The sequence below is a fragment of the Lycium ferocissimum genome, chromosome 11 (assembly GCF_029784015.1).
Source record: "Lycium ferocissimum isolate CSIRO_LF1 chromosome 11, AGI_CSIRO_Lferr_CH_V1, whole genome shotgun sequence".
In the NCBI taxonomy this organism is placed as follows: domain Eukaryota; kingdom Viridiplantae; phylum Streptophyta; class Magnoliopsida; order Solanales; family Solanaceae; genus Lycium; species Lycium ferocissimum.
In genome coordinates this window covers 21,111,210-21,183,298 of record NC_081352.1, presented here as the reverse complement: position 1 = coordinate 21,183,298, position 72,089 = coordinate 21,111,210, and the positions used below count along the sequence as shown (strand labels likewise).

The following is a 72,089-nucleotide window of genomic DNA, read 5'->3' as shown; positions in this document are numbered from 1 at the left end:
AGGGTTCTAAAACGAATAATGTCCGTAACTTTCATAGGCTGGCTCGGACTGGTTTGATACATGTCCAAGATCCCTGGGTCTTCCCTTAATACAGCTTATAGCGACATTTAGAAAGAAATTAATCTGGCTATCGTTTTAATACTCGATCATTGATTACTTACTTACCTATCGAGTCTCAAAAGATGATTTTGTATGCATATGGCTATTCACTATTCTCGTTTGTGCATTCTCGTTTTCGCATCTTTCTCCGAGTCCCGCACTAGCGGGCCGGGTACGATATATATATATATATATATATATATATATATATGTATGTATATCATGGTGTTATGATGTGTTATGGTGTTATCTTTGTGTTACGGAGTTATGCTTGTGCTATGGAGTTATCTTTGTGTTACGGAGTTATCTTTGTGTTACGGAGTTATCTTTGGCAAATGATACCGAGTTATCTTTGTGATACGGAGTTATGCCGTGATACGGAGTTATGCCGTGTTACGGAGTTATGCTGTGATACGGAGTTATGCGGTGTTACGGAGTTATGCTGTGATATGGAGTTATGCTGTGTTCCGGAGTATGCTGTGTTATGGCGCCAAAGACGGGGTGGCGACCATGTTTACCGGGTCTTATAATGGGCCAGATATATGTATATGATATTGACATACATGATTTGTATTTCAAACGCAAGCATTTTGGTATTCTGGTTATTGTGCTCACTTTCTGTACTTCTTACTTTGGTTATAACCCCGTTTTCTGTATTTCATGCTTTATATACTCAGTACACATCTCATACTGACCCCCTTTCTTCGGGGGCTGCGTTTCATGTCGCGCAGGTGTATACAGATGCGTAGAAGACATTTGGCTATAGGATGTTCCCGGACTATCAGCTGGATTGGTGAACTCCATCTCAGTTCGGAGTGTTGCCGAGTCAAAGTACTTATATTATGGTATCTCGTGTACGTTAGAGACTTTTGCAGACAGTTTCATAGGGCGTCGAGGAGTCGACAGTTGTGTAAAGCGACGTTATAGGTCGATGTGTCTTTATGCTTTGTTTCCTTTGTAAAGATTTTATTTATGACCAAAGGTTTTCTTTGAATTAACGATAAGGGAGAAGTTGTGACTTCTAAATGGAATAGTTGTATGGCACTCAGTCGAGTAGGGTTTTGGATGCCAGTCGCGGCCCTCCGGTTTGGGTCGTGACAGAAGTGGTATCAGAGCAGTTCCTCCTAGGGGTTGTCTGCAAAGTCGTGTCCGGTAGAATCTTGTTTATGGTGTGTTGCGCGCCACATTTATAAACAAGAGGGTACAGGGCATTTAGGATGGTTACCCTTCTTTCACATCTAAGATCGTGCGATGAGAGTCAAGTCATAGGAAATGAAATTCCTTGCACTAACCCTTGATTTCAGCAGAAAAATGGTACTGGCAAAGGAAGTGAGTGATGATATTGGCATTACAGGGACAATAGAAGTTGAGGAAAGCAGCACAGAGGTAAGTATTGGTAAAAATGATTATGAGTTAGATATGGTAAGGATGTTGAAAGAATGATTGAAATGTATAGCTAATGAATGGAAGAGAAAGTGACTAGGAAAGTACAAAAGGACGATCGATAAAGGTTCAGGTATATTTTGAGTCGTGATACAAGAGGTAAGCTGGTTTGCATTTATGATTGCTTTGTGGATTGCTTATACAACTTCTAGTTGTGATGTTGCTTGGCCGATGAAGGAAGTAAAGATTGTATCGACCTTAGGAACATGTGGTACATTTCTAGCTAACCCTTATAAGAAGACTTTACCTCGAAATTTTTTTTAGATGGGTATTGTGAAGGTTATTTGATGATAAAGAAATTTGGTGCAATGTCGATTTATGTGTAAGAGGAGAAGAGAGTAGGTGTATAAGCGAAGGTAAAATATCGCAAGGATCGATTCAATTGTTGCGGGAAAGTAAAGGAGGTGAGGTTGATCCTTTTAGACAAGGAGACAGGGTACGAGTACGAGTACGAGTAAAGGTTTCTAAGTAAGGATATATTGCCGGGATTCACAGTTAGGATGTGGAAAGGTGTGCTAGAAAGACCGACCGATTTAGACATACGAAAAAGGGAATATGAGAAACTAGAATAGCTCGAGGGAAAATTAGGAGCATATGAGCTTTGCAATTAGAATTTCGAAGTGATTGTGTGGTATGAGTCTTGCTAGTCGGTCAAAAGAGGGGAGATGTATTAAAGCCACAAATTCAGGACATAATCAAATGGTAACGAGAGATCTCGCAAAAACAAAAAGGGGGTGTTGAAAAGAGATAGAAAGATAAGTCACGAGTGGCTACATCGAGTATTATGTATATCCTTATGATTGATGGTACGACATATCAAAAGCATTGATTGTGCTGTATATCAAAATTGAGGTAGCAAGCGCTACAGAGGGAATCAGGATTGGGTTTCTCGGGGATCAAAGTCGGATAGCGGTGACTCGACTAACAATATAAGAAGGAGCGTTCGGAAAAAGAAGGTTATGATATCAAGAAGGAGGGAGAAACTTGGACAAGGAAAAAAAAAAAAGAATACCCATTGAGGGTCAGATATATATAATTGAGGAAAAGGTCAGGATGAAAGCAGGAAAGCAGACGATAGGATCAAGCTTGAGTAAATCAACAGGAGATAGAGTAAGATTGTGCGTGACCAAGGATGAATGTGAGGACTCCGGAACCAATCTATACGTCCTTATAACCAGAACTAAGAAGGTGGTAAATAATGGGCACTCTGCCAAAGAAGGACAAGGACCAAGGATGTAGGAGATCACGAGGATTGTACGTCTATGATGGTTATAAATTGATTAATGGGAAAGTATGGGACCGGATGATATGGAATGATAAGATGAAGAGGACACTACAAGTGGACAATGGGCATTAATTATTGGAAAAAAAAATACTGTTCCGGCTGGACAGATAGTTGGGTACATCATCGTTTCGAGTATATTATATCCCGTATTTTGTACATTGGGATATTCCGAGCTAATTGCGGAAAGTTAAGGACAAGGCTATTTTCCGACTTTGTTTTAAGGCACAAGTTGTTTATGATTTTATTGGATGGAAATATTGAGGAAAACTAAGGGCTAAAAGTTGGAAAAAAATTATTTCATGAAATAGCCACAAATGGCCATGTGGCCGTGGGGTCATGTGGGTCCCACACATGGCTAGCCAATTGTTTTAAGCCATAAAGGGGGGCATGTGTCCACCTAGTATTTGTAGAGGCTACATATATATATACATAGATGGTGGATGACCAAGCAAGAATTATTCATCATTTCAACCTTAGAAAATTCAAGAAGCTTGGAGAAAAAAATGGAGGAGCATTCGGCCAAGGGGCTGGCCGAATATGGTCCCTAAACATTGAGCAAGAAAAGTAATTTTCTTCTATCTTTTCTACCAATTGGGAGGTCCTCTACAACGTGGAGTGTTTATTGGAACAAGCAATCCATTCATCTTTGCAATTCACCAACCCTAGCTAAGTGGAAAGCTAAGAGGTAAAGGTGAGATTTAATCTCCTTTTCATGTGTTATGGATGATTTGTACATGTTGTAGTGTGTAGAAATGGATGGAATTCATGAAGTTGTGTGTGTGGGGTGGTGGCCGAATATGGACTACTTTGTATGGCAAGGAATGAACTAATTTTATGTGGTATTTTGGTTGTTGTTGTTATGGATTCCATGATGAAAAATGAAGATTTAATGACTCAAGTTAAGGTTGCAATCGTTTGTGTGTTGTGTTGCTTTTGCCGAGTTTGGATGGTTCAAGTGGAGTTGAAGCCGTTTGTGGGCTATTGTAGAAGTTAGTACATTGGTAATATAGTTTCTTGCATTTACATGAATGATATTGTAATATGTGGTTGTTGGTATAATTTATGAATTTGGAAGAAAGAAATGTATTGTTGTTGTTTCCATTGAAATTGGAAGGGTTCGGGTAGTGTTGCATAATGGTTGGGTTGTTTTGAATTAATTGTTGATGTTGTTAGTATGGTTGTTGGTATTGTTGTTGATGATTTGGCCGAGTTGAATTCTCGGAGTTGTTGAATTTATAGGAGAAATGCTGCCCAAATTTCTGTAAATAAAGTGCCAGCCTAGAATTGAATTCCTAAGTGCCTATGGCTAACGTTTGGTGCTTAATGACGTTATTGTAGATCTTGAGAAGCCGAGGCTTAAGTTTGGATTAGCTTAGGAAGCGGACGAGGTATGTAAAGCTTACCCTTTCTTCCTTTTGGCATGTCTTAGTGGTAAGTAGGTTATGACCCGAGCCTCGGGGTAACTTTATTCCTATGATCCGAGCATGCCTACGGTTCTTATTCACCTCTTAATGTTGGCATTCTTAATGTCGTAGAATTATGTCCTTACGTCTTTTGTATGATTGGATTTCAAATGTTGTATAAAGAGTTTTGCTCCAAAAGGATTTTATGTTGAAAAATGTCCCTAACTTTCATAGACAGAACCGGATCGCTTCGAAACGTTCATAGAAGATTCTATAACGAATAATGACTCTAACTTTCATGGGCGGGCCCGGATTGGTTTGATGCATATCCGTGATCCCCGAGATTTTCCTTTGTATAGTCCTAACGACTTTTTTTTGAAAGAACTAAACATGATTACTGTTTTAACTCTCGAGCGTCGACTACTTACTTATCCATTGAGTCTGTAATGATGATTTATGTGCATATGGCTTCTCACTACTCTGCTCGTGCCAGCCTCAATATGTCCTTCACTGAGTCCCGGGCCAGGACACGTATTCATGCACATTCCACTGCATTGTTCACCGAGTCCCTCACTAGAGGGCCGGGTACGGTATATATATGATGATGTGATGATGGCGCCAGCCCACAGGATGGGCCGAGTATGATATACATGATGGAGACAGGATCTCCTTTACCGAGTCCCTCATTAGAGGGCCGGGACACGCTATTCACCGAGTCCCTCACTAGAGGGCCGGGTACGGTATATATATATATATATATATATGATGACATGATGTACATGCATATGATGATTTTACTTACCGAGTCCCTCACTAGAGGGCCGGGACACGTTATACATGCATACGTACATGATGATTATTTATTTATGTTTCAGAGTCAAGCCTTATGATTTTATGTACTCCTTATTCAAGATGACCACATCGTATTTCATGCTTTACATGCTCGGTACATATTTCGTACCGACCCCTTTCTTCGGGCCGCGTTTCATGCCACGCAGTGTATACGAATGAGTAGAAGATGTTCCAGCTGGATTGGCGAGCTCCATTTCCTCCCGGAGTGCTGCCGAGTCAGAGTGTTTATGTTATGGTATCTTGAGTTATGTTAGAGACTTTGCAGACAGGGTCACGTATGTAACGAGTCGGTCTTGTAAGCGGCTCTGTAAGCCGATGTATCATTATATTACAGATTTCATATGTTTACCGATTTTACTTGAATTGAGAAAGACGAAAAGCATGTCGTTCCTTGAAAAGTTTTCATTATGCACTCACTTCATGATTTAAGGGCCCAGTATGACTATGAGTATCACGAGAATCTGCGGGTTCGCTCGGCCCTAAGTAAGGGTCGGGTGCCCATCATGCCCTATAAAGTTAGGGTGTGACAGAGTATCCCTATGGATTATTATAGGCAAGATTTGAGATTTAAAGTAGTATTTTGGGTAATGACAAGTAGGGAACTTGAAGGATTTGTAAGTGAAAGAACAAAATCGATGACGAAAGGATTATTATGGGATGAAATTTCAATCGAGAATGGCAATGGAATACAACACCATAAGGTAAAACCTTTAAGGGGGAAGCAAGTAAGCTTGAGTACGAGCACAAGGACTGACTAAGGTATTAGAGAAATTATGACACCCGACAATGGAAAAATCGAGAAGTAATAGGGAGTTCCAAAGACTAAAACAACATTGCGTGGTCAGTAACATGAGGAACTTTTCCAATTCGGAGGGAGATGCATGACCGGAATTTTTCTTGGGATCCGTTAGAACTTCATCTTGTTTTAGGTCACGTGCTGAAGGCCACGTAGTAGGATGGATGCGATCATACCAGCACTAACGCACCTGATCCCATCAGAACTTTGAGATTAAGCGTGCTTGGGCTAGATTAGTACTAGGATGGGTGACCCCCTGGGAAGTGTGCTAAGAAGTCCTACAGGTTTAGACCTAAGAGAAGGGTGAGGGGCATTCGAAGGGAAATGTGCAGTCATATTGACACGATTACTTCGGAAACAGAAGAGTCTTCGAGAAATAAAATAGATTTTCACTTCTGAGAGGACATTCTACAGACTTTCGGGCTAATACTATAAAAGTGGCAAGTGGAGAAAAACACTTCGAAGAAAAAGAGACTCAAGGAAGGTGCCATAGCTAAGCAAAGGAGTTGTCCACTAGTGGAGGATTGACGAGCAAGTAAGAGAAGGTGCTTGCAAGTCGGCAAGTAGTATAGCTATGGCGAACCAAAGCCACCTTGATAGGAATGGAATGTTAATTGAATGTTAGTTTAGTTATATAAGAACAGAAGGCTATAGCATTATCAATGAGTTCAATAAAGAGCTAAGGGAGAATGAGAAGAGGTTGACCAACCTATGTTAAAGATAAGGCAATTGGAGCCTAAGAGAAGGGCAGTCACTTCAAGACATCAGTACAAACGCCGTGGAGTTGTAACTACAACATTCGAGGACAAATTTTTTTAAGGGGGGAAGGATGTTACACCCCGTAGTTCTGCACGTTGAGATTTTTTTTAGTGTTAGCTATTCGTAGGCACTCGTTTTATGATTATAAGAGTTTGAGTTCACATAACAGGTTATAGAAGGATTGGGAAACAAGTGAACTAAGGAGATTAAGCTTCCGAGGATTTGAATGAAAGTTAGGCAAGGTGGTATGGAATTTTATCTAATTGGGAGAAAGAATATCTCTGAGTAGATTAAGAGTTCTGAAGTGAAACAAAATCCTAAAGTGAAGTTCGGGAAGTCTAGTTTTCGACGTAACAAACCGCTCCTTAATAGGACATCGGGGTAAGGAAATATGGACGTTACAAGTTGGGCTGGGAGACCAGGAAAATAGTCTGCGCGAACGCGCCAGGGAGTGGCGCAAACGCGCAGAAGGCCAAGGGCCAACACAGCGCGAATGCGCCACCACGAGGCGCGAACGCGCTGAACAAATTTTGAGGTCCGGGTTCGGAATGAAGGTTATATTATAAGAATATAATAATAACATATATATGACATTTGGAGACCGTATGGGGTGAATTGGTTCATATGGCATTTAATGAGAAACCCTAGTTGCTACACGCTAAGTGGGGCTCACATGTCGGAGTTTTATATTGGACATATGAAGAGATATATGAGTAGTACATGGAAAGTTGAGCAAGTCCTAAGATGGATCCTTAAGCCAAATATGGGCATAGGCCCTCCAAAAGGACGATTTAAGGAAACATTTTCGGATGATCTGCCTTGGAGGGGCCAAAACGCTATTATAAGTTTGGAATTTGGAAAATCTCAAAGAATTAAAGTTGTAGATAATTGAAAGATCTTTCTAACCATAGGTCGTAGGCTCTCACACGATAGCGGGATCAAGAGTTATGACCTTTTTACCGAACGAAGGCGCAGTCAGAAAAAAACTGGCCTGCGCGAACGCGCCCAAAGGTAGCGCGATCGCGCTGAACGATTTCTGAGGCGGTGCAGGCAGATTCGGAACATTATTTAAGGGGGCTAACCCCCATTTTCTGCACCAAAACCCCAAAAACCTCTCCAAAATTACGAGAGTTCCCCCCAACCCCCCAAGCCAAGTTTTAGCCCAAACCAGGTATAATTCCCAAATCCCGATCCCGACGGCGTATATTTACAACTACAAAATTGTGTATTGAGGCGTTGTGGCTTAAGCTCAAGGCGGATAAGTGAAGATATAGCATTTTATCGAAAGAAAGGTATGAATCTCTTGTTATTAACGTTAATCTTGGTTTATTTACGAAGAAGGAGCTGTAAAATTGTTATAAAATGGTTCTGTGATGGAATTATGGGACAAACATCATATGGGATGGTTATGAACTATTTTGGAGTTGGAAATATTATGGTTAATGATTGGTATTGTTGTTGATAATTTGGCCGAGTGGAATTCTCGGGGTTTGTTAAATTTATAAAGGAAATGCTGCCCGAATTTCTATAAATGAAGCGCTAGCTTAGGATTGGATTCTTAAGTACCTATAGCTAATGTTTGGTATCTAATGACGTTGTTATAGATCTTGGGAAGCCCGAGACTTAAGTTCGGATTAACTTAGGAAGCAGACAAGGTATGTAAAGCCTATCCCTTCTTTCTTTTGGCATGTCTTAGATGTAAGTGAGATACGATACGAGCCTTGGGGTAACTCTATTCATAAGTTCCGAGCGTGTTTATGACTCTTATTCATTTCTTGATATTAGCATTCTTAATATAGTCGAGCTATTGCCCTCGAGTCTTTTGTATGATTGGATAGTACATGATGCATAGGGAGATCCTATTCTTAACGGATTCTATAACGAATAATGTCTGTAACTTTCATAGGCGGCCTCGGATTGCTTTGATACGTTCGTAGAGGGTTCTACAACGAATAATGTCCGTAACTTTCATAGGCGGGCTCGGACTGGTTTGATACATGTCTAGGATCCCTGGGTCTTCCCTTAATACAGCTTATAGCGACATTTAGAAAGAACTTAATCTGGCTATCATTTTAATACTCGAGTGTTGATTACTTACTTACCTATCGAGTCTCAAAAGATGATTTTGTATACATATGGCTATTCACTATTCTGTTTGTGCATTCTATTTTCGCATCTTTCTCCGAGTCCCGCACTAGCGGGCCGGGATGCGTATATATATATATATATATATATATATATATATATATATATATATATATATATATATATATATATATGTATATCATGGTGTGTTATGATGTGTTATGTTGTTATACCGTGTTACGGAGTTATCTTTTGTGTTACGGAGTTATGCGTGTTACGGAGTTATCCGTGATACGGAGTTATCTTTGTGTTACGGAGTTATCTTGATATGGAGTTATGTCGTGTTCCGGAATATCTTTTGTGTTATGGCGCCAAAGACGGGGTGGCGACCATGTTCACCGGTCCTATAATGGGCCGGATATATGTATATGATATTGACATGCATGATTTGTATTTCAAACGCAAGCATTTTGGTATTCTGGTTATTGTGCTCACTTTCTGTACTTCTTACTTTGGTTATAACCCCATTTTCTGTATTTCATGCTTTATATACTCAGTACACATCTCGCACGACCCGCTTTTCTTCGGGGTCGCGTTTCATACCGCGTGCGTGTATACGTATGCGTAGAAGACATTTGGCTATAGGATGTTCCCAGACTATCAGCTGGATTGGTGAACTCCATCTCAGTTCGGAGTGTTGCCGAGTCAAAGTACTTATATTATGGTATCTCGTGTACGTTAGAGACTTTTGCAGACAGTGTCATAGGGCGTCGAGGAGTCGACAGTTGTGTAAAGCGACCTTATAGGTCGATGTGTCTTTATGCTTTGTTTCCTTTGTAAAGATTTTATTTATGACCAAAGGTTTTCTTTGAATTAACGATAAGGGAGAAGTTGTGACTCCTAAATGGAATAGTTGTATGGCACTCAGTCGAGTAGGGTTTTGGATGCCAGTCGCGGCCCTCCGGTTTGGGTCGTGACATTTCATTTTTTTTTTTTTTGACATTTTCAAGCTGGGCCCAAACTCTCTTCGTATAAGTATCAGGGATAGGCTTATTCCACCCTTTTTGAATACTCTGTTTGAAGCTTTGATGTTGTACAAGATGGTTCATGAATTTAAAAGGTCTAGGCCTTCTTATGATTGGTTCAGCAAAATCCATGATAAGTGGAGAGTGGTCTGAACATATGGGGTCTTGGATCTCTACCTCTAACTGTGACATAGATGTCATCCAAGATGGGTTTGCAAGAGCTTTGTCAATTGTACTAAAGACATGGCCATTTGTCCATGTGTAATCCCTTCCAACAGTTTTCAGTTCACACAGCCCAATCCTAAGTAAACAATCTTTAAAATCTCTTCCTTCACTTTCTTGTAATACTGTTACGTTAGTCCTATCATCATTGTGCAAAATAACAGTTAAGTCTCCCATAATAAGCCATGGGCCATTAATACCAGTTGCAATGCTATCCAGTTGTGACCATAAGCTTCTCCTGTTTCCACAGTGTGCCACCCATAAACATCAGTGAAACATAAATCCAGCGGCAAACTACAACTTCTAATATGGCCATGTATCACCTGATCAGTCATAGTAATTAGAATATAATCTACCTTTGTGTTGTCCCATAAAATCCATATTCTTCCTTTGTCACTTTGAGCATAGTAGGCATACCATTGCCAATGTGTAGTGACCTTGTCAATAATTTTTTGTCAATTCATTTCCTTCATCCTATTCTCCAGTACATCTATAATACTAATCTTACTATCATTAAAAAAACTTTAAATTCCTTTTGCTTATAGACTTTATTTACACCCCGAACGTTACGTTCCAGGTAACTAACTTCAATGATAAATTGATTGATCAGGGGGGTCACCATCAGGCCTCACCATGCTACTTTGTTCCCTCTTTTGCTCCTGGGTTTGTTTAAATACATCTAAGGCCATGATGAATGATCAGAGGGTTGAACCCATTCTCCATATTCACAACATTTGAATTGGGGCTGATAGAGTTCTTGGTTGCTGACTTGGGCTTGACACTCTTTCATACATCTTTCTTATGTAATGGTGGAAAGTCACTTGAGTTCAACTCAATAGCTGCTTCTATAGTTTGTTCTGTTGACACTGCAAGTTGCACTACAAAATCATTTGAGCTCTGTTCAGGCCTAGGGTGCCATTGCTTCACTAGCTTCCTAGGTTGCTCCTTGTGTCCCTTTACATTATCCTTCACTCTTTCAATCTGCTTCTGCTTCTACTTGCGCTTCTTCTTCTATTTAGTAGGATTGGCTGTAGGTGGGGACCTACTACAATTATGCCCAATCTAGAGGCATTCTTTGCAATAGTCGGGTACCCAATCATACCAAACCTCTTAATCAAAGACCCTATCAGTTGGATCCTGGACGTTACATCCATTTCTATGAGAACCCTTGCACATGAGATCCTCTCCACTTTGCTCGTACATTCATCGGTGTACATTAGGTTACCTAGACCACTATATATCTTGCTAAAGGATTCAATATCCCAACAATTGAGTGGCAATTTAGGTAGCTTAATCCATAGTGGAACCACTCTTAAAACCTCATCACCAAAATTGAAATCAGGCTTCCATGATCTCACTATCAACGGCTTATTGCTAAACACATACAGTAGGACCTCATCTCTATCCTTCATGTTGTTGAGTTTCACTACAAAATAGTCGTTATTATGATAGTAAATTTTAGGCTTAGCTATAGAGTTCCACTGAGCACCGATGTATCGTTCAAGTGCCCCAATAGATGGGGATGCTCCTACTATGTACACAATCATGGCCATCTTCCAATACTCTGTCTCTTTTGTAATATCAGCTTCATTCAACTAAATAATCTTAACCCCATTTTGAAGGATTGGAGCAATGAAGGAAAGATTAGTACCTCGGGAAGCAAGTCTGTTACCTTCAAATAAATTTGCCCAATTTTGTTTCTGTTTCTCTGCCGGAATCGGTGGCTGTGTGTGCTTTCCAGTTGTAGCAGCAGCTGGTTGCTTGCCACTATCCCCGTCGTTGGATCGTGAAGGGTCAATCAGACTTATCGCAGCAGCTGAAAGTACTGGATGGGATGTCAGCGTAGCTACAATTCCGCATGTCACTGTTTCAGGAGTGGGAGAGCTGGTCGCCGGTAACGGGGTTTCCACTTGTTTTTGCTTTCCTGTACCATTGGTTTCCACCACATCCGGCACGAATGGTCGCCGGACTGGTTTAGTTCTTTTCAACTCAGATAGTTGTATTGTAGAGTGGTTCTTCTTTCCCCGTCCCTTGGCCATGCCGGCGAGGGTGCACGTTAGTAATCCTTGAAACTCTTTAGTTTTTTTTACCTTTATATAGAGATAGGTATAGTGGAGAAAGTTTTGCATTTTATAGTTATATGCTTGAAACATCTTCCTTTTGTGGTTTATTTCTATACCAACTATTAGTGGCAGATTTACAGTATTAACGGTAATTCAATAACTTTTGTTCAAATCTTCTATTCTCTTTTTGAGTTACTTACTTTATCTGAATCCCCTCCTAATAGATGCGGGAACCACACAGGTCATTGCGTGGAATGCCCGCTAAACAAGTCAGTTAATGAAGGGATCGCGGCGCTAGGTATTATGTTTTAAAATATCTAATAATGTTTTGTAAACATTTATTTGTGAATCCAATTATTATTGTATATCAACTTGAGGTAATTATAGAAACCCATAAATTTCAAATTCTGAATCCGCCTCTGTCAATTATTGCTAAAAGTTTAGTTCATGTGGTAGGTACTTAATGCATTAGGGGAGTGACTTGTTATTTTGGCCAACACTTACTAATTCTATATAGAGGTGGGTTCAGGATTTAAATTTTATGGGTTCAACCTTTAAATTATTTTTTTTGTTTTGAAATCATTATATTCTTAAAGTTATGAGTTCATACCAACTATTTATTGTAATTTTAGTAAATTTTTACGCATAAATTTATGCTCCGTATCGAAAATATTGGATTAAGATGAGCTGGGTATCGTATCTGCATCCGCCCCTGCCTCTATATATCTACTTTGACCTTCCATAAGAGAAAATAACAATGAAATGTTCCGAGTTTCCAACCGAAAAAAGGATCTTATCTGCAAAATAAACTTTACCGATCGAGGTCATGTAGTAGAATACAATGGCACCCACTTTTAGGTTTATTGCAGGTACCGCTGGCACAAATTAGCTCATTTATCAAAGAAAATACCACACAACATCGTTCTTATTTCTTATTACTGGATAGTAATACTCTTTAACATATAAGTGTTCAGAGAGAAAATTGGCACAACCAAACAGAAGCTTTGGTTATTTTTTTTTAACAATAACAGAAGCTTTGATGGAAAATGAAAATTAACTATGCAAAAAGGAAAACAAGTACCACGTACTAGAGTTTTTAAATAAGTTTAAGTTATATACATCGTTAGCGTAAAGAATTGTTTATGTTATTAGGTCAACCCAACGATATCTCCAGGCAAATTTCCTTAAAATGTGTGATTTGTAATCTTAAAAATTAAAAGAAATTACCTACTATTACATATAGGTATGACTTGATAGTAGAGAAATGTCTTAACTAATTGTTATAACTTGTGCGAGTGGTTATGTCTTATGTTTCAAGGTTTCAAATCAAAAGTTAATTCCTAGAATCCTTCACGATTTTAGCCTTTTAGGTTCAAGATAAGTTTTTGTATATATTGAGGTCGCAATGAATCTTCGAACTCTAACAAGTCTTAGTTCACTTTTATAGGAGTAGCAAACTTGATGCATCACTTTTTTCTTTTTTGACTCAAAGCAAATATGAAGTTTTCATACAATATAAAAAATAACTAAGCAAGTGGCAAACTTGATGCATCACTTTTTTCTTTTTTGACTCAAAGCAAATATGAAGTTTTCATACAATATAAAAAATAACTAAGCAGTAGTATGTTGCACTGCTATTTTACATTCACTGATTTAATACTCCTGAACAATGGTCTGTCTAAATAGCTAATTTCGTCGTTTCCCTCTAAGCATCAAGAATCGTTAATATTAAAAAAAATTCTAGAATTACTTTTTGAGAAATTTAGGGGAGAATAGATCTCCAATTATATGTAAATTCGATTACATTGTCGATGACTCCGACCATTCAAAGACGTAAAATATTCATCTTCCTTCAGCCCTATACTTATTTTTCTCTTATAATTAAGAGTATTAAAAATCAAACCTTGGATATGGAATCATCTAATTCAGCATAGAGTAATTTTGTATACATGACATGATATAGCTCGACACGTGACACAATGAGAATGGAGCACATGGCAGTTGAAAGTGAAACATTGCTGGAGAATTTTCGGATAAACCCGGAGCGAACCTTCTGAGGGAGTCGACTTGGGTCATTATGAAAGATTAACGTTATATGGCCGGTTCAGATTTGAAGCAGACGTTACATTTTAGAATTAAAGTAGCATTTATTGTCTATTATTGCTCATTATTAGGCTAGATTAACAGCTCAAAGCTGGTGATTATCAACTATAAAAGGAGCCTAATAGCTCACTGTTGAGGCATTGAAATACACTTTCTTACACCCAGTTATACAATCCAGTCCTTGTAATTTGCATAGTTTAACTAATCTTTTGCTCCGAATCAGCATTTATTTAACAAAGGCTGAGGCGTGCAAGTGCTCCACCGGAGAAAAACTTATCAAAGAATTCTCTCTGCGGATCATACCAGCCCAGGCTCAATTATATCATTTCTTTTTTATATTGGCTTATTAACTTGATTTTCTTACTTGTTATCAACTATTCATTCATTATTTATAACAAATTAATTCACGTATTCTTTAAACTACAAATAAATTAAACTGTACTTTTTTTAGGGTAAATAAATTTATCCTTAGAAATGAGATTTTCCGATATAAGTTCACATTAATTGATCCCAAAATCGATATAGGACACCCAAAGGAGAAATAAAAACGGCAAAGGGCCAAATATACCCCTGTACTATCGGAAAAGGGCCAAATATACCCTTCGTTATACTTTGGGTCCAAATATACCCTTGTTGTTATACTATTGGTTCAAATATAACCCTCCTCCGTTAAAATTGTTCAAGTTGGACATTCAATCCTACGTGGCACTAATATTTGATGAGGTGGATGCCACGTGGCCCGACACGTCACCACCCTTAACCCATTTTACCCCTTTCCTTTATTTGTTCTTCCACCATTTCCTTCCCCTACCACTATTGCCACAACTAAGAATTTCGAGTGTTGACACTTAAATAAAGACGGAGAACTGGAAATGAAGAAATTTGGGAATGTGAAAATGTAAATATTTTAGGACCATGTTCCAAGAATTAAGATTTGGGAGGTATTGTCTAAGATGGTAACGACACTGAAGCCCTATCAATATTCCTCTGAATCGGATTGGGCTTTCAAGGAGCATATTTATTTTTGAGTGCCAATGGGATGGTTCTTCTAGGTATAAGCAGTTGTACACTGTTTTTGTAACAATCATCTTGATCCTTGTTTTGACACTTATTGATCACTGGCAGGTATATCTTGGAAATTCAATTGACGATGCTATAGTTCTTATCATTGTGCCGAAAGAATTCTCCGTCTTTATATAAGTGCCAAAATTCTCAATTCTTATTTGTGGCAATGATTGTGGAGGGGAAGGAAATGGTGGAAGGACAAATAGAGGGAAGAGGTAAAATGGGTTAGGAGTGGTGAGGCGACAGGCCACGTGCAAGATCCACCTCATCAAATATTAGTGTCACATAATATTGGATGTTCAACTTAGATAACTTTAAAGGATGAGGGGTATATTTGAACCAATAATATAACAGCAAAGATATATTTAAACCCAAAATATAATAAATGATATATTTGATCCTTTTCCAATAATACAGGGGTATATTTGACCCTTTTCCGAATAAAAAATGTAAATAAGAGATTGTATCACATACTATACGAGGTTCAATGTATCTATTTGTCAAGATATGGACAGAATCGAAGTACTAGGGAACTGTTCTGGGACCCCTCCTTTTTTCGCTGGGGACTGTGCCACTGCTTTTTTCTGGCACTAAAAACAGAAAGGCCCTCCTCCTGTGTACTCCCTCCATCTCAATTTCTTTGACGTTGGTCAAATTTTAAGAGCCAAACTTCTCTATTTTGATCATGGTAAAAATTATTTATTCTTTAATTATATTTTAAAAATTAAACTCCCTCCTTAAATTTAAATAATAAATATTTTCTCTCCTTTATTTTATTTGACTTTTTTAAATGTCTATTTTACCCTAACATTATAACTATTGTCTTATTTTTTTTCTTTTCTAAAAATCATGATATTTTTTATTTTCTTAATTTATGCAACAAATTTCTTATAAAAATAAATATTATCTTCTAAGTGAAGAAAAAAGTGAGAAATACAAATTGAGTATATAAGTTAATGATGTTTTTGATAAAAAAAAAATTAGCAGAATAAATAAAATGTAATAATTTTATTTAGAATAATCAAAATTTTAATATTTATTTATACAAGTAAAAAATAACAGGTCATAATAACTGTATAAATATATATCTATGCAGGTAATGCAAAAACAATTAAAAATAAAGGCAATGTTTTTAAATGATTTATTTATACTGTAAATGAGTTTTATTATAATTCAAGAAATATTCCATTAGTGACAAACCAAAACTTGTTTATTTTTATGAACAATAGAGAATAAGAGAGAAATGAAAATTAAATATATACACATGCATCTACATACACATGTACATACTTACCACATATGATATTGAAATAATAATCATAAAAAATAGCATTAGATTTTGATACAAATTCGTAAAAGTATTATTCTACTTGTAATGTTAACGAACTTAAATAATAATTTATAAATACCTAGATTAAAAAATATATCATACTCCCTCCGTTTCAATTTATGTGAACTCATTTGACTGGGCACGGAGTTTAAGAAAGTAGAGAAGACTTTTAAACTTGTGGTGTAAAATGAGTCGCATATAGTTTGTGTGGCTATAAATCATTGTATAAAAGTAAATTATTTTCAAATATAGAAATAGGTCATTCTTTTTTGCACGGACTAATAAGGAAATAGGTTCACATAAATTGAAACAGAGGGAGTATATAATATAAAAGTGTATTACATAAACGGAGGATCGAAAAAATTAAGGGTGAAATAGTCATTGCATAGGATGAGAGAGAGAGGGGGGGGGGGGGGGTTTGGAATAACTATTGTTCAAAGTTGAGGGGGGAGTTTGATTTTTAAAGCACAGTTAAGGGTGTAAATGATTTTCACCCATTTTGACTGTATAATCTTCAAAGTTTTGAACAATAATTTATATATTTAGAAATTACATAAAAAGTAGGACAAAGGTGCAAATATACCCTTCAACTTTGCGATTTAGAGCAGATATACCATTCGTTTAAAAAGTGGTATATATATACCCCTGTCGTTACACAAATGGTGCAAATACACCCTTTTTGCTGACCGAATTTTAAAATAAAAATCATTTAGCTTATTTTTTTATTAGAAAAATGTCACGTGGCTTTAAAAAAAAATCTACCCTTTTTTTTCAGTTGACATATTTTGCTAATGCCACATGGTAATTTTTCTCTGGTGTGTCGTGTCTGGTTCGTTTAAAAGAATATCTTCGTGACTTTAAGAAAACAAGTCTACCCAACGAACCAAACCTGACCGACAAGAAAAAAAAATTACCATGTGGCTTTAAAAAATATGTCTACTTAAAAAAATGGGTAATTTTTTTTTTTTTTTAAAGCCATGTAGCATTTTTTTTAATTAAAAAATAAGTTAAATGATTTTTACAAAAAAATCCATTAGCAAACAGGATATATTTGCAGCATTTTGTAACGGCAGGGGTATATATACACTTTTTTTTTTAAACGAGGGATATATCTGCTCTAAATTGCAAAGTTGAGGGGCATATTTGCACCTTTTCCCTAAAAGGTGCTTTTCCCTAAAAGGTACTACAGGTTACAAGAATTAACAATTAAAAAAAAAAATTAAAGGGTATACGAATAAGTTGTGGTGATTTTTTTTATTTGACTCTTAAATCCGAACTATATCATATAAACTGGGGTGAAGGGAGTATAATATGGATTAAATATAAGAGAAAAGACATCATATGACCCTTGAACTTGGCACGAAAACTCAGTTTGGAAACTAAACTTAACTTGTATTTATTTACCCCCCCCCCCCCCCCCTTAACAACTTACATTTTAATTATTTTCCCCCTCTAGTGGCCCAGACCTTGGCGCGTGTTTGACAGTGCCTTACCCGCCCGTTAATTAATTTTTGTTAACGTTTTTTTTTAATAGAAATCAATTATTTAATACGGGGGTAACGGTTATAATACCGTTCCCCTTTTCTAATCCCAACCCGACCCACCACCCTTTAGAACCCTAAGTTGTTCTTCAACTTCATCTTCATCTTCATCACACCTTCAATCAGCCCCATTTTTTTTTCCTCCATTCATGAAATTCCTCTTGCTCACACCATTGCTCCTTCATATATCTATTCTTCCTCCACGAAATTTCTCCATCAAATTTCTCCTCCGAATTTCTGTCCATAATCACTCTCTGTTCTAATTCGAAAATTTTGTTAGTTCATAAATGTCTCAAGGTAGTTGTTCATCTCACGTAAAATGTAATTGTGGCACCATTGCAAAACACCTCACTTCATCGACTCCTAGTAATCCCGGACGGAAATTCTACAAATGTCCGAGGCCTAAGGGCAATTCTTGTGGATTTTGGGAATGGGAAGATGAATTGTTCCCTGAGATTCAGTGGAATAATGTTCAAAATTTGACGTCGTCGTTAGATGCGGTCAAGATCGAAAGGGACAAATTGCAAGAAGAATTAATTGCCATCGAGGCTAGACATCTAATCGTGAACAAAATAAAGGAGGAATTAATTGGCTTGAAGAGTAAACAGCAATTTGACTTGAAAAAAGTTCTAAACTTGGAGGAGAAACTTGCAAATACAAGGATGTTGCTTTTGACTTCGTGGGGAATATTTATTGGCTTTTTGGCGGCGTCCTTAATCAACTGAATTTATGTTGTTGTATGTTGTAATCGCGTAGTAGGTAATGTAAGAACTTTATGCTCTTATTGTAATGTAAGTGTCATAGAAGAACTTTATGCTCTTGTTGAAGAATTTTGTTGTTATGGAAAATATTACCTTGAAAATTGATAGCAAAAGTCGAGAAATTTTATAAATTACTTTAAATAGAGAATCTGGAGACCTAATCTATCATTACGATCTCCGGATCCTCCTTTACATGAACAAAAAATACTATGCGGTTCTCATCTAAACATGCCTTAAAACACAACACATCTCCTATCCCTAATCCGGCAAGAAGATCAATGAAGGCTTTCCACTTGAGCGAGGCGCGTGTATACGCCAACCTTGTATTTCACATTATACTCATGATCGTCGTAATGAACAACAAATGGCCTTGTTGCGGTGTTTGGAAGAAATTCCAAGATATCGCAGAGAAGGATCTGCAAAAAAAACATGTTATTACCAAAAGAGATAAAAGAACAATTGAAAATATATAATACGACAACACTTACGAAATCGTCTTTTTCGATGTACGATTTCGTCAATTCCTTGTCAAAACATGCGGCCATTTTCATGTCATCCATCTTAGATGAAGGCTGCCTCTTTAATATCACTATATGTGTTAAGAGTTATTTGAGTTGAGTGAAAGTGAGATGGAAAGAAGGCCTATTTATAGTTGAGTTGAGTTATAGTGTTAGTGTGATCAAGTAGTTAATGAAGTCTCGGATTCATTGGTTTTGACCATCACTCCCAAGTACCAACTACCATCATTTACTAACTCGGATTCAATGTGTTTGACTGCTCAAATCTGTATAATGCATTTACTTGCATCCATTCAATGTGTTTGACTGCTCAAATCTGTACACTGCTCAACGTACACTGCTCAAATGTGTAAACACTGCTCAAATCTGTTTACTGCATTTAGTGTTATACACAACATTGCAGTCACAGCTGGGCAGCTTCTCTATGCATTTAATGTCATACACAACATTGCAAGACTGAACTGTCACAAAACCAGGAAATATACAGCAAAATTGCAGTCACAGCTGCTTAATATTGCAAGAATAGAATGTCACTACAGGGCAAAATTGCAGTCACAGCTTCAGAATTAATAAAGACTAAAATAAGCCTAAGTGCATATTTGTTTGACAAATGTACATCATCTACCATAATTGTTTCACAAAAACATGAAAATCTGTAGTCACTGCTGCATAACAGTCAGTACCAAAGACATACACATACAGGACTAAACTAATTCAACTTCATTTTTCCATTTCATTTCTGGGCAGCTGATGAACTTGTTTGACTTAAAGAGTTCAACTCAGCAGCTTTGGCCCTTGTTTTCATTCTCTTTTGTCCACTCATTTGTTGAAGACCTTGTTGTGTTATAGCTGGACTTCTTTTTCGTTTTAGTCCTCCTGGTCTTGGTTTGGGATGTCCAAGACTACTAGTGACTACTGCTGAATTCATAGGCATGGTTGAAGACTGATTTGCCATTCCAGGCTGCATTAACAAAATAGATCTCCATTAGGCTAGATTGTTTGCAGTAAATGGTTAATGAGGTTGCAAACTTACATTGACAATTTTGAAACCACTTTGGGTCTGAAGCACTCCCATTTCCACAACTCTTGGCCTCTTAAAGGGTGCCCCTCTTCCAGTAACTGATGCACTTGCATCAGAAGCCTAAGTCACATTTAAGGTGTCAAACACTTAGAATTGTAAAATTGATTAAGTGGTAATTTAACAAGCTAAGTAATACCTGTGATGTAGACGACTGTCCTGTACCCCTTCCAGATTGAAATGTTGCAGCAGCCATGGCCTAATTCATATTTAAGTAGTTAGACTCAATGTAAGACTGTAATATTTAATCAAGTAGTAAATAACAAGGAAAGTTTTTACCTGTTTGGCAGAACCTCTTAGTCTTCCCCTTTCTCTACTTGGTTGGGAATTACTTGGTACTGTAGAAGAACCAACACTTGACTTTATTGAACTAGTACTTGTCCTTCTCCCCTTGCCCTTCCTCTCCCCTCTCACAGACAGATTCATAGGACAACCCTTCTTATTGTGATCCTTTGCATGGCACAAGCCGTAGGTCATCTCAACACCTCTTTTTGACATGCTTCTTCCCCGTCTTGTTTTCTCGTCCGCTCCTTTCTACTACTTCCTTGGCCTACTCCGGCGCCTTTTTTAATCTCGGTGTAGGAGGATTGTAGAGGATTGGTTGACTTTGGCCACATTGCCATATTAGTAACAGGTTGAATGAACGAGTTGTATGTTTTGAGGTAAGTGTCCTTAGTGTACCAATGTGCAACATAGTTAATAGGTTCTAATTTTCCGAAATGAAGTGCGGTATGGCATGACAACAGGAATACCTTTCAAAGATCCAAGATCTACAAGTGCAAGTATTGTCGTTCGTATTTACTATGAATTTATTACCCCACCGTCCTTAACCTCAAAGCCATATTCACCATTCCATTCAAGAGTACACTTCATTGACTTTGATGTGTTCTCTTGCAATACCTTCAAAGCCATTGGGCTGATGTTTGTTATCGAAGTCTCAAAAAACTCTCTTAGTTGTCCTACCCTTCTCATAATTTTGACTCTAATTTCCTCAAGCATTGTAATAATGGTCTTGTGCCTTGGCCCCAAATCCAGAATTAAAACTCTCGGCCATGTTGTTGTCAACACTATCACAACAAACCGAGGTATTTAAAGTAGACCTTGGACCACCTATCTATGTTGTAATACAACAAATCTCCATTTATTCCATCACCTAACTTCTCCATATGATCCAAATTTTTTTGCAACTTCGCTCATATGTGGACTTAGCACATCTCTCGTGGCAAGCTTTCTAATCTCTATGCCTTTCCATTTTTTGGAAAAATTGGCAAGCACATGTCTTGCACACATTCTTTGTTCGCATTTGGCAACAGATCCTTAATGGCTATATCCGACCCTACAATAACATGTAAAACATATTAGGTGACAAAGAGAAAGAAAGATAAGTTAAAAAGAATGAAAAAAATTCAGAAATCAATAACAAAGAATACATTACCTTTTGCATATCTGAAAGAGTTGTCAAACCAGTCCCATCTCCAAGTTCAAGATCATGCCTTAGAATGTTGACAAACCATCTCCAAGTAAAAGTATTCTCAACTTCAACCACTGCCCAAGCCATTGCAAAAAGCATCTCGGTTGTTCCCATCCTTACAAATAGCCACAAGCAATTGCCCTTTACTAACACCTTTTAAAAAACACCCATCCAACCCAATTGCTCTCCCATAACCACCTCAATGCCTTCTTCATGGCATCAAAACATATATAAAAGGACTGAAACTTTTGATTCCACCTTCAAAAGTTTCTTCACTCACCTAACCACACGTGTGCTACCCGGATTAGTCCTTAAAAGCTTATCCCTATAATCCAAAATTCTTTTGAACTCCTCTACATTGTCACCCATGATTTGTTGCAAAACAATGCTTCTGGCTTTCCTTGCCACAATCCTACCAATATACACCTTCAATTCCTTTCTTACCAAATTTTGAAGCTAAAAAATTCTAATACCAGGTTCAGAAATAATTCTATCCTTGTACCTTTCTGAAATATACAAAGAATTTACCAACTTGTTCTTTGTTGTGTCATTGCACTTGTGAACAAGATTATAACTCTTCACAACAAAATCATTTGTTCTAGAATCGTAACTGGCAAACAATAACCATGGACAACCAGCAGTACACTTTACCCACACCCTAGTTGGTTCATTGACATATTTATCCAACTCTACATGTTCTTGAACTACATACCTAGTAAGTGCCTTCCTAAACTGTTTAGTACTTTCAAATGCAAGACCAGTCTCCCAAACTATTTCTTTACACTTAGGATAAAAAATAACCCTATTTCTAATTCATTTTGGTCTCCTTGACTTTTTGGTAGGCTTTTCAACCACACCTTCATCATCAACTTCATCATCAGTCTCTATTTCAAAGCTAACAGGTTCATCTGAGTCATAAAATGGCTCATCCCCACCCTATTTTCCTTTAAATATACTCTTACTCCTAGATAAATATTCATCATGTCCCGCCCTAAATCTATCCCTTCAGATCTCTTAGCCTTTTCTTTCTTCTTTTTTGATTTTACAGCCACTCTGTCTTTCCTTAGATTCCTATCCTCCTCATGGACATCACTATCAAATTCTTCTTCTTCTTCACTTTCCTCTACCACTACATTGTCAGACTCCTCAGATTCATTCTCACTTTCTAAGTCAGAATCATCATCATCATCAGCTGCTGAAGTAGTACTAGCTGCAGTAGCAGCTGAAGTCCCACCCAAGGGTTCATCAAGACGAGCATCCTCTTCAAACCCTAAGCCTTTACTACCCCAAATGTTTGACTACCCTCACCTGCCCAACCTTTTCATTTATATCTTCACATGTGGGGTTATCAAAAGCAAGAAAGATTCCCCACCCACAGGGCAATAGGTGAAAGAAAGTTAAGGGACCACAATAGGTTCCTCAACAAGATGAGTCACAAAAATTACAACAATATCTCCATTTTTTAATTGAGGTGCAATACCAATAATGTCCCTATCACTTTTAACTTCTACTACAAATCGACATTTAGGTGGTCTAATACATACACAACAAGATGAAACATTGTAACCGATTTCTTTAACATAGTAAACAAGCTCAAAATAAGAGAATTTATCAAGATCAACATCAAAATAATCTTTCACACTACCTCCAACATACTTAATACGAGGGGTTTTTTCTAAATTACCTTCGTGGTTAAACCTCAAAGTCACAAACACATCGTCCATTTTCTTCACAAAAGCTAAAATTGAAAACAAATGAAAAATTACAAGATTCAGTTACCATTTACACCAAAAAAATAAAAAAAATAAAACGAAATTAAAGATAAATTTTTTGCAACTGAAAAATAGTAAAATCGAAATCTAGACAAACCCTAATGAGAACAACAAGAATCGTAGAAAATCTAATTTAGCTTTAAATATTAGTCAAACTAACTTTGAGAAGCGAAACATGACAACTAATTTGAAACGATGAGTATTAAAATGCATTTCATTCATAGTGTATAAGCTAAAGGGAAAAAGGGGGAAAAAATACCCCTCTACTTTCATTTATTAGCTAGTTTTGTCCTCCGTTCCAAGTTGGATATTGAGACCCCTGCTGTTATGAAAGTTAATAAAAATACCTCTCAATTTAACGGATTGCTCCAATCAACCTTAATTTCCTAATTTCACTTAAAATTACCCAAATTGGATTGGGTCGAGTTAAAAGGAAAATTGAGTAATTTTAAGTAAAATTGAGGTTGATTTGGGGCAATCTAATTAAGGCCTCATTTGTTTGCACTTAATGGAGGTCTGAATCTTATTCAAATCTAAGTCATTAAGTGCGTTTGTTTATTAGGTCTAAATTTTAATCAATCAGATCCAGCCCATTAAGTGTGTTTGTTTAGCTCCCTTTTAAAAGCTCTTAATCGATCTTAATGGGTCTGAACGAATCAAATCCGTAACAAAATCTTAACACAATTTAGACTCTTAAAACTTATAAGGATGGTTTGGTATGATGGATAAGCAAAAATAGTGATGAGATAAAAATTTAGTACCACCTTATCCTTTGTTTGGTTATTAATCGTAGGATAAGTTATCCCAGGATTAAAAATAGTGCTGGAATAACTTATACCCATCAGAGGGTGGAATAGTTATCCTGGAATAACTTATCCCAGGATAAAACAGTAAAATTGACTAAAATAGCCCTGGAGTTCTCAAAACCCTTTTTCTACTATATAAGGTGGAGGATATTTTTGTAAACAAACAACTTTTCTTAAACGTTATGCAATGCATGTTACTTTTAATACAACAAACCAAATAATCAATAAAAAATAATATCAGGATAACTAATCCCAACATAATTAATTCCAAAGATAACTTATCCCAAAGATAATTAATCCATCATAACTTGTGTTCAAGTGAAACGACCCTATAGGGCTTTATTTCCGCTGCCTTTCACGCTTCCTCTTCTTCTTTTCTCTGTAGGAAAAATTCACGCCTCTCTCTTCCTCCCTAACTATCAATCAGCAACCAAACTTTTTTTCCTCTTAAACTGGTAAGATTATAAAATCTTGACAAGCATTTTGCTTACTATTTTGTGAAATTCACAACATTCTTGGGCTTACTGCATCATTACATGAAAGACACGAAGGAACAAATGGTGATAGCAGAAAAGGCTGTAGAGAAACTGAGAGTTCTAATGGGTTTTAAGTTGATGAGGGTTGCTTATATCGCAGTGAAAAAAAAAAAAGTTGGCTTCTATTTTAGGTTTCAAGTCTCAGATTCTTTATAGGATTCAGCAAACACATGCTTGCTTCAATTCTTGTTTGGAGTTTATGATAAATGAGATTTCTAATGGTTTTGGATCAGTTGTTCTTGCTACTCATAACATTGAGTAATAAAATCTCAAGATTAAGAAAAATACCTACAATAATTTAAACATTCAATCACAGACATCGATTGTTGATGTCAACTTTGCAAAATTTATAATCTTAATTATGATGCTAATATTTACTTCAATTAATCTTAATTTATAAATTTATTATGTTTAAAAAGGTAAATTATGCAAATTCAGATGTTAGAAAACAAACCGTCATAATTATTCAGTGTTTTAGATTTAGGAAGTACATCTTAATATTTCAGATGTGTATTCAAATTTCGACATCTTAATCTTAATATTCAGATGTGTATTCAGACGTCTTGATCTTAATGGAAATAAATAAAACCTAAATTAAAGAGTATTTTTGTTAACTTTCGTAACGGTAGGGGTATAAAAAGAAAATTATAACAGAGACAAAACTAATTAATAAATGAAAGTATTGTTTATGCCATGTATCTCTACTTTCGTTTCTTTTACCAAGGACGACATCGTTTAACTGAAGCTCTTGACTCTTGTACCGATGGTCCAAAAGCAGAACAGAAAAAACAACAGCTGGATGACTGAACAAAAGCAACTTCTTTGATTGCTGTCTCTGTCTCTCTCTTTTGGGTCTTTGTGTTCACTCTAAACCTTAATTACCATACTCAACATGTTTTCTCTTTTTCTCGCTACTTTTCCTATTTCAATTTATATTTTTTGACACACTTAATTTTAGTAATTTATTAAAAAGAATACTCTAATATTTTTAAAATTTTAAAAAGATCATTTTTTTTATTTTACCCTCAATAAAAAGTTTTCATAATTACACAAGTATTAGTTTTAAAATTTAAAGCCACACAAATACAATATCATGCCTCAAATTATAATTTTAAGAGTAGAAATCTTTGTAAAGTATTTGTTATGTTCGGTTTCTCGGGACTTAACTTGAGCAATTTTTGAAATTAAAATTAGCTAAAATAAATAAATATAAAAACCATATAAAAATATTACTCCATTTGTCTCAATTAATTTGATTTTTTTTTCTTTTTAGTCAGTCTAAAAAAGAATGACACATTTTTATATTTAATAATAATAATTTAACTTTAAATGCTTGTTTTACCCTTAATAAGATGATTTATGGCCACTAAATATCTATGACTTAGTATTTTGTAATCATAAGTTTCAAAAGTCATTTTTTCCCCTTAAATTCCAATCAAACATGTTCACCCAAATTGAGATGGAGGAAGTAGAAATTACAAATATTTTCATATTAATATGATAAAATAATGTATTTTGAATTTTGAAAAACTAAAAGTGGCAAGTATTTTGAAATGGAGCAACCGAGGGAGTATGAGCCCATCGGAATTGGTTTATAAGTTGGTCAAACCAGATTATAAGTCATTTTTTAACTTATTTGAGTGTTTAGTAAAATAAAAAACAACTTAAATTAAGTTAAAAAATAAACTAAAATCAAGAAGTTGCTCAACCTCAACTTATTTTTTTGGCTTATAAGTCATTTTGGTTTGATTAACAACTTTACCGATTTATCTCTTATATTTTCTGTTAACTCCAATATTATTTTTACTTCTAAAAACTCTATAAGCATTTTTATCCAAATACGTAATAATTTATTTATAAAATAACTTTTAACACTTAAAAAATACTTTAAGTACTTATAGTTACATTTTTTTTTTTTTTGCTAAACCAAACAAGCTCTATATCAGTTTAGAGAGAGAGGAGTATTTCCTTCCACTACCTCTGCACTTTAGTACTACCATTCAAGCACAGGTTCCAAAGATAGCTAAATGACAATTAGCCAAAGGACAATAAAACTGTCAGACTTGTACCTCTACAAATAGTACCTTGCTTTACACCCCCACATCTTTTTGCCTCTTCTGCTTTTTTACACAAAAATCTCTAGTAAATAAACTCAAAAGTTACAATATTCAGCTTATTCTAACACCATAACCAAACCCCATTCTCTTCATTCTCCAGAAGAAGAAAATGTTTAAGTCCTGGTGTTTTTTCTATCTTTTCTTTCTTTGCTTTGCTCTAAATGGTAAGTGAATAATCTTGTCTTCTTTACATTTCTATTTGTTTGTTTCTTTATGGATTTTTTTATGTTTCACTTCATTTTGCAGCTGCATTTGGTCATGAATCAGTGGAGCTCTCTACTCTTGTGCCACTACAGAGTTTTCCAAGCACTGGAATTATTTCTATTGCAGTTTCTTTGCCTATTGAAGATCTTTATGGAGTGTCCACTAGTGTTCTTGAAGCTGAAAAGTGGCTAAGGACTAATGTTCTTGCTCACTATCCAGCCACCAACATTTCCACTATTCTTGTCGGTCACACTCTTTTGTGCCAAAAAGATCAAGAAAACAAACAGACCTTAATCTTGCCTTCAGTCAAGAACATTTACTACTCTCTAACAAGGTGGGGTTTGCATGATGAAATCAAAGTCTCCACTTCTTTTTCTTCCAACTGCTTAGACCAAGATTCTGATATGGCTGAACAATATATCAAACCTCTTCTTGATTTCTTCCAACAAGTTAATGCACCCTATATAGTGAGCTTAACAAGAGATTTAGATGTAAAGATTGATACTTTGCTGAATACTCATTTAGGGTCTATGAAAAAGTTAGGAAATTATAACCTAAACAACATTTTCTTGATTAGTGAGAACCCAAAACAGGGGAGACCCTTAAGCAGAAAGCTCTCAACTTTTGACTCAAAATACACTAATTTCCCTACTTTGCCAACCCCATTAGCCCCAAATCATTCTCCAGCATTTGCTGCTAATAGCCCACTTCCTCCATTAATTGGAAACATTTCACCACCACCATCATCTCTCCCTTTTGCACCTGAAATGCCACCAGTGTTCAATCCTATTAGTCCTTTTAATGGACCCCACTTGCCACCTTGTATTCCATCTCATGGTGGGGGTGGGGGTCCAGTAGGTGCACCAGCACCAGGGGGGGTGCATGGTAATGAGGGGCTATGGTGTGTAGCTAAGCCTAGTGTACCACCAGAGACATTGCAAGAGGCTTTAGACTATGCATGTGGTGAAGGAGATGCTGATTGTGAGAATATTAGTCCTACTGGAAGCTGTTATAACCCTGATACTCTTGTGGCTCATGCTTCTTATGCTTTCAATAGTTACTGGCAGAAAACTAAAAGCAATGGTGGGACTTGTGAGTTTGGAGGCACTGCTATGCTCATCAACTCTGATCCAAGTAAGCACTTCTTTCAATTTATCCCTAATTTGTAAATTACTAGTTAGGATTTGTTTGTTTCACTTGCTAGTTATGGAGAAATTACAATTCAATGAGTGTTTATGAAGTGAATAGAATGATTATATAAGCAATTGTTATGGGGGAATGTTTGGTAGAGATAAACATTAGCTGTTCAACTTGCATTTTTGTCTTTAATTGGAGTATTATTTTCGTATTGTTAGTAAATGTGGTCTTTTTCACATTCTTTTCTAGCAAAAACTAATACGTAGTAATATATAGATTCTGCTATAATATGTGATAAATTATGAGTAGTATTGTATAGCCGACCACCAAAATCACAGCCGACAAATGCATATCTTTTGTATATCAATGCATGTTATACATGTTACATAATAATGTATACTTTTTGTATATTTGGCTATAAGGAATGTAATTATCCTTGACCAACCGGCTAAATGTGTAGCTTTCCCTTATTTTATTTCAGCAATCAAACACTGCACTAGTAAGACAGGAATTCGTTTCTTAATTCCTCCAACCAAACGATGTGCTATTTTTTATGTTTGAATTATTTTTCTACCTCTCCAAAGAAACACGACCCTTTATTTTTCTTCACTTAGATATTTTAGGCCTGAACAAAATCTTCAACTGACAGAAGATAAATTTTTTATGATTTATCTTAGCTATATTTCTCTGAGCACAAGGGTTATTGAGAAGGTGAATGTAACATTTTTAGTATATTATTGCAGGCTACCTCCACTGTCGATTCATTCTTGCATGATATAAGTAGAATGGAACTTTGGATGCGAATTGCATGGAGTGAAGCTTGCTGCCATGAGGAGAATTGGGATCAAAGGCTAAAAAGTTGTTTTTGGTGTTGCCTCTAGTCTGTGGTAGATAGATTTGCAGGAGTTAGGATTTTGGTTTAAGAGGTTAGATGAGCCAGTGGCACTACAAACTCTTTGATTAGTGACTTTAATTTTTCATATTGTACTGTCTTAAGCCTAATCATTTGTACTTGTATAGTTTACCTGTCTACTCTGCCCCTTGCTTGACTCTTTAGTCTTTACTAGGAGTGCTCAAAGAGAGGGCCCCTAGATTATTATAGACTAAACATCATGTGCTAATACATAACAATTAACAAGTTAACTGAAAAAGCTGCCGTTCCAATGGGGGCATGCACACATTTCGTAGTGTCTAGGACCAGAAAAAAACCTATGCTACTCACCATGCATTCGCATCGGATCCTTTAAATGTGCTCTACTTTAGAGGATCCAGCACACTTTATGACATTTTTGAAAAGTTTGAGCAACTCTAGAGAATAACCATGGTCCAAGACTCCAAGTTCACTCTGATCTATTGATTCTGCGTTTTGTATGTTACTCCCTCCGTCCCATATTGTTTGTACATTTTTCTTTTTACCTGCCCTTTAAGAAATTATGAGGGTGTTTGAATTGGCTTATTTTAAGTGCTTAACTTTTAAGCTCTTTTTTAAATTTTGTAATGTTTGATAAAAATAAAAAGTGCTTAAAAACACTTACTTTTAGACAAGAAAAGTACAAAAATAAACCAAAAGCAAAAAGCTGGGGTATCATCAACTTTTAGCTTTTTACTTATAAACTACTTTTAAAAAGTCAATCCAAACACCCTCTATAAATAAAAGTGTGCTTTTACAATATTACCCTTATCTCTCTAATAAATTACACTCTAATCAATATCGGTTACAATTTGAAAAAAAAAATTAATTTTATCTTGATTTTATAAATGGATAAGTATTTTAACACGCCTATTTTTAGTAATATGGATAACTAATATGGGACAAAGGAAGTAATAAATATTGTTTGTGTCCATTTGTGTGCTCCACATTCGATTCAAGGTGTCTCTAAGTTCGTTCCTATGCGGTGGTGAAGTAGGACCAAAATAAAGAAAACGACGTGCACAGTATCTAAGCATAATGTCATTGACCCGCGTCACTTCGACCAAGAAACAAGCTCATGAGATTAAGGGTTGCAGACCACTTATAAGCTGCATAGGCCTCCGTTTCTTGCTCTTGCTCGAGGTGGGACTGGGCTTTACACCCTCCCACCGAATTGTCAACGCCCTTCTTCTTGTCCAACCGCCCAACTCAACTATGACAATGACAACTGGCTCAGAACGAGGCAAGACTAGCTCTACTCCTATTGTCGGACACACACCAAACTTCAACCACAAAAGCTAGCTCGTGCAGTGAAGGGGTATAAGCTGCCCAAAACCTCCCCTTTGTCCGATGCAGGACTGGATGTTGCAATAACCTCTGCTGATTGAACGAGAGAAAAACAAAGACTCTTACTCGATCGGGGGATCTAAGCCACAACTCTATTCCTGACTAGAAATTTAATAAAGGGCCTTAAGGGAGAGCTGCTCTCTCTATCTCAGGTTCTTTCCCTACTAGGGGCACAAGAGGCACTTTGTGTAAAGCCTACTTCCTTTATACAGGCAATTCCTAAAGTACTAAACAAGTATAATCTGGATAGAGACATGGGAAACGACTTGTATCATCTATGCAATCAAAAAACATATATTGGATATTGCTTTCTGTGGAGCCAAGAGATCTATGTGAGAAGCAATCCAGAAACGTCTCGAAGAATGCAAGGCCAAAAAAAAAATGGCCAAACAGAAAAGAGAACACAATTGGAGCAGTGAAGAGGGAGAAATCAAGATGGGCCAAAATGGTGGAGCTCACTTTAATTGAATGCAAACAATGGATTTCTATACAGAACTTAGAAATTGGATATCTATCTCACTTGTACATTAGTTATCACTATTCGTCATGTTGCTGGTAGCTCCTTTCAGGTCATTCTGCCTTTCATCAGCACCACTAGTCACATCGACCAGCGCTCCTTCCAGGGTATTCTGCATTTCATCAGCATCATCATTGACACCTTTCTGCAAAAGATGAGGGTCGGTCAGTGTGTTAGAACCCCAGACTAAGAGAAGAGGGAAAAAGGTAAGTGGATATTAAGCTAAAAACTAATTTGTAAATTGCAAAAATTCTCCAGTTCCAAGGTTTCAAATACGTAGTTTTCTCTTTTCAATTATTATTCTTTATCAAGGATATTCACATCTATAAACTTCTTAGCACAGATTGTCTTAACTAGAGTTTCCTTCATGTGTTGACATAGCGTGCAAGAGATCTCTATACACGTCGGTTGAGCATTCTTGCAAAGAACTTTTGGAGTTCCAATTTCAGCTTGACTTGAAATTAAAACACCAACTGTAGGGACTACAGATATCTTCGACTTTTTTTCAGAAGGACAGATATCTTCAACGTACCAGGCCAAAACAACTGAACTCAGTTTTCCACCATGCCTCTTTCTTTTGGGCTCTAAACTAAATCCTGCCAAGTACCAGTACATATTTAACACATGCATCTAAAAGCTTTTCAACAGCATTGGACCAGGAGCCAAGTAATAGATAAGGCGTGATAGAAGAGTTGAAACAACCTTCTATCACATGTGGGGGGCAAAAAAATGTAGCAGGTTCTGTCCATTGCTAAGTCAAAGTTGTACCACCCAGTAAGTGTACCGAGTCTCAGAAAATAAGCTTAACAGTTGCATCATTCCTTCAGATTGCATGTTCCGGAAAGAAGAAATACAAGAAAGAGAATAGCAGGATTTTGAACAGACTATCCCTTAAAATAGAGATCAAGAGAAAGGGAGAGTCACGAAGACAAGAAATGAAAGTGTTCCCATATTGAAAAAATCAAAGGCCCAATACTAGGGGAGGGTCCTCACATTGGAAAAACTTTAGCAGGTCTGCATGAGCAGTTATAGGAACTAATATAAGAAAGACTTGATCAAAGAAGCTATTCTACCAGTGTGAATATACCTTTTTAGCTAGACCATGAGCAGACATAAGTTCATAGAACTTGCGCATCAGCATTTCTTCCTCAACCTACAAGTAGTACAACGTACAAAACTGATTTATTAAATTGAAAGGCAAATGGAAAGAAAAGAAAATTAAAACTAACAGAAATTTAAAAGCAGCTAATAAGATTATAAGAAGGATTTTGCTCTCAAAGTTGTCGGAATAGAAGCAGCTACAATCAATTTTGATGCTGAGCAACATGGGTGACAACCCCCCAAGCTCAGGGAGTCCTAAGCAAAATAGCCACCAGGTAAAATGAATGGTATTACTTGTTTGCCCTGATGTTCTACTACATACAACTTAGCCATCCTGTAGGACGTCCAAGATCAGTGGCACTCTAAATAAAACTTTGTAGTTCTACTTACTTAAGTTCATTGAAATCCAAACCAAATTCACATTAAATGAAGCGATCTCTTGTTTGAGAATCAAAATATTTCATCAACCAAAAGCTATCTCAAGAGCAAGTTAAAAAATAATTGAATGACTACATAGATCGGTCTCCCTAGGCCCTTGTTAAAACGTTGTCATCCTAACCTCCACATGCTGGTTTTCCGAACTATGTATTCTTGTAAATGCAAATTATCTTAAAGGTTGTGGCCCTAAAGCACAATTTTATTAAGCACAAACCAGCCTTCTACATGGACCACTTTCACTCATCTAGAGCAGGCAGAGAAACAGAAAAAGATTAAACGGAAAAGGGTCAAAAATGCCCTTAACGTATTCGAAAAGGTTCAAAGATGCCCTCCTTCCACCTATTGGATCAAATTTGCCCTTGCTTCCACCTATTTGGATCAAATAGCTGTTAATGTTAAATTTAAGGCTAAAATTGCCCCTTCTTTTAACAGAAGCTGATGTGGAATATACAATTTTTTTAACAAAATATGTAACATTATTTTTATTGGTCCACATGTAATTAGACCCAAATTCATTCACAATCTAACCCATTAACCCAAACTTCATCCAACATAGGACCTTAAAGAACTAGCTAATGCAATCTCTGATCAAGGTAACTAATTCTTAGATCGATTTAGAATGACATAATTTCACATTACAGGTTTATTAAAATTTAGCTACTGGAGAAGTGAGGGACATAAATTTAGCAGGCACGCAGCAAAAAGAAAAAAAAATGAGATTTCAGAAATTTCTTAAATCCATTCCAAGACAACCGCTTCTGATCGGACTTCACAACTACCTCTTGCATTGAGGACAATAGATTCCTCATTATGCACCACCAACAACTTCACCCCTGTTGCCCAAAACCAACACATGGAAACCCACCTTAAATCCTCTCTCATACCCAAAGATTCTCTCTTTCCCCAAGAACCACATCCATCACCAATCAATCAGAAAAAAGAGAGAAAAAAGACACCGATAAAGTCCTATGTTGGATGAAGAGGAAGAAGTATTGAGTCTTTTAAAGGGTTAATGGGTTAGTTTGTGTATGGATTTGGATCTAATTACATATGGACCAACAAAAATAATGCCACATATTTAATTAAAATATTAAATATTCCACATCAGCTTCTGTTAAAAGGAGGGACAATTTTAGGCTTAAATTTAACGTTCAGGGCATTTCTAATCCAAATAGGTGGAAGGAAGGGCAAATTTGATACAATAGGTGGAAGGAAGGGCAAATTTGATCCAATAGGTGGAAGGAGGGCCTTTTTGAACCTTTTCTAATACGTTAAGGGCATTTTTGACCCTTTTTCAGAAGATTAAATGGGCTTCACAGCATGGATAGAATGGACCCAAGATTAGAACTCTAGATTTATGTATATACACACACACACAAGAGTACAGTTTCTACTGGAAACTCGACGCCAATGGTATTATACCGCAAGTCTGCTTATCAGCTTTTGCTTTCCCTTGATCAAAAGGACTCCTGTCATATTAATCATGTGAGTCCTTGGAAACCGAAAATCCCTCCAGAAATCAGATTCTCTCTCTGGTTCGTTTTCCAGAATTGAATACCCACATTGGACCTCCTCAGCAGAAACATCATAAGTTCTAATACTTGCTCCTTCTGTAATTGCCATCCAGAAGATACAGACAACATTTTCTTCCATTGTACAGATAATAGTGGCCTACTATGTTGCTCGGACTCGGATACAGATCTAGAGGTAGGATTCGGCATGATCTAAATTTTAAGACTCGTGGGTACAAATACGTGGATTCAGCTAAAAATAATTCAAAATTCTAAAAGTATAGCTACATGCCTAGATTATGAGAGATATTCAGTGAAAGTACTTACCAGTAGTTTGTAAAGAGTATGTGATTCAACCATGGAACAAATTGACAACCATTTCTTTATTCATGAATTTTTAATTGGCTGCAATTTTGTACTAATGTGAGTATATTCTTGAGCTAAAAGGGTTGTTCTAAGTGTATTATACGTTGGAGGAATATAACCAGATAAAGCATTCTCTAGTAATATATTTTGAAACATGGAACTTTGCTAGATCCCCAGACCCCATTTGTGGGATTACACTGGGTACGTTGTTCTTGTTGGAGCTTTGCTAGATCAAAGGATAAACCTGATGCGTAGAACACACGGACTGCCAATTTGTCCGCAGTACTTCTTTGATGAATGTTGAAAGATTATTCAGTAGCTCCACCTTCTGCACCTTTCCTTTTTTTTTTTTTTCTAGCATCTACTTGGATAGATGATTTTTTACCTTCAGCTTGCTCATGCTCCAAGCCGCACATACATCACTATTGTTTTTTCCTACAAGCTTCAACCCCATGATTTGGAAGCTTTGAAAGATATCTTTTGACTTTATAATATGACCGAGTAACTCTTTTATTGCATAACCAAACCCTATTCCCACCATTGACAACAAGTTGGATAACTTTAACATGATTCCATAGGGGTGTATCATCAAAATCTACTGTGTTTTTTGCTGGTCGTAGAAAGCCTTTTCCTTTTTCAGCCATAGAAGAAAGAATTTTGAAATGGATGAAAAATTTCTTATGAACCAGTGAAGAGTTCTGCTACCAGCGAAAGAATGACTAGCAGAAAAGGAGGAAAGTCTAAGTCTTTGGAGGGAAACAAAGTTTTGGAGAGCCCTGACATGAAATGAGTAAAGTACTCCCTCCGGATCAAAAAAAGTGTCCACTTAGCCTTTTTTTCTTGGGTCAAAAAAAGTTTTCACTTATCAAATCAAGAAAGAATTAAACTTTTTTTTCCAGATTTACCCCTATTAAGTGTTATATGATCAAATCCCAATGTCTATTTAATTAGTAGTTTAGTCAAATTACCTATTTTTGTCTAGGAGTTAGTATTTTCTTAAGAGATGGGCAAATGGCTAAGTGGACTCTTTTTTTTATCCGGACGGAGTAGCATTGTGGGCTACCTATGATGTTTGTTAGCTATTTAGACAAATTGACGGTGCATTACTTTTTAGAACATACCATTAAATGATGTAGCACACATCTAATCTCATGTAATGATTTGTTCCAAAAGGTACAAATGTACCGTCAATTTGTCCAAATAGTTAACAAACATCATAGGTAGCCCATAATGCTACTATACTCATTTCATGGTCAGGACTCCCCAAAACTTTGTTTCCCTTCAAGACTTAGATGTTCCTTCTCCTTCGCTAGTCTTCTTTCGCCGGTAGCAAAACTCTTCATTGGTTCACGATATTTTTTTTTCAAAATTCTTTCATCTATGGCTTTAAAAAGAAAAAGGCTTTCTAATACCAACAAAAAGCGTAGTACATTTTGATAATACTCCCCTATGGAATCATGTTAATCCAACTTGCTGTCAATTGTGGTGGGTTAGGGTTTGCTCATGCAACTATTACAACAACAGGGTTACTGGGTCATATTATAATCAAAGGACATCTCTTAAAGCTTCCGAATCATAGGTTGAAGCTTGCAAATAAATCAGCAGTGATGTATGTGTGACTTTGAAATTGGAGCATGAGCAAGCTGAAGGTAAGAAAAACAATCCATCCAGGTAGATGCTAGAAAAAAAATTAAATTACCTTTCACTACCAGAAGGTTCTGATTAAAAAAAAAAAAAAAAAAAAAAGGAAAGGTGCAAAAGGTGGAGCTACTAAAAAAATCTTTCCGACATCATCAAAGAAATATTGTGGATAAATTGGCAGCACGTATGTTCTACGCATCAGGTTTATCCTTTATCTAGCAAAGTCTCCATATTTCAAAAGGTAATCACAATTTCTAGCATAGAACGCTTTAACGGGTTAGATTTCTCCGACGTATAATAGGCTTTGAACAACCCTTTTAGCTCAAGAAAAGACCCACATTCACAGAAAATTGCAGAAGATTCATGGAAAAAGAGAGGGCTGTCAATTTGTTCCATGGTTGAATCGCATGCCCTCTACAAACTACATGTAAGTACTTCCACAGATTATCTCTCATAATCTAGGCATATTCTCTAGCTATACTATTAGAATTTCGAATTACTTTTTGCCGAAACCCCACACCTATATCCGCATCTGGAGCTGTACCCACAACAACAACATACCCAGTGAAATCCCACAGTGTGGGGTCAGATCATGTCGAATTCAACCTCTAAGAGCCCGTTTGGATGGACTTATAGCTTTTGACTTATAAGCCAAAAATCATGAGTTAGGAATTCTAGCTTTTGGCTTATTTTTGTTGTTTTCACTTAAAAACAAGTGCTTAAAAGCACTTTTTATTTTATCCAAACACTCAAAAATGCTTAAAAGCTATTTTGGCTTAAAAGCACCTGAAATAAGTCAATCCAAACAGGCTCTAAATCCGCACCCATATCTAACACCCGCACCCGAGTCCGACCAACATAGACGAATGCAACACGTCTATAGGGACAACAACAAGACTGCAGATGCATTTTCAAAGAAAAGTTGTAATAATATTTGCTCGGTAGTTGGACTAGAGATGGAATACCATCCTACAATAGCCCTGTGTGTCTAATAAATGTACCTCAGTCTCCACTGATACTAACTATATCCAGAGAGCCATGTTTTGTATGAAAGCAAATGTAATATCAGATTTACTTATTACATGCATTCTATTTCCTCCTAAGCAAAAGAAAAAAAGAAGAAGCAGCTGAACCAATGTCTCAGACGAATCTATGCCACTACAATCTGTCCCTCACCAAGGACATTGCTTAAATTCTTTTCAGGGCTGAATCTCTCCCTTCCGTTTCCTCCCCCAAACCAACTCCAACAACCTGGAAAAATATATTCACTGAAAAAGATTTACGCAAGGGCAGAGAAATTCATAACGTACAAGTCCGCATTACTATGCAAATTAAGAATACAAATTACATAGTTTTGTTCTTGATGATTTCCCTTTAATTAATACACCCTTTTGAATGACTTCTTTTCATTTAACAAATATCCCAAAATAATGTCCTCTAATACATATTATATATCACAAGAAATAACAGCAGGTGGTCTTAATATTTTGAACATCAACATACGGAAGGGATAATAGTCAAAATACCCCCCAACGTTTGACCAAAATGCCAACTACACACCGAACCTTTGCGGGGGTCCTATTACCCCCCTGGACAAATTTTTTCAGTAGCAAAATGGCCCTTTTTTGCTGATGTGGCAGAGAGCGTGAATACACCGCCCAGTGGCGCGTGACGGCCTTTAAAAATCTGCATCTGACCTGTTTTGGACGCCAACTAAGCTGCCACATATGATGCCAAGTAGATAAAATTTGAACTCCCTCCATTTTTAGGCTACTTCATCTTCATCTTCACCCTATTTAATATCCATCCCCATTTTTTGTTGTCAAAATAATATCCATTATAAACGAAAATCTCAACCGAAGAAAATCCACATATGATTCCGAACAACTTGTTAAAGAACAACTTTCCACCATAAACGAAAATCAAGAAAAAAAATGAAAAATCAAGAAAGAAAAAGGAAAAATGCGAAAAAAAATAAGGATGAAAAATCTAATCTTGTTAAAGAAAATCGATTGGAAGTTGCTTGTTTGGAGTTGCTACTTGTTGCTTGGTTGGAGTTATTTAAGCACTAATTCTTTGAGTTGATTTGGGGAGAAAATTAAACTCCATTGCTAAGAATTTGGAGAAAGCTATGAAGAACACTAAATGGGTTTCTCTAAATTCTTGATTGTTTAACAATTTTTTGCACGGATTGCCCTTCTTTTGGGGTGGTCTTTAAATTTTGCCCCTCATATTTGTGTTCTTTAAGTTTTGCCCTTCGCTTGGATACTTGAGGTTCTGGGTTCGAACTCTCGCTCAGGCATAAAATAAAAAAATAGTTTTGCAAGATAGGGGTGGGAGAGTGTATCTTGGATCCGCATACAATCCTTAAGGAAAAACCAAAGTTATGCCGGAGGGGGCAGACTTTGCCTTGAGACATTTTTTTTTTTTTTTTTTTTTTTTAACTTTTCAAGGCACACTTTTAGTTAAGGCATACTTTTGGTTATGCCTTAATTAAAAGTATACCCATAAGGCATAGTTCCTTAAGGAAAAACTTTGCCCCATAAGGCAAAACTAAATTATGCCTTGAGGAAAAGTTATGCCCCTCCGCATAACTTTAGTTTTTCCTTAAGGAAGTTATGCGGAGAGGGCGTACTTTGCCTTGAGACTTTTTTTTTTTTTTTTTTTTTTTTTAACTTTTAAAGGCACACTTTTAGTTAAGGCATACTTTTGGTTATGCCTTAATTAAAAGTATGCCCCATAAGGCATAGTTCCTTAAGAAAAAATTTTACCCCATAAGGCAAAAACTAAATTATACCTTGAGGAAAAGTTATGCCCCTCCGCATAACTTTAGTTTTCCTTAAGGAAGTTATGCCGAGGGGGGCGACTTTGCCTTGAGATTTTTTTTTTTTTTTTTTTTTTTTAACTTTTAAAGGCACACTTTTAGTTAAGGCATACTTTTGGTTATGCCTTAATTAAAAGTATGCCCCATAAGGCATAGTTCCTTAAGAAAAAATTTTACCCCATAAGGCAAAACTAAATTATACCTTGAGGAAAAGTTATGCCCCTCCGCATAACTTTAGTTTTTCCTTAAGGAAGTTATGCCGAGGGAGGGAACTTTGCCTTGAGACATTTTTTTTTTTTTTTTAACTTTTAGTTAAGGCATACTTTTAGTTATGCCTTAATTAAAAGTCCGCCCCATAAGGCATAATTCCTTAAGGAAAAGTTTTGCCCCACAAGGCAAAACTAAATTATGCCCTCTCCGGCATAACTTTAGTTTTTCCTTAAGGAAGTTATGCGGAGGTATTTTGCCTTGAGACTTTTTTTTTTTTTTTTTAAACTTTTCAAGTCACACTTTTAGTTAAGGCATACTTTTGGTTATGCCTTAATTAAAAGTCGCCCATAAGGCATAGTTCCTTAAGGAAAAGTTTTGCTCCATAAGGCATAACTAAACTATGTCTTGAGGGAAAGTTATGCCCCTCCGCATAACTTTAGTTTTTCCTTAAGGAAGTTATGCGGAGGGGCAGACACTCCTCCAAATTCTCGCTGCGAAATTATTTCTTTATTTTATGCTTGAGCGGGGGTTCGAACCCAAAATCTCAGGTATCCAAGCTAAGGGCAAAACTTAAAGACCACAAATATGAAGGGCAAAATTTAAAGACCGCAAATATGAGGGGCAAAATTTAAAGACCACCCCAAAAGAAGAATTGCCCATTGTTTAATCAAATTAATGGATGAACTTTGTTCTATTTGGTGTTAGGAAGCTTCCTTTCACATTTGGGTTTGTTTGGATTAGATTTGAGCAAATTGGTGTGATTTTTTTTTTTCAACTCCTAGTGAAGATGATGATGATGATGATGATAATGTTGATGAAGATGAAGGAGAATTGGGTATGGGTTTTCAGATCCTTAATAAAAATGGAGTATGGAAAATTGAGAGGTTTTTTTTTTTTTTTGAAGAAGAGTAGATGGATGGAGGAAGGGGGAAATTAATAAAAAATGGGGCAAAATTAAATACGTGGCACGTGGGCCAGGCGCGTGTGGACAACCGCCATTTAATATTTGTGGGTTGGCAAGATTGATCGCCACATCGGCAAAAAAAGGCCATTTGCTATCAAAAAATTTGTCCAGGGGGGTAATAGGACCCCCGCAAAGGTTCGGTGTGTAGTTGGCATTTTGGTCAAACGTTGGGGGGTATTTTGACTATTATCTCACATACGGAACAAAGCTGCTATAGTCAAATTACTTTGGAGTCTTAGCCACAAGGACAAGTTATGGCAAGATGGATTAACTGTTACTATGGGAAGAATAGTGATATCTTTAAAGACATTCCTAAACAAGCATCGTGATTTCAAAAAATTTTGAAGGCAAGGAAGTATGAAGAGGATGCAGGGTACAGCACGGTGGTATTACATCAGATGCAGCAGATTGTTACCAAACGGATATACCTAAAACTTAGAGATGACTTTCAAAAAGTGGGGTGGAGAAGGTTGATCTGTAATAACATAGGATTGCCAAAGTGGATCTTTATTCTGAGGATAGCTGTCCAATCCAAATTGTATACAAGAGATAGGTTAGTAAAGTGGGGGATCACTACAAGTAATGGGTGTCTTCTCTGTGAGCAAGCTGATGAGACTCATTCTCATCTATTCTTTGCCTGCCCATTCTCAACACAAGTATGGGCAAGAACGTTGCAGTGGCAAGAGATTAACAAAAGTCCCACTTGCTGGGATGCTTAAGTACGATGGGCTAGCAGTTTTGCAAAGGGAAAAGGCGTTTAAAGCTGAGGTTTACAGAATGGTATTTGCAACGGCAGTATATTGTGGAGGGAGAAGATCCTGAGGGTGTTCCAAGGTGAAAAGCCTCCAGTGGCCAACATAGTCAAGGAGATAGTCCAAGAAGTGCATTTCAGAGAAGCAGTGAAGATTTCCAGATGGTTGGAACAGCATAATTTTTATCCAACATAGTAGTTTGATGGTTTGTATCTGAATTGTATTAGGTTGTGGAGTGTATGTTTTGCTCTTAGTTTATTGTCAAGGGGTAACTGAAGCTCCGGGGCTCAATGTCCAGTACTCATTTTTTTTTTTTTTTTTTGGCTTTGGACCGATCATCTCACTTTGGTGATATAAAGTCTTTATTTCCCAAAAATAAAAATAAAAAATAAAAAAGAAGAAATAACAGGTCCAGTCTGTCGATATAGGTTAAGCTCTCAATAATTTTGCAAAACTAAACCAAGATAGCATAGTCTGATTGGAAAAAAAAAAAAAATATATATATATATATATATCTTCTCCATTCTATACACCTCGATGCAGTCTAGGATATTTAACTATAGTTTCAATATCTTAACCATTTTACTTGGAAATACCTAAGAGATTCCCTTGTCTTGCAAGTTAAAATCTAAAGTTATGCATTTCTGTTTTTCCTATCAATATATGTTTACCTCATAACTTGCAAGACACTAAGGGTCATCAATAATGCTGCTACTAAACTTTAGTACAATGTTTGGTTGCCAATTTATGTCCTGTACAACTAATGCCAGCATTACTTATACATCCCATTCAATACTATTCTTATACATAGTAAACCATGACATTAACAATACCACTACTATTCCTATTCTAAACACCCTGTTCAGTACTATTTAGAAATTATGCAATGCACGTTATTTAATACGACAAACCAAACATTCACACAAAAAAAAAAAAATGTCAGCATAACTAATCCCATAATTACTAGTCCCTGCATTACTAATACACCCTATTCAGTACAATTCTTCTACAACCTACCAAACAACCTCTAAAAGCATTAAGACTAATCCAAGCAGATGTATTAGCGAAACACATTACTGTTCAAGCAGAAAGGTTCTTCAATATTCAACTAATTTCTCATAAAAAAAAAAAAGGAGAGGAAAAATTAAAGGGAAAAGGGTCAAAAATACCCCTTTACTTTGGAAAAAGGACTAAAAATATCCTCCAAACTTATTTTGGGTCAAAAATACCCTTCTCATCCTTACAGTTTTCATATATACCCACGGAAATTATCCCCCAAATAACCCAAAATCTTTTTTTAAACCCGCTTCATCATTTAAACCCGACCTAACTAAATAATAACCCATAAGATCCACTTATTCCCCCAATACAGCACGGAATAAAATTGCTAAAAAGGAGAAAAGTGAATACCTGAAGTCTGTGCAATTCATCAGACATAGTTTTATGGGCATTGGAGAGTAATTCACTTTCTTTCTCTAAATGCCTGCACAAATCAGAGAAAAATTAAAACCCACATACAAAACAGAACACAACGAGGAGCATGAAAATAACTTAAAAGGGAAATTACTTCAAGGTTTCTCCAGTATATTTGGGATCCATGAAAAGAAAGATTGTTTTTCTTCCACAAAATCAATTTTTCAGCAATCGTAACAATGGAAAAGAATTGATATTTTCTTCATAAAAAAGAGAAGAAAAACGAATGGCATTTGGATTTCAGATAACTTGTTGGATCCCCAAATAAGATCAAACTGGGCCGTCCAGGCTGATAGTCTATATTAGCCCAATATGGTCAGGACCAATATTCGAGTATTATACTACCTAATAAATGGCAAATTACAATCAAATACCATCTAGTTTACAACATATCTACACAATGTATAAGTAGTGTATATTTTATACTAAATATATGCATATACAGTCAAACCTATCTATAATGGCAACGTTTGTCTGAAAATTTCATGGCTGCTACAGTGAGGTGTTGCTTGTATGTGTACTGGCTTTTGATGTTTAGATTTCATTTAATACATTATAAATAAAACTACAAAAAAAAAATATATATATATATATATATATATTACTTTTTATGCTAGTAAAAACGAAACTAAAAATACTTGTTAATTTTAAAATCCCAATTGATTTTCATATTTCATTATTGAAAAGACTAATAAATTACTAAGAAATCCATAACTAGTTATATCATACCGATAAAGAATTAAAATCTAAGGAAAATATGCATTTAAAATTAATTAAAAATTTAAATTTTCAAGTTTGATGTAAGAATTCTAAAATTGTAGGTTATTTCATAAATTCCAGTCTCTTAGTAATATTATAACGTTTGAACTGACGAAGATTTTTGTTCAAACTTTCAGCAAGGGAATTCAATAGCTTTTCCTTGAAGGCTGTCTAAGAACTTAATAGTATAATTGAAGATTTTTAGATATTCGTACTTGAAATTTACTATGTACATGACATTAATGATGATTATCATAAATATTTTAATATTTTATTTTATAGATGATATATTTCTTACAACATTATTACACAATATTCGAGTGTGGTGTTATAGAGAGGTAATTTTACAAAGAGTGTACTGTTATAATGAATGTCATTGCTGGTATAGGCAGAATGTTGTTATAGAAAAGTAAAATATAACATAAAAAATCTGTTTCGGAGAAAATCAGGCCGTTATAGTGAAATGTTGTTATAACGAATGACAATTATAGAGAGGTTTGAATGTAATATAATACACCTATACGCAACACATACAACCGAAGTGTATAGGATACTTCGGCCATGTTTGTAAACTGATAGGCTGGAAGGTACATTTACGCGAGTTTTCTTTAGGGTCTTTGACATATATATACATCTTAAGGAGAAATATTTACGAAACGTGACTATAGTTTTATATTTACAAAACATAACATTACAAATCCTATACAAAACATGCTTTATATTTAAAAAAATATATATATATTTTTAAATTATTTTTTATTTTTTAAAAATCATTTTTTAAAAAAATATTTTTTTATTTTTGTAAAAAAAATATTTTTTTTTAATTTATTTTTATTTTTTTAAAAAATTAATATTTTTTTTTTTGCTCAAAAACTTATGTATGAAAGTTGTATGAAATGTGTATATCTCGCTCAAGACTTAAAAAGTTTGCTCAAAATTTAGTGTATGAAAAATGTATGAAATGTGTATATCTCGTTCAAGGCTTAAAAAATCCGCTCAAAATTGTGTGTATGAAAACAATATGAAATTTGTATCTTGCTCATGTCTTAAAATTTCGCTCACATTTTCATGTATAAAGTTCATGTTAGATTTACGTAAAAATTAATACAACTACAACAACATTGTATATAACTTTGATACAACATTCAAGACTTAAAATAATCGCTCAAATTTTTGTGTATGAAATGTGTATATCTTGCTCAAGGCTTAAAAAGTTAGCTCAAATTTTATGTATGAAGAAAGTATGAAATGTGTATATCTTGATCAAGGCTTAAACATTATGCTTAAAATTTTATGCATGAGAATGGTATGAAATGTGTATATCTTCCTCAAGACTTAGAATTTCATTCACATTGTTTGTATATAAATTTCATATTAGGTTTACGGAAAATTAATACAACTACAACAACATTGTAACAATTTTCATACAATATTCAAGGCTTAAAGTTTTCGCTCAAATTTTGTATATGAAAATTATATTAAAAATTTTGCTCACACATACACATTTCATACAACTTTCATACACAGAAATATGAGGTAATTTTTTAAGCCATTGAGCAAAAAAAAAAAAAAAATTAATATTTAAAAAAATATATATAAAAATTATTTTTTAAAAAAATAAAAAAAAATTTAAAAAAAAAAAAAAATTATAAAAAATATATATATTTTCTGGAAAAAAAATAAAAAAACGAAAAATATATGAAAATCTGTCATGTTTTGTAATATATCGTTATGTTTTGTAAATAAGGAAAACTATCGTTACGTTTCGTAAATATTTCTCCTTAACATGTATATATACGTAGTTTTCCCTTTTCTTTAAGTAAGAGCAATTGCATAAATGACCTTTTTGAGGTAATTATTTAAATTATGTTTAAAGCAGTCAGCTAAGTTTATCCGACTACTTTTAGTGGACAGATTTAATTCAAATGGGAACGTAATTCGAGGAGTGGCCTCAAAAAGGGTCATACGGTGAAATGTAGTAAAATCACCTATGTTTGAGCCAAGCACGTTGTAATTAACTAACTGTTGTCAATAAGTGCTTATTTTTAAAAAATGAGATGTTTGGTCAAATTTTTGGGAGAAAAAAATGTTTTGAGGAGTAGCAGAAGCTGTTTTTCAGAAGCTAAAAAAAATAACTTTTTCCCATAAACGCTTTTTAAGAAAAAACACTTTTGACGAAAAAACGCTTTAGAAACACTTTTTAAAAGTTTGGTCAAGCACTAATTGCTTCTCAAAACTGATTTTTAAATTTATTGGCCAAACACAAACTGTTTCTCACCAAAATTTTTTTTTAAAAAAAGCACTTTTGAAAAAATACTTTTCAAAATTAGCTAATTTTAGAAGTTTGACTAAACTGACTATAAACATTTTATGTTTATATTATAGCCTTCCTTTTAAGTTTAACGGACCGTAATACAGAGCGTAGGACTCAATCGCAAGGCGACTATGTTTTTCATAATTTACCTTTATTTTGTAAAACTTCGCAAATAGGCGCACGCTTTTAGTAATATAACAAGTTATAGCTATAAGTTGAATATTTACTTTTCGTAGGCGGTTTTTAATATATTTGAGATGAATCTCGGTGGCTAAAATATAGTGAAATACATTGATATATAGATCGGTACATTGAGTAAAAAGCGGCTATATTTATGGCGATAAGAATCTTTTCCAAATTAAATGGTGATTTGTATTAATTGCTCCCTGGATTCACGCAAACCTCAAGAGGTTCCATTACGATAACGTCTGTCAATCAAATTAACTCCCGTTCAAATAATTTTTTGAATTCAAAAAACAAAATCGACATCTTATCTTTCCCAAAAAATAGCAAAAGTTCCTTTCTTTTAATTTTTTTTTTCAACAATACGCTTGTAAATACGAGAAAAAATACCTTTCGTTTATTAAATTTTTCAGCTATCTGATTAGAGATACGTTGTTCTAGTGGAGAGCGGTAGGAAGATCAGATTACAACGTATCGCTCTATTTGTAATGATATAAATGGCCAATGTAACCGCTTTGATCGACGTCCGGTTTTGGAACGATCAAAATTGTTATGTTAACTACAAAATAGATACGATTGTATTCGGTGATTATTGCAAATACGATGGTTGGTTGCTACGATTTCAACTCAACTTCGTGTCTGGATAGTTGCGAAACAAAATCTCGATAAAATATGTTGTTGAGGGGATCCTCAGCAATGGAAATACACAACAATATGGGAGTTAGGGTGTATGTTGAGCTTAAGAGGGAAAAAAAAGTGTTTTGGCGATGTATCCAATGTGCGTTAGTATTACGGATAATGATGTTGAGGAGATTGCAAGCGGTGAGTGTGTTTTTAGAGACGATGTGCTTCAACTTGGATACGATGATAATTTGGAGGATATGGATGCGTATGATTCTAATGAATTCGATGTTTGTCAAATTGTGGAAAGGTTGTTGTATATTTACGGAAGACAACAAATTGATTATTTCCAACGAAGGAAGGATATTTTTGTAGATCAAATTTACAAGGATAAGGAGACATTGAAACTTGTAATGGCAGTTATGTATTCGAACGATTCAATTTCAAAGGCGAGAGATCAAATGCTATAAGGTATGTGCTATCCATATTCTAACTAACTTGCGGGAGATAATAAATACATTACAAGCTTTGCTCTTTTAGAATGACTTCATCTTGATCTATGTTTTATTTTGCGCTATACGGTTGTATGTATGTCGCACAGAATGTGAATGGAAATTACGAGCGTCAAGTGTTGGAAAATCTAAACTGTTCAGAGTTAGGTATTTCCATGAACATACATGCCCTTTGAAGGACAAGGTATATTCACGAGAGGCAAGCAACAAGTTGGTTTATTGGGGAATCGATTGTTAAGCGAAAATAGCGAACCACGAGGAAAGTTAGCCCGAATTGATATAATGGACGACGTAAAAAATGAATTCGAGCGTAGATGTTTCTTACATGCTAGCTTTGGAGAGCTAGAGAAAAAGTTATGAATGATTTGAGGGGGATCCTGTTTGCTTAAATACAATAAATTGCCGGCATATGTCTATATCCTAGATAAAACATATCCTGGATCACATGTTAAAATGCATAAATCATGTGAAAATGAGTTCTGTATTTCTTTATTCTTTTCAAAGCATTCATAAAGGGATTCGAGTGTTGTAGACCAATAGTGGTAGTGGATGGTGCACACCTTAAAAACACGTATAATGGTACATTTGTATCCCATTGAAGTACTTTGGATGGTGTAGGTATGTCTATTCCTGTGTGTTTAATTTCAATAATATAAACTGAAAAACATTGTATAAACTGAAATATACTGTGAAATATAGATTACATTACTCTTATGTAGACTTAAAATATAGACTGATAAAAATACACAATTTATGATTAACTTTTTAAAATACAAATGTATATACAGGTAATATTCTACCACTGGCATATGGTTTGATAGATTCGGAAAATGATAAGTCACGGACTTGGTTCTTTGAAGCTTGATTCAAGCTAGCTTATGGTATTAGGGATAACATGTGTGTCGTGTCCGAAACGGACACGAAAGCATAATCAAGCGGTGTATCGGGTGTATCCTCTTTTTGCATAAATCGCTGCGTATGGCATTTGTGGAAAAATGTGACTAAGAAATACAAGTCGAATGATGAAGTATTGAGTCCTGTGTTTTATTCACTTGCCAAAGCATACACACAGGATGAGTTCGATAAACTGATGCAAAAGATTGAGAATGTTGATATACGGGTAAAGGAATATTTGGATGATGCTGGAAGGGAGAAATGGTCTCGGCTATATTCACCTGTTAACAGAGGTTGGACGATGACTTCAAATATAGCGGAATGTATTAACGGAAAACTAGTAGCGGGCAAATTGCACTGTTTTGATTTCCTTGAAGAAGTTAGGAGGATGTTTGGGAGATGGAATTACCTGAAATAGGAAAAATGGTACATACACATTCTCGACACTTTCTAGACGATACCTAGAAATGCTTTCAATGAATGAGTATAAATCGTTACGCGTGAGGGTAAGTTTTTCTTGATGATAAAACTAGTTTGTTTATATCTCGGGGTATACTTCTACGTGTTTTTACGTATTTAGTTGTATTTAGCTAAGCACTTGTTTTTCTTTTAAGTTTATGGAACTGACATACGGTGTTTTGTTGTTGAATGTGCATGTTTCTTAGGTTGAAGCATCAACCGAATATGTTTATACGATTAATGATGGACCGCGGCGTTTCATAATTGATTTGAAAAGGAACAACTTGTAGTTCTTAGGATGTTCCAAATGGACGAAATACCATGTTCACGTACACAAATTTTGTCTTAAAGAGTAAAAATCTAACGAGCCGATGCATATTGTTCGGGGGTTATTCAAACCAAATACGGTGGTGAATACGTATGATGTGCGATTGATCCAGCTTTCCCCGACGACGGTGAGTGGAATGTGCCAACACACATATTGGAGGAGGTTGTTCTTCCACCGAGATACAAGAGACCTCCTGGTAGGCCAAAAAGAAGAGGGATAAGCCATTAATGGAGCTGAAGATTGGTAAACGTAGGAACGCTTGTAGTACATGTGGACGTCTTGGTCATAACAGGCGTTCGTGTGGTAATGAGCCACTTAAGAAGAAGAAATAAATGTCTAGTCTTCATTTGTGTTTTATTTCTAGGACAGTTGTCCGATGTATTCCATCTTGAAATCAAATGTATTCCATCTTGAAATCATTCTTTTGTTGGCTTTTTAAATGTGATGTATTTCTTAAAAACATGCGGTGTCATGTTATAGAATTGAACTGATATGTTCAATATAAAATTATAATGAAATAAAATTGAAATACATTGGTCAATACTTGTGCCTCAAAAAATGACTTTATATGTGCAATGATTGTTGTGGTAATACATTTGATTCATAGGGAAAGCATTCCGGAGTTTTGTAACTTTTTTATAATTCTTTGCTGTTCTCTGTATTTTAAAGTATTTCATTATATTTCAATTTATTTGCTTGTATTTCAATATAGTGTTATTGTTGAGGAATACATTTTAAAGAACACACATGAACTTATGAACCAGTTGACTTGTATTCCAATATATATGACTTGGTTCCTGCAATTCTGGTTTTCCAAAAAAAGAAGCTTACCAGATATACAATGAATAAGGAAATGTATTGTGTACTTATAACAAACAAACACGAAATATTTAACGAACGAGAATACGAGTGTATTTAATAACGTCAGAACACTAAACAAAAGATAACACCATACTCGTTGTATTCGAAAGAAAAAGAATCTTGTCTAAAATTAATATTAAGCTGATCCACACCTGAGGTTCAACATCAAAAACACATGAAAAAATGTCTTGAACTAAACAACATCTAATCTACCCCGATCTCTCTACGTCATCTCATAGTCGGCTGCGTCATAATCGACTATAGGCTTTGGTAGTCTTCTTTTGCTCGTTATCACTTTACGTCGGTTTGCCTTTCCCCAAGCATAGTCGCAAGAAGTGCACCATATCTCGACGGTGAAACTTTGAATCAATATCGTTGGAATACTTCACCGAGAACTCGAGAATTCGACAAAAGGCGCAATATACACCACAATCCCTGAAACCAAATGAACAAAAATTTATTCGTGCTTTAGTAAAAGTTTAGAAAAAGAACAATGTTATTGAATCTGTATTTCAAAGATTTAAAAAAAAAAGAAGCCATACATGCTTCCAGGGGGTTGTTGTGGTAGATCGTCCACATTAACGACATCAAAATCATCATTTAGTGCTCTGTTTTTGTAAGCGAGGTGATTCTGAAAATCTATATCCTTCTTCTTTTCATAAAAATCGGACATTTGTAGATGATGTGGCACGAGGGCGACCTTGCATGTTCACTTCTCTCCTAACGACGGCATCATGCCTGCTGACTCGATATGAGTCGTACACGTACGGACATGCCCTTGAAAACTCGAAACAAATATAAGAAAACAACGAAGAGATACATTATAGAAGTGTATTTCATTATTTCTATAGCGTATGTTTAATAACAAATACACACACACATGTCAATGAATGATATTACCACTAAAATCCGGTGATTTTCCTCTTTCACATTGTGAGGGGATTAATACGTTGTCAATTGTATGCCATGGTACATTACCCGTCAGCACATGCCGTTTATGTACTCACGTACATCGGATTCCTTACTAGCGACATTGGATGATTAGGATTTTTCCAAGCATGGTAAATCTCGGTGATTATGGTATGTAGTATACAGCTGACGGTGGTAAATTTGTATGTGCTGTTATCTTCATATTTGCCTTTCTTACGGAGGTAATAAAAAATAACATCAAGATGCTGCAAGATAAATATAGGGGTAGTCAGTAATCTCAGTTGATACTTCATTAACATACACTTAAATATATTGAAAAAAGATACAGCAAAACTACTGAAAAAAACAGAAGCATATAACAGTAGAAATATAACAGAATGTTATTTAAAAAAAAAAATAACAGTATGAAAGGTACATATGGTAAATATAGTGAAATATAGGATAAGATTCATTGAAATACACACTTTGAAAACACAGTTAAATGAAAGGGTGATAATCAGTGAAGTCGATCTGTAGAATACATTGAAAATATATGATAGATACAGTGAAATACATGAAGAAAAAACAGTGAAAATTAGGAAGATTTAATGAAATACATTGTAAAATAAACATTGAAACATGCAAATGGAAAAAGGAAATTCTGAAAAAAAAACGAACCTCATCATTCCAAAGTTTCCCTTCCATTGATAACAAGTAGAACCAGTTTTTGTCTTTAACAAGTGTGACGCCTAACTTGAGTGACATATCGGCGTCTTCAGGATCCACTAATTCCTTGTTTTTTCTATAGTGGTTTTCCTTGTCTCTTCTATATATCAATAGAACAAAAAGAAACATATGATTAGAAAGATTATATAAAAAACATTTGCATATTTTTAAAGAAACGTAATCTTTAAAAAACTTACTTTTTATCATGCCTTAATAACAGATCCTTCTTGAGCCAATTTTCATATTCTTGAAAATACGCAGGTATCCACGGGGGCATTGATTGGATGTTCTACAAAGGGGTGCTTCTTTTCAAATTTGATAGGGACGAGAAGACCTTGCGAGAAGATCTGTTGTTGTAATTTGGCATGAAAGGGGACACGGTGTATTTCTTTGGGTTTCTATCTCGCACAATCTTTGGGTGGACAATCATTCGGCGTTCGGTATTTTTTCGATTGAATGTTGTACTACTCCGGCGGTTAGAACACCCGTTGTTGGTTGTACTCCAAGTTGGCTAGGTAATTGATCATCGAGAATTAACCATTGAGAATTTGGTACAACGTTCTCAACTTTGCTACTGCGAGGGGTCTTAAACATATAGGGATCGACTTGATCATTGACTTGTATTGCGGGGGGACTGAAGTGGAATCACGGTGGCAAGAGGACCAGTGGATTAGCTACTGCTACCCGTTTGCTCGATGCGCTAAATTCTAGGTATCATTTTACCCCGCGCTTGTTGAAATTGTACAACACTGCTACCAATATCAAAATGGAAACGCAAAAATCGGCCTACGGTTGCTTCAAAATATATCACATAATTGACACTAGAAATATATGTTTGAGTACCTCGGGTTGCAAATGTGGTGTTGATAACACCTCTCCACTCTTTTTTTCATCACTGTGACCATAATTTGTTGGCCTACATTCACGACCGGCCCCGAACCGGCAAATGTGTATGCACCGGCGTGGCTTGCCTCGCCCTATACCAGTTAAAAACATTCAGTGAAACAAAAAAATGCAAATTCATGTTAGAAATACAGTGAGATATAGTAAATGCAGTGAAATATACAAATTAATGTTAGAAATACATTGAGATATAGTGAGATATAGTGAAATATACAAATTAATGTTAGAAATACAGTGAGATATGTTAGAAATGCAGTGAAATATACAAATTAATGTTAGAAATACAGTGAGATATAGTAAATTTGTTATGTGAATACAAGTAAACATGTGTGTACCACATTCTTTTACAAAACCAACTTTGGGATTCTGAAAAAAAAAAAAAAAAAAAAAAAAGGTAAATTTTGTTCTTAGGTACCTGTGGTTGTGTTGGCTTCGGGGGTGTGTCATAGCTACCTTGAATCTCTTGATTGAAGCCTTTAAAGTATCCCCTACTTTGTGTACTTCGGCGCGTTCCCAACACCGAAACATCGCGATTAACATTGTGCACGCAACCTTCATCTTTTCTTCCGATAATATATATTATTATGAGTTCCTATATGTCTAACAAAACAAATTACAAAAAGTACATATTGCTAAAAGGGTAGTTTTTACCTTATTTTGATCAATACCGTCTTTGACAGTTGATGTATCTTTGGCATAATGTTGTTCTTGATTGAATTCATGCGAGTATTGTATGCCAACCTCGTATTGATTTACCGGAGCTTCACTATCGGCAGCCTTCATAAAGTATGAGAACAGTTTTCATTCAAAATCTGTATTTTGTGAATAAAATCAATTTTATTTTAGATTTACCTTTTCTGAGGTTTGATTTCCCACTTTATTGCCTCGAACAACCTTTTTAAAGTTGTCATCGATGCACTTGCGAATATTATCCATGGACTTGTTAAGATCGATGGCCGAGCAGATACCTACGTGTTTTTGAAACAACAATACGTCAAAATTTTCAACACCCTTACCAAAACAAATATATTACAAAAAAAAAAGGAGAACAAAACACTTACATCTTTCTTAAAAGCTTGAAACTCTTGTCTGAGCAGTTTCACCTCATCGATTTTGGTGGTACATTTGGACATCACGATGCCTTGATGTCGAAGCGTCCTTCGATGTTGTGAGTGGTTCGTTAAAATGATTGTTTCCTAACGGTAGAATGCATGTAGAAACCTATACGCGTTTCTTATGAGGCGGTGAATCGGATACGTCGAGGCCATTATTCTTGTTTACCCCTTACAATGTGTGGTGGTGTGGTCTTCGAAGTCATCGTAGTCATCATCGACCATCTCGTTGCCTTCGGCAACTTCAACTCCGTTTGTTGGGTTGGGGATAGCTTGTGAAACAACGGGAGGCAAATTAAGTCGTTCCAACTCGGCGGTGGTTGGAACAACATCATCAAAAGTACAAATGCACGTGAATTTTTTTTTTAGAAACAGTGAGATATACATTAAGTACATAAAAAGAAATTGAATGAAATATATTTGTATGGATACATATAATGGTGTCAACAAAAATATATGGAAACATTTATGATATTTGGGGGCTATAATGAGAAAAACAGTGATATAGAGGACTGAGCCGATGAAAAATATAGTGAAATACAGATGATTACCCCCCCTGAAAAAGTGATGATCTACATTACAGTAAAAATAGAGAAGTGATGATCTACATTACAGTAAAAATAGAGTGAGAAATATACTGAAATACAATAAATATAGATGGAAAATACAAGTGATATACATTTAGTACATCAAGAGAAATTGAATAACAATATATTTGTATAGATACATATAATGGTTTCAAAAAAAATATATGGAAACATTTATGATATTTTGGGGCTATAATGAGAAAAACAGTGATATAGAGGGGTAGTGAGTCGATGAAAAATATAGTGAAATACATATGATTACCCCCACGAAAAGTGATGATCTACATTACGGTAAAATAGAGTGATAAATATACTGAAATACAATAAATATATATATGGAAAAATACAAGTGATATACAATGGGATGCAAATGGATAAACTTTGATTCAAATACAGTTAAAAAAAAAAAGGAATGCATGTGTAAAATTTACCTGGTGTATGTCATCTCTAAACATGCCTTCCATCAAAGCATCAAATTTCGGTCTTTCTTCCAACGATCCGCCAATTCAAGATTCTTGGAATCAAATTTCCCAACTTAATTGCAATATTGGATGGGACTTTTGAACAAGATTCATACAGCCAAACTTGCATGGCAATTGGCATTCCGTGAATCCTATAATATTGCTTGAAGTCGGCATATTTCTGACTAATGCTTGTAACCAACTCTTTGAAGGACTCTTTGCCCCACGGATAATCAACATATCTCCTATCCTCTACAACGTCAAAATGTATCCTAGGTATGTTCGATCGAACGGGCTCGCCCCGCGAGAATACGAATGTATTTATAAAATACAATATGGCCGTCTTATTTGCGTCCTCGCCTTTGTCCTCCCAATCTGTATTGTTGAAACAATCAATCGGTTTAGTCTTTTGATGTGATCGGATGTTCCCCCCAAATAATCATCCACAAGCCTATTTTTTTCCGTCTTATCGTATACAAACTCATTTGCGTCGGAGACACAATTCAATCCAGTGATTAGTGCAAATTCTCTAATGCTAAAATGCAATACTTTTTCATTTATTTCAAATGTAAAGCACTCGTATGTACTTCCCTTAAGCTCTTTAACCATGAAGCACCTGAACAACTGTGCTTGTACATCCATATCTTTGCATTCTAAGATATTTCCTAAAAATAGAGTACGCAAACTTGTCCATCGACCCAAATTTAGTTTGCCCCCTAATGTCCTTTGATTACATTGACGTTCATGTAACTTTGCATAGATGGGCCACGAGCGAGTTTGCTTCGTGACCAAAAATCTAGAATCCTGGACCAAATGACATATGTAAAACACTGTCAATTTCCCTTACGAAGCTAAGATACAAAAATTTTAAAACAAGAAATCACAACTACAAAGAAACACAACTGCTAAAGTCTTAAAATCTATAACAAACATGCTGTATTTTTTACATTCACCGAAATACACTTAAATATAATGAACAATTATGCGATAGAATGTCAACCCGTTGAAAACAAAAATATAACAAAACACAAAAACATAACTACCAGATGATAAAATGTATATAACAAATTGAAAAACACATAAATAATTCAAAACCAAAGGAAATACGAAAAAAAAAATACACATAAATATATGGGAAATATAGATCTGGTGAATTGAAATACATTTATGAAAAGGGGAAAAATACCTCTCCATCGTCATACACATCAATTGAAGGTTTTTTTCAGAGACTACTTTTATACCCTTGCCTCCGGGAACATTCTTGGTAACCTTTCTCTTCTTCGTAGCGGCACTTGAGAAACTTTTTTATGCGGTGTGCTTTTTTTCCTCTTTGTTTCTTTATCATCATGATGTTGTTTCGTCCTTCTTGGATCATTGATTTTTTGCTACGCGTCTCGGCATAAGATGACCCTCTGCGCTATGGGGTTTTCTTGCGAGTAAATCTAAAGGAAACTAGGACCATCTATTATATTTTCTATACCTCGAGTTCTCGTGCCGGAGAGCCAATTTCGGCCATTGAAATCGAATGCATGAATCTTGATGAAAAACAACACTAGGAATGGGTGATTTGTATATCTGAGAATGATGAAATTAAAGCAACAAAGAATTTTACAAAAAATAAAAAAAACAGCAAACAACATGCATCTTGTCAAAAAATATACTGAAATACATTATACAAAATCAAAACCGAAAAAAAACTTACCTATTTTTGGTAAATGTTTTACTCAGAAATTGTAAAAATAATGTGGAGTTATGTGGAGTGAAAAACGGAATTGATAATTGAAGAAGTGAAAGAAACTGATTTGAATTGTGGCAGAAATGGGGGGGATTGGGAGTTACTTGCGTGTATTTAGGGAGAGAAATAGAGTATATTTGGGAACTATGCGTCTAAACAGGGATGTGGTGATGCACGGTTATTTAGTAAAAAAGTGGGGTAGCTATGAAGTGTAAAATTTGAAAAATATATTTATGGATCATAAATATTAAAAAGGTTAGATATTATCCATAAATAAGTCTTAGGGGTAGTTACACCAAGTAAATTTTACTTATTTTTTTGTAATTCAATTTACTAAGTTGCAAAGCTTTTTTTTTAGGTGTATATGAAGCATTACCAACTATAATACTAAGCAATTTTTAATTATGCCACCAAAGTGGCCAAACATGAGAAGTTTCAAAGTTCTTTTTACATATTTTTCTTATTAATCCTTTAGGCATATCGGGAGAAAAAGAAACTCTTTCGGCAATCGGCATATAGCAAAATTTTAAGAGAGAGATACTGATTACTTATCTAAGTATGCAAGTTCATATTGGATATTTGTTTTTTGAAGGAGTTTGATTCTTTTCCGACCACATGCACAAGGAAGAGCTCGAAAGAGGTGCCTTTTTTTTTCTTTTTTTTTTCCTACAACAATAATAACTTAATCAGATGAGGATTTAAAATTTGAACTTTATAAGTTTAGTATGTTACTGAACTCACTGACCTTTTGAATTATTTAGTTTGAACTTTAAATTTGTGACTGAGTAGATAAACCAAATTATAAAAAGCGATTGAACATAAAAAGACTTGGACCCAAATTGAAATACAAGAAAAATTAACTTCTTCTGCAAATGCTACAATATCCTCTCAATTTCTGCTAATGCTTTTCTTTTAGACTTGTCATTTCTTGCACTATCGTATATTCGTGTTCCAATTGACCATATTACCTATTTGAGTCCTACTAGTTTCTATTTATGTTTCCTTTTATCTATTTTAGTTTTTTTAAGGCGTGACTGTGTATATAGATGAAGGAGGTAGAATTGAGAAAAAAATTTAGAGTTTGCAGCACGCGCTCTCTCTCTCTCACACAGTTCTTTTCATCTAAAAATGCAGTTATTTTTCTCTCTCTTAAGAAAGATTGACTGTTTCTTAAAACTTGAACACAATTTCTATTTGTAAATTGGCGGGATAGAACAACTCTATTGAGCTAATATTAGGATGCATCATATAGGTTTAATGTGTTAGAAGTAGTTCTGCAAATGAATATACCTAAAGAAACAGTAGCACTTCACCGATACTATGCTAGAAAAGTCTAAGAATACGAGATTTGCATGCCCATCTTTCGAGACGGTTCAGAAAACATAGATAAAAAACGTAGAAACTTCTAAGTTTTTAGTTGGTTATTGCCCCTTCATCTCCCAGCAATCTCACGATAATCATTCATACATCAGTTAAGACCATGTAATTAGGTCATTACTATTACATGTCTAATGTTGGCTGCAAAGATGAAGAATCGCGACTTTTTTCCATATGATTTAGTCTTACAAATCCACTAGAAGAGTCGAAGGCCTATATTGGTTTTATCTTAAATCTACAACACTAAATCCAAATGTTAATATATTTTTATTTGTTAAGTTTAGAAAAAAATGAAAAATATGTTGTTTATTGATGAAAGAAACAAAATTGTTTACCTCTCTGAATTCCAAGAAGGATTTCATCAACTTTTTCAGTGGGAACCCATCCCTTTTGCAAAGCAACGGACAAAAAGACTCAAGAAAGTTCAATGTGTTTAAGATACTCAACTTCCAATCAAGAGAAGGCACAATACAATGCACTTTTTGAAGCAAATACTTCTGTGCAAGACCTAAGACCTCCCCTTGTAAAGGTTTAAAATATACCCAAGTTATGGATTTCTTTGTTTCAAACTGAAAAGGAACTAGTGATTTAAAGCCGATTTTTAATAATTAAGAGGCTTATTTATTTATTTTTTACTTGTTCTTTATACGGTAGTATTTTAAAAAATATAAAGTCTTTAACTTCACATAGTAATCCTATTGCTATTATTTATATTAGTAAGATTTCATTTAAGTTAATTAGATGTTAACCGTATGTTTGCAATACAATTCAGTGGATGTTTGTTTTATAAATTTTATTTACTAATATGAAGAGTGCATCGCTTAATTCAAAATTCTGAAATATCTCAACTATAAAAAGTAGGCAGTTTTTCTTTCTTTCTTTTTTTATAAAGATTTTTTACTTTATTTTTTATTACAAACTACAATATTGTTTAAGCAAAAATATAATCATAAAATTCACTATTAATTAAAAAAATGAGACTCAAATTCTTGGGGCCTAAAGCAAAGGCTTCGATCACTAGCCTCCCCGTTGATCCACCCTGACTAAATCGTATGGGAAAAAGTCACGATTATTCATTTTTGCAGCCAACATTAGAAATGTAATAGCCCTGACTTGCTTGGTCTTAATCGGTGTATGGATGATTGTCGTGAGATTATTGGGAGATGAATGGGAAGCAACCAACTTAAAATATTAAAAGCTTCTGCGCTTTTAATTTGTCTTTTCTGAACCATCTCGAAAGATGAGCATGCAAATCTCATACTCTCTTTAGGTGTATCTATATATATATATATATATATATGATGCATCCTAATATTAGCACAAGAGTCATCCTATCACTATCAACTTACACAGTGTTCAAATTTTAGAAGAAAAGTGAAAGAGAGAGATTTTTGCACTAAGTGGTACAAGTTGAGTTTTAACCACAAAATAGAACACCGTTCGTAGTTTGTGTTTTCTATATATGCACTACAATTACAAAGAGTTATGTTGTTTGAAATCCTCCAAAAATATGATCGTGTTTGTAGTGGATCTTTCAAAAATATCAATATATGTATTTTAAGTCAGTATCAGAATTTAGCTTGTTATACACTGATTGTGTACATAATATTCACTATCATGTTACTTCCTATAGCAATCATGAACTGGAATATTCATTCTTTGTATAGCTAACAAACTTGTATTTCAATTTCTCTATTAAAAGATTCGCACCTTTCTTACAAAAATGGAAGAACCTTCAAATTCCAAACTTTTTAGACAGCATGATTTTGAAAATTAATAATTACAACGTTAGGCTAAACATAGTACTTTACAGAAACTAGTTAAAGCCTTTAGAACTCAAAGTGACTCAGTTCCATGGCTTTTGGTCCCCTACTCCCTGTGTGAATGGCTAACAGTAAAGTACGCTGTTTTAGACTTTTGTTAAAGCACCTTTCTGTGTTACCTATGAATAATCCATTTAATTAGTACGTGTTACTCTTTTAGAAAAAAGTCTTAAGAGCCGTTTGGACATGATTTCATCTCATGAGATGAAATCGTGAGATGAAATCATGTTTGGACATGCAATTTGGATTTCTTAAGTTGCAGTTTTTTTTTTTTTTTTTTTTTTTTTTATAAGCATAAAAACCCCATAAGTTGTGAAAACTATCAAAATTTTCTCAATTCTTATGCAATCTTACCAAATGAGTAAATTATAGTTCATAATAAAATTAACGGAAAAGGGCCAAAATTACCCCTGAACTTTGAAAAATAGTTCATTCATACCATCGTTATACTTTAGGGCCAATTATACACTACGGTTATCTTGTGGGGTCAATTATGCCCTTACGTCTGCTTTGTTGCCACGTGGCATCATCTAGCCCTTCAAAATTATTTTACCCTCAAATAATTTTTTACTCACTAAAATAACTCAATCCAACCCGAATTTTTTTTAAAAAAATAATGTCTGAATTATTTTTCCAAAAAAAATATAAAAATAATTTCGTATTATTTTTCTTTGGAAAAAAAAAATTCGGGTCGGATTGAGTTATTTTTAGTGAGTAAAAAATTATTTGAGGGTAAATAATTTTGAAGGATGATGCCACGTGGCTGCTTGATTAAACGTGAAAATTATAATTGACCCGTATATAGCTGTAAGTATAATTATTTTAAAATATAGCGAAGGGTATGAATGAACTATTTTTCAAAGTTCAAAAAATTTTGGCCACTTTTAAGGTGTCTGAATCTATTTCTTGAAGGTCTTTCTAAAAAATACAACATCAATTGATCAAACTTTAGTTTTACATGAATAGTAATGTAATTACTCTTTAAGATAATCCTCCCACATGGTACGAACAATCTCTTCACGCTGAGCATGCATTTCCTGGTTGGTAAACATGATTAGTAAATATATCTACCAACTTATGGGTCTTTTTTTACAAAATATAAACGTATGGGTTAAATTTTACATTTATATTTTTTGAAATCATGATTTCAAATCCAAAATCATCCTTTTTGGATGATTTGGGATTTTATCTCACGAGATGAAATTAGATATGAAATTGCATGTCCAAACGCTGATTTCATTTCATGAGAAGAAATCGCATGTCCAAATGCCTACTTAATATAAATTGAAACAATCTATAGGCTTTTGAGTGTTAAAAGGTGAGGAATTGCGGCAGCCTAACCCTTGCATACTCATTGAACTAATCTTGTTTATTTAAAACTATCAAACTTTAAAATAACCTAGTTTGATTAGATAAGGAGGGCTAATCCAGAATTAAGTTTGGGACTTATAGCCTGTTTGGCCAAGCTTATAAAAACAGCTTATTTTAAAAAGTACTTTTTTTTAAAAGTACTTTTCGAAAAAGTACTTTTGGCTAAAAGCAATTTGTGTTTGGCCAATTAATTTAAAAAATACTTTTGAGCAGCAATTAGTGTTTGGGCAAGCTTTTAAAAAGTGCTTCTAAGTGTATTTTTCTCAAAAGTACTTTTCAAAAAAGTGCTTTTGGGCAAAAGCTATTTTTTTAGGCACGAAAAGCTATTCCGCTAGTCCCCAAAAGTACTTATTTTCTCTCAAAAGCTTGGCCAAACACCTCACTTTTTTTAAAATAAGCACTTATTGAAAAAATAAGTACTTTTGGGGGAAAAATAAGCTTGGTCAAACAGGCTATTAATTTATACTTTGTTTGGACCTTCAACCAAATAAAGTATAAATTTAGTCCACTTAATCTTGAATATCCCATCAAATTAGGTATTATTTTATCTCATCGCCCAAGTGGGATAAATAAGTACAATGATTATAATCTCAGGATAACTTAATATGCGAAACCAAATGACCCCTCAGTATCAAAAATCGTCGGCCCACAACAGGAGGGATATATAGCTCCCTAATAAGAAATTTCCCAATTTCAAAGTTTGAAACTGATATCTAAAATTAAAGGTGGGGAGATCCTGACCATGTTATCATACCTTTGTTGATGAATAATGACGATGGATATTGATAAAGATGATTGATGATAATTAGTGCATGTGATTATGACTAAGTAGGAATTAAAATCATATTAATCTGATGAAGTTCAAGCTTTTAAACACACAATCATCATTGCTTAGTGGTCGTTCTTGATTTCACCAAGCTATGAGTTCTGACATCGTTTGTCTTTTTGCCTTGCACTTTACATTAATTAATTTTGAACATCCGTCCACTCAATGTGATACTCGTGAAATTAAGTAGAATACGAACTTTTAAATATAAGAATTAATCTTCCCCACAAACAACCTAGAGTTTTTGATAATTTGACATTTTGATGCTTATAGTTCCTGTAAATATTAAGTTTGATTCTTGATATTCAGACTAAAGACTTTGTCTCTAAGAAAAAAATATTATGTAGCTGTTAGAGTTCAATCACATAGTTAGATATTGTTAGAATTCAATAATTCAATTACATATTAGATTACATATTTGGGCCTAGTGATTATGGGCTGGTTTGTATTATATTTATCATTGTATATGCTTATTGCTTATTGGGTCAGTCCAGTCTTTGTTAGTGGGGCTGAGTAAATCTTCCGGGTCGAAATAAAAGGCCCACTTCATTTGTAAAAAGGATAGACGGAACATTCGAGACGCGGTTCTCTTTTCTCTTTCTCAGATCAATGAAGTAAAAATTCTCTCTCTACGTTTGTTTTCATTATCTTTCAATTCTTCATCAATTTTAAGTCAAAATTCCTCTGTTAACATGGTATCAGAGCCTAGATCTTGATAGATCTAGTGATTACGAGGTGTGCGATATTACCCTCGGTCATTCTTTGTGATTTTTTTTGGTTAAATTTGGTAAATCTCGGGTTCTGTTGGCTGTTTTCCGCAAATTCTGAGTTTGTTCTTGTTCAAAATCAGTCAAATCTCCAAGTTTGAGGATTATTACTGGTGTTTTGGCCTTTGACCGGTGGTTTTCGACTTCAAATCTGTTCTTAGGGTTTCGCGTTCGACTCTGTACTCGAGGTTAGGGTTTGTTTGGTTCAACTTTCAACCGGTAAATTTTCGACTCGCATTTCGTTTCATTGTTACTGACTACTTGATTTGTGGATAGCTGTTGGCTGTTTCGATATTTTTTCTGGTGTGCAAATTTGTTGATTTCTGCTGATAATCATGACGAACGGCACTGAGCCTCTTGCCACTAGCGGGGTTTCCTCCGTGCCTTCATCTGATTCTACATCTGTCTCTCGTACTTCATTTCACCCCGATGATTATACGCATCCCTGTCATCCCCTATATGTTCACCCCTCTGATGTGTTAGGTTCTTCTTTAGTACCAGTTCCCTTCGATGGGAATGGGTATAGCAGTTGGCGAAGAACCATCCTAGTTGCCTTGTCTGTGCGCAATAAGCTTGACTTTATCAAGAATATCTCTGATAGACCACCTGAGACCTCACCCTTGGCAAGACAATGGCAACGTTGCAATGACTTAGTGGTGTCGTGGCTAATAAATTCTCTTCAGAAGGACATAGCCCGTAGTGTAGAATACTCAGAATTGGCTAAAGATATTTGGGGTGAACTAGAGGACAGATATGGTCAGGCAGATGGGGGTAGAGTTTTTGAACTTAAGAAAGAACTATCCCACATTTCCCAGGGTCCTTTAGACATAGCATCCTATTTTAATAAAATCAAACAGCTATGGGATGAGATTGGTTCCATCTCTATCAGTCATTGCTCTTGTGGGGGAAGCAAGAAGAGTGATGATGAACAAAAGGTTTACCAATTCCTCATGGGTCTTAATGACACATATATTCAAGTTAGGAGCAATATACTAATGATGAAACCTCTTCCAACTGTAAGTACTGTATATAGCATCCTCCTGGCTGATGAGAAGCAGAGACACATATCTAGTACTTCTCAGTTTTCATCAGGTTCTGCTTCCTTTCATGCTGGTGCGTCTACCTCTGCAAATTATCCTGGTTCATCATCCTCTTACCCTGGACCATCCAGGCCACATTTCCCTTCCAGAGTAAACTTTGATTCTCAGAAATCCTCTCTCATATGCAAGTACTGCAAGAGGCCTGGACATAGCATTGATAAGTGCTATAGGCTTCATGGTTTCCCTCCTAATTTCAAATTCACTAAGACCAATGGTTCTAGAAAGTCAGCTGCACATGTTGAACTTGATAACTCTCATGCTGATTCTGGGGGATCTGGTTGTTCTGCTGGTCTTGGAGGATCAGACCAGGCCCCTGTTTTGCCTGGTCTCACCCAGGAACAGCATTCTCAGCTACTCTCCCTACTGCAGCAGACTCACATCTCAAATTCTTCACCTTCCAATTTCCTAGGATCTGCAAATTTTGCTGGTAAGTTGCTGCCTGACAAAGATAAGTTCAGAACTTGTTTACTTACCAAAATAGAAAATACTATCTGGATCATAGATTCCGGTGCCTCTGATCACATGACATCTGACAAATCTTTGCTTTTTAACCTACAAACTTTACCTGTGCCATACTTAGTGTCCCTTCCAAATGGATACAAAGTTAAGGTCACAAATGTGGGATCCTTAACTCTGTTTCCTGACCTTGTGCTTCATAATGTCCTCTACATTCCTAGTTTCAAGCACAACCTTATATCTGTGTATAGACTTGTTGTCAACCCTGGTCATTCTGTTAACTTTACCAATACTGCATGTACTTTACAGGGCCCTTCTCTGAAGAAGCCAGTGGTACTTGGTAGAAATTTGTGACAGTGGCCTGTACAAGCTATGCCATCTTCCTGCTGCATTAGCATATGAGTCTTCATCTGTAAATACTTCGTCTGTTTCTTCCTTTAAAGACAGTTTTTCTACAATTCCTGGTTTTGTTCTTAATGTTCCTACTATGCCTGCAACTGTTTGTACTGATTCTCATGCTACTGATGTAATTGCCACTGTAAATATGAATAAGACTGATGTTGTTTGGCATTATAGACTTGGTCATTTACCTTTCTCTAAAATGAAATCTATTTCACCCATTGGATCCCAGTTTCCTCCTAAGCAGTCTTTTGACTGTCCCATCTGTCCTCTAGCTAAACAGTCTAGGTTGTCCTTTCCTGATAGCTCTATTAAGAGCACTGCCCCTTTTCAGCTTATACACATTGATACCTGGGGTCCATATAACACTTCCACTTATGATGGGTCCAGATATTTTCTTACAATTGTTGATGACCACACTAGAGCCACCTGGACACACTTATTAGGAGCCAAAAGCAATGCTTTTACCATCCTTAAGGCTTTTCTCAGCATGATATCCACTCAGTTTCACACCAAGGTTCAGGTAGTTAGAAGTGACAATGCTCTGGAGTTAGGTTCCAGCTCTTCCGGATCTCAGTTCTTCTCTGATCATGGCATTATCCACCAAACTTCCTGTCCACACACCCCTCAACAAAATGGGGTTGTGGAGAGGAAGCATAGGCATTTGTTGGATACTGCCAGAGCTCTCCTATTTCAGTCTCACCTTCCCCTTAAATTCTGGGGGGACTGTATTCTTACAGCCACATACCTTATAAATAGATTCCCCTCTCCTCTACTTAACAATAAGACCCCTTTTGAACTTCTATATGGCACATCCCCATCCTATGATCATCTTAAGGCTTTTGGCTGTTTGTGCTATTCCACTGTTCCTAAACCACATCAAGATAAATTTCGCCCTAAAGCTACTCCCTGCATTTTTATAGGCTATCCTTTTGCCAAGAAGGGTTTCAAGCTCTATAATCTCCTCACTAAATCCTGTTTTATATCCAGGGATGTCACCTTTCATGAACACATATTCCCATACAGTATTTCTCCACCTAGCTCATCATCTTCTTCCACATTTCCTCCTCCTGCCTGTTTAGATGATCTTGCCTCCCTTCCTACTTTATTCCATTCCCCTTGTCCTCCTACTTCTGCCCCTTCTCTTCCTTCCTCACCAGTGCAATCTCAACTTCCTGACCCAACCCTTTCTCCTCCTCCTGCTCCACCCATTGCACCTCGAGTTTCCACCAGACCTAAGAGTCGACCTGCTTATCTACAAAGCTATGTTTGTCAGTCCTCCAACTCCAATTCGCATCCCAGTGTTATTGCTTCACATCCCAGTACCCTCACTCAGTCACCTGTCATTGAACCTTTCACCTATTCTCAAGCTGCTGCTGTTCCAGAGTGGCAGGATGCCATGAGAAAGGAATTTGAAGCCTTAGAAGCCAACTCTACCTGGGATATAGTGGAGTTGCCCTCTGGTAAGAAGCCTATTGGGTGTAAGTGGGTGTATAAGGTTAAGTATAAAGCTGATGGGAGCATTGAAAGATATAAAGCTAGGTTGGTAGTTAGGGGGGACACTCAGGTTGAGGGGATTGACTTCCATGAGACCTTCTCCCCTGTTGTCAAAATGTCCACCATTAAAACTCTTGTTGCTGTTGCTGTCAAGCAACAATGGCCCCTTTATCAGTTGGATGTCAATAATGCCTTTCTCCATGGTGATTTGGATGAAGAGGTGTTTATGAAAATCCCTCTGCGGTCTATCAGTTCCTGATTCTGCCTTTTCCTCTGCTCCTTTAGTTTGCAAGCTTCAAAAATCCCTTTATGGGCTGAGGCAGGCATCAAGGCAATGGTATGCCAAGTTGTCTCAGGCTCTTCAGTCTAGAGGTTACTCCCATTCACTTAATGATTACTCATTATTCACACGAGGATCTGGGGACTCATTGGTAATTTTGGCTGTTTATGTGGATGACATTGTCTTGACTGGTACTGATTCTGGTGAAATTTCTGCCCTCAAATCATTCCTCCATGACCAGTTCAAAATTAAGGACTTGGGTCTGCTGCATTACTTCCTTGGTATAGAAGTGTTATATACTCCTTCTGGGGTTCTACTTCATCAGAGAAAGTTTGTGTTGGATCTGCTCAAAGAGTTCCACTCTGATGTCTCTTCACCTGTGGTCTGCCCCTTAGAGTTACATGAAAAACTTAAAGCTGGGGTTGGTACTCCTTTACCCAACCCTGAAGTTTATAGAAGTCTAGTGGGCAAGTTGAATTTTCTTACCCACACTCGACCAGACTTGGCTTTTGCTGTCCAACACTTGAGTCAGTTTATGCAACTCCCTTGTATCCCTCACATGAAAGCTGCTCTTCATTTACTGCGCTACCTCAGAGGGACCTCTGATCATGGACTGTTTTTCACTAATGACTGTGATATGTCTCTCCAAGTGTTTTGTGATAGTGACTGGGGGGGCTGTCCCGATAGCAGAAGATCTGTCACTGGGTTTTGTATCATTCTTGGTGGTAGTTTGGTGTGTTGGAAATCGAAAAAGCAACCTGTGGTATCTTTGTCCTCCGCTGAAGCTGAGTACAGATCACTGAGCAGAGCTGTGGCTGAACTCACTTGGTTGGCCAGGTTGTTGTCTGATCTTGGCTTTCCTGTTACTTCTCCTGTTGCTGTGTTTTGTGACAATCAGGCTGCCATTCACATTGCCAAGAATCCGGTATTTCATGAGCGTACTAAACACATCGAACTGGATTGTCACTTTGTTAGACACAAGCTCACTGCTGGGCTGATCTCTCTGCATCACACGTCCACCTCCACCCAACTTGCTGATGTGCTTACCAAAAGCTTGCCTGGTGCTGCTCATCATCTACATCTTGCCAAGTTGGGGGTTGTGCCACCACCCTCCAACTTGCGGGGGGGTGTTAGAGTTCAATCACATAGTTAGATATTGTTAGAATTCAATAATTCAATTACATATTAGATTACATATTTGGGCCTAGTGATTGTAGGGGTCGGTTTGTATTATATTTATCATTGTATATGCTTATTGCTTATTGGGTCAGTCCAGTCTTTGTTAGTGGGGCTGAGTAAATCTTCCGGGTCGAAATAAAAGGCCCACTTCATTTGTAAAAAGGATAGACGGAACATTCGAGACGCGGTTCTCTTTTCTCTTTCTCAGATCAATGAAGTAAAAATTCTCTCTCTACGTTTGTTTTCATTATCTTTCAATTCTTCATCAATTTTAAGTCAAAATTCCTCTGTTAACTAAGTAGGAATTAAAATCATATTAATCTGATGAAGTTCAAGCTTTTAAACACACAATCATCATTGCTTAGTGGTCGTTCTTGATTTCACCAACTGCAGTTTACAGCATCGCTGTCTTTTTGCCTTGCACTTTACATTAATTAATTTTGAACATCCGTCCACTCAATGTGATACTCGTGAAATTAAGTAGAATACGAACTTTTAAATATAAGAATTAATCTTCCCCACAAACAACCTAGAGTTTTTGATAATTTGACATTTTGATGCTTATAGTTCCTGTAAATATTAAGTTTGATTCTTGATATTCAGACTAAAGACTTTGTCTCTAAGAAAAAAATATTATGTAGCTCTTAGCACTATAAATTTAAGATTTTTTAGGAACTGACACGTGGCAAGGATGCCAGTCAATGGTCACTCAACCATGAGGACACTGGATACTTTCCCTCAACGTGTCCAGAAGAATAGGATCACCGTAAAGAGAGCCCGGAGCCAAAAACATACCGGTAGCACTCGTCCAACACTGAAGGTGCTTGTCCGAGTAGGATGCAAACCTATGGCCGACTAAGAAGCAATTCATGATGTGATCGTTATAGAAGACCCCCTAGATTCCTCCAGCCTTTATTAGCCTTTGTTACCCTTTATTATCCTTTATCACTTCTTAATAACATTTAATTGCAACATTAATATTGGTAATTAAAGGGACATGATTTGTGGATCATGCAACCCATAGCTCTATTATAAATAGAGGTTCTCATTTTATTGTAAGGCATAACAAATTTGACACAGAAAGTGCATCATACTTCTACTTACATTGTTCTCAGCCTTTTCTTGTTCTTATACGATTTAGCAAGGCTTCAATTATATGCTTAACCGGAGACTCTAGCTCAAAGCTTCTTCAATGCCTAGGCTATTTACTTTGCTTATTTTCTAATTATATTTCAATAAACTTGTTAGCTACTGCTAAATGCTAATTATTTCATTATTTTCGTCATATTAATGCACGTGTTCTTAATCCCGTATACAAATTAAACTGCACCGATCGATTTATGGGTAAACACTCATCATCCCATCACACTCTTGATAATGAAGCTTATTTTCATTCATAATAGTAAAAAAGAAAAAGGACCTGGAAGAGAGCCCTGTTTCTTTTTTCTTTTTTTTTTCTTTTTTTCTCTTTCTTTTTTCTTTTTAGGTTCATTAGACTTCTTATTGATTAGAACTTTCAATTATCCTAGTAGAAAATTGATATATATTTTTTTTCGGAAAGAGACGCATGGCCACAAGATGGTCCAAGATATTTCATTAAGGTACAAAAATCAAACGTAAGTCGTTTTGGTTGGATAACGTTTTTCGAAATTATCTTTTTGGAAAATATATATTTAAATATAGTTGGTAAGTAAAACATACCTTTTAAAAATTATAGAGGAGTATGAAATCTTAGTAATAGTATTATTAGCAAATCAAATACTAGTATCGTTTGAAAATTTTGATTTTAAAATTAATCAATAATTTCTAAGTATTGATTCAGTAAATGATGTAAACCTAAAACTTAAAGATAGCTGTAATTATCACGTAAAAAAAAGAAGATAATTATAAGAAAATTAACTTCCATTCAATAGTATAATAATTATTTTCCCGCTTTCAGTGAAATGTATATATTTTTATTGTAAAGTACGTTCTGGTAATCAAACACTAAAATGACTATCATATGAAAAAAAGAAAAAAAATCTATAAAGAATTTCTGTCATTTCAAATCGGTACATATATCTATATTTATACCAAATCGTTAGCCGAAATTTTATAATATTAGTATTTTTTTTTTTTTTTACATAATACATTCTCCCATTAATTACTATTTGGCATCACATAATATATACTTTACAAGTTATTAAGTGAGAAGTCCAGATCAGACCGAGTCAAAAAGATGATTCAAAATTAATATTAGGGAAAGGAGAGTGAGGGAAAGAGGGGACAACCCTCGGCATCATCCAATTCACAGACAGGTATGATTATCACTTAAATGTAGATAACATATATCTAAGGGCTTTAAGGAGGACCAGAACATCCACGAGTGCAACACGTGAAGCGAATCCAATTTGTACAATGTTGACAAGATTAATAATTACGTAGTTGGTTTGACGAAAACCATGTCCATATCGCTGCCAAAACATAAAGCGACTAGATAGGATCTTCGCCATTCCAAAATGATCAATAAGAACCACTACTTCATCTACTAAATTGTTCGTGTGATGAATCAATCATGGATCATCTCAATTCTTGGCGCATGAAAAGATAATCCAAGATTTATTAGTAAGAAAATGTGTTGGCTATTTCTAAATACATAAAAAATATATAGGAGAGTGCCTATGTGTTCAATGACCTTAACCAATTCAATATTCAAAATGTAATAACTTAAATTATAATCATGTTACGAATTTAAATTTCAATAATTCTTTTTATTGGTGACATACTTTTTAACTTTTTTATTCTCTCTGTTTTCATTTTATATAGGCATAATACATAATAGGCGCTCAATTTGGCGCCACTTGTAGTATCTTGCTCCTCGACTTTGGGTGTGCATAAGTAGACACCTCAACTTGTATAAAATTGAACATGTAAACACAAATGTTACTGAACTCATTGACCTTTTTGTTTACCCCTTAAAAAGGTAACAATTGAATATATACGCGGTTAAAGGATATGTGGCTAAATTTAGTGAAATAATAAAGTATAACTTGCAATCCATGATAAGTAAAGAACAAGAAAAAGGATGGTCGTAAATGTTATTGTAGAACACAGTAACTTGGTTCGGTATGGAGCAATTTGGTCCGTTTCCCCAGCCAAGGCTTGTTTAATCTTAAGAACTTGCAGATTTACAGTGTGTGAATGTAGAAAAAGATGAGAATCAGATGCCCAAATGAAGGGTTCTCCTTCTATATATATATATATATATAGTACTAGAGTTAGAGTTATGCAAGGTAACTAAAATTTGAAAAAGAGATAATGATCCCGATGATCTCAGGTGCCTTAACGGTTGATGGTGCGACGGCCGGCTCAACGAACGGCGGGAATCTCGCTACGGGTCGAATTTATCGGGTTCGTGTCAATCGGTGCCCCTCCAAATTGTGACCTCTCAGGACTTATTTTGGCCGACTATTCGAACCTTCTTATTTTGGTCCGATCTTCCGTCGACAGATACAAACACTTTGTTCCGGTTTACACAGTGTATATATAGTCCCTCCATTTCCTGGTGGAAAGTATTGACCCCAGGGAATGGATCTGAATAAAAAATGAAGTAGTCCTTCGGCAGAAACACTGCAGGCCTGGTTCCGCCACCTGAAAGGACAATTCCAGCTCTGCACTCTGCACGATGTGGATGCACTCTGCACGATGCTGATTGTTCATTATTCTCCCTACTGGTTTCAAGTATCAAAGTGATTGCAAAGTTTCAAACCATCTTGAATCCGTGGAAAGCTTTGAATCGTTCGTCGATGCTGCCACTATCCCTAAGGTTCCAAGTGACTGCAACTTGGGTGCTGGCATTGACGTCACTCCGATCGGACGTGGGGCAAGAACAACCACCATGTCCCAAGTTATTCCCTGGTGTATACATAACCTTTCGTAATCGGCTACTCCTTCCCCATTCCTCAGGTAATAGAGGACTTTTTCCGCCGTTATCGGATTTGCGTCGGGCAACTTGTTCCGCAAGTTTAGAGGTTGGTGTATTATATCGACCTTCTGGCCAACATCGTTGGAGTTTCTTTTACCCTTGACCATTTGATCCATATCTACGTTGCACGAGTTATTCGAGGTGGTATGATACATCTGTGTCCTCGTGGAGCTCGAGGTCACATCGATCCGGAGGATGATTAAGACAAGGGTTGGTTACACCGATTTGTCATAATTCGGACTAACCAGCTCCATCGTTCTTTACCCGAGCCTTTTCCCGAAGTGTGGAATCCTACTCTGGTATCAGTCAAACCGGAGCTTATAATTAGAATTTTTGATTGGGTTGTTTCTTTGCTAGACGCCTTTCGCGACCTGACTCGCTCGTGGAGAAGTATCTCCTCCGGATGGTGGAGAGGGAAGAATCGTGGTAAGCTTCTAACCTTTGAATTTATCCTCGTAGTGTTTATCCGTTGTGTTCCTTACGTTAGGACCCTTATTTATAGGTCTTTCAACGAAGAGGCTCTTCTCGAAGAAAAATACTAAAGATGACGGCACCACAGATTCTATTCCTCCAAGCGAAAAATTGAAACAAAGGAATGTTCTGACCTTCCTGGTTGCCTTCACGGGTATTGGCTCCCGGATTAGATCTCGTCTCCTGCTTTCGGAGGCTAAAAAGGAAGTTCTTCGAGGGGACCAAGCTCCCGTAGTCATTCTTAATGATGATGAGCCTCCAGTCGAGGTCAATCTTTGCCGTACAGACCCGGGTCCCGAATAACTCGACTATCTTAGAAGTGTGTGGACTGAAGCCATAGGCGAAGTATGAACACAATTCAGAGCACCCGAGGATATGAGCCGAAGTTCTTAACCATCGGGTTGTCGGATTAATTTTTCCCCATTTTTGTTTAGGACCAAATACTTAGCTATGTTTTGTACGGTTATTATAACCGAAGTAGTAATGCTCCTACCAATGTATAGAAGTTTAATTTTGAACAGAATAGGACCCTTTTGGGTTATGAATGCTTTTATTCTTTTTCAGTTTAGTCCGAACTGAACCAGATCTTTTTTGCGCATAAATTTTTCCTTTATGTTCGAGAAGTGGAATGTCGATCCCGATAGAATCTTCTTTTGTAAGTACTCAAAATTGGCGGGAAGACAAAATGTC

The 72,089-nt window shown here is 35.8% G+C and overlaps 4 protein-coding genes and 1 pseudogene across 5 annotated transcripts; 2 read left to right on the top strand and 3 right to left on the bottom strand.

Moving 5' to 3' along the window:
- The first annotated feature begins 6,040 nt into the window (after positions 1-6,040).
- Positions 6,041-6,161, top strand: LOC132038697 (5S ribosomal RNA; annotated as a pseudogene).
- A 13,796-nt stretch (positions 6,162-19,957) lies between these two features.
- Positions 19,958-20,845, bottom strand: LOC132036300 (uncharacterized). 2 transcript variants are annotated; one of them, XR_009409556.1, is made up of 4 exons: positions 20,708-20,845; positions 20,568-20,595; positions 20,384-20,491; positions 19,958-20,311 (listed from the first exon to the last, which is right to left on the bottom strand). XR_009409556.1 is itself a non-coding variant. In XM_059426608.1 (3 exons), the coding sequence occupies exons 1-3, from the start codon at positions 20,622-20,624 to the stop codon at positions 20,084-20,086; spliced, it is 393 nt and encodes a 130-aa protein (XP_059282591.1). In that variant the 5' UTR covers positions 20,625-20,709; the 3' UTR covers positions 19,958-20,083. The 2 variants fall into 2 exon arrangements, 1 of the variants encoding a protein (XP_059282591.1); XM_059426608.1 differs by having other exon boundaries at positions 20,568-20,709.
- Positions 20,846-27,115: 6,270 nt separating this feature from the next.
- Positions 27,116-29,503, top strand: LOC132038654 (glucan endo-1,3-beta-glucosidase 12). The gene is made up of 3 exons (XM_059429336.1): positions 27,116-27,294; positions 27,377-28,468; positions 29,215-29,503. Exons 1-3 carry the CDS (start codon positions 27,240-27,242, stop codon positions 29,244-29,246), a joined length of 1,179 nt encoding a protein of 392 aa, XP_059285319.1. The 5' UTR covers positions 27,116-27,239; the 3' UTR covers positions 29,247-29,503.
- Positions 29,504-31,061: 1,558 nt separating this feature from the next.
- On the bottom strand, positions 31,062-42,902 carry LOC132038655 (uncharacterized). Its single transcript, XM_059429337.1, has 4 exons — positions 42,620-42,902; positions 42,463-42,535; positions 32,333-32,398; positions 31,062-31,390 (listed from the first exon to the last, which is right to left on the bottom strand). Exons 1-4 carry the CDS (start codon positions 42,649-42,651, stop codon positions 31,256-31,258), a joined length of 306 nt encoding a protein of 101 aa, XP_059285320.1. The 5' UTR covers positions 42,652-42,902; the 3' UTR covers positions 31,062-31,255.
- A 6,690-nt stretch (positions 42,903-49,592) lies between these two features.
- LOC132038115 (uncharacterized) lies at positions 49,593-51,403 on the bottom strand. The gene is made up of 5 exons (XM_059428839.1): positions 51,289-51,403; positions 51,044-51,191; positions 50,468-50,631; positions 49,757-49,891; positions 49,593-49,608 (listed from the first exon to the last, which is right to left on the bottom strand). Exons 1-5 carry the CDS (start codon positions 51,366-51,368, stop codon positions 49,593-49,595), a joined length of 543 nt encoding a protein of 180 aa, XP_059284822.1. The 5' UTR covers positions 51,369-51,403.
- Positions 51,404-72,089: the final 20,686 nt, after the last annotated feature.

Excerpts from the sequence above, each read along its gene's own strand:
- LOC132038655 (XM_059429337.1), bottom strand. The coding sequence starts at position 42,651 with ATGGATCCCAAATATACTGGAGAAACCTTGAA. Across the intron at positions 42,536-42,619 it reads TATACTGGAGAAACCTTGAA|GCATTTAGAGAAAGAAAGTG; the intron begins GTAATTTCCCTT and ends TGATTTGTGCAG. Across the intron at positions 32,399-42,462 it reads ATGAATTGCACAGACTTCAG|GTTGAGGAAGAAATGCTGAT; the intron begins GTATTCACTTTT and ends TACTACTTGTAG.
- LOC132038654 (XM_059429336.1), top strand. The coding sequence starts at position 27,240 with ATGTTTAAGTCCTGGTGTTTTTTCTATCTTTTCTTTCTTTGCTTTGCT. Across the intron at positions 27,295-27,376 it reads TCTTTGCTTTGCTCTAAATG|CTGCATTTGGTCATGAATCA; the intron begins GTAAGTGAATAA and ends TTCATTTTGCAG. Across the intron at positions 28,469-29,214 it reads GCTCATCAACTCTGATCCAA|GCTACCTCCACTGTCGATTC; the intron begins GTAAGCACTTCT and ends ATATTATTGCAG.
- LOC132036300 (XM_059426608.1), bottom strand. The coding sequence starts at position 20,624 with ATGGCTGCTGCAACATTTCAATCTGGAAGGGGTACAGGACAGTCGTCT. Across the intron at positions 20,492-20,567 it reads GACAGTCGTCTACATCACAG|GCTTCTGATGCAAGTGCATC; the intron begins GTATTACTTAGC and ends AATGTGACTTAG. Across the intron at positions 20,312-20,383 it reads GTGGTTTCAAAATTGTCAAT|CCTGGAATGGCAAATCAGTC; the intron begins GTAAGTTTGCAA and ends TTGTTAATGCAG.
- LOC132038115 (XM_059428839.1), bottom strand. The coding sequence starts at position 51,368 with ATGCCCCCGTGGATACCTGCGTATTTTCAAGAATATGAAAATTGGCTC. Across the intron at positions 51,192-51,288 it reads TTATTAAGGCATGATAAAAA|AAGAGACAAGGAAAACCACT; the intron begins GTAAGTTTTTTA and ends ATTGATATATAG. Across the intron at positions 50,632-51,043 it reads GGAAACTTTGGAATGATGAG|CATCTTGATGTTATTTTTTA; the intron begins GTTCGTTTTTTT and ends TTTATCTTGCAG.